At 49.3% G+C, this 70,502-nt stretch overlaps 1 protein-coding gene, 1 non-coding gene and 1 pseudogene across 2 annotated transcripts; 2 read left to right on the top strand and 1 right to left on the bottom strand.

The window, feature by feature from the left end:
• The first annotated feature begins 6,430 nt into the window (after window positions 1-6,430).
• On the top strand, window positions 6,431-6,504 carry Trnas-cga (transfer RNA serine (anticodon CGA)). The gene has a single exon. It is a non-coding gene; the product is annotated as a tRNA-Ser (tRNA).
• A 12,876-nt stretch (window positions 6,505-19,380) lies between these two features.
• On the bottom strand, window positions 19,381-26,411 carry LOC124994308 (small nuclear ribonucleoprotein F-like; annotated as a pseudogene).
• A 17,670-nt stretch (window positions 26,412-44,081) lies between these two features.
• Slc34a2 (solute carrier family 34 member 2) lies at window positions 44,082-68,133 on the top strand. The gene is made up of 13 exons (XM_047567346.1): window positions 44,082-44,137; window positions 53,844-53,946; window positions 54,033-54,167; window positions 55,237-55,365; window positions 56,696-56,839; window positions 57,928-58,039; window positions 59,956-60,151; window positions 60,858-60,953; window positions 61,600-61,720; window positions 62,657-62,824; window positions 63,803-63,919; window positions 64,002-64,126; window positions 64,314-68,133. Exons 2-13 carry the CDS (start codon window positions 53,847-53,849, stop codon window positions 64,944-64,946), a joined length of 2,076 nt encoding a protein of 691 aa, XP_047423302.1. The 5' UTR covers window positions 44,082-44,137; window positions 53,844-53,846; the 3' UTR covers window positions 64,947-68,133.
• The last annotated feature ends 2,369 nt before the right edge of the window (window positions 68,134-70,502 follow it).

Below are 70,502 nucleotides of genomic sequence, written 5' to 3'. Positions count from 1 at the left end.
ACTTAGGGAGAGCCTGTCTCAATGGAAGAAGTAAAAAGTTCTGGGGATGTGGCTTGGTGGTAAAGCGCCCCTGGTTCCATTTCCAGAGTGGCAGAGACCTCCAGATATCATCGATGTTAGGACTTGCTGTAACTGCAGAAAGGAAGGAGGCTGTGGATCCCCTGCAAGGTAGCCACCAATGGCGTCTACAGTGAGCGGACAGAGGGAATCTGCACCAGAAAAGGGTTCAGTTTGTCTGTGAGGTTCTTAGACAGGTGTCCAGGGGTATGGAACACAGGCCAGCCTCTGTTTTGAGCTCCTTTTCCATGTCCTACCTGGCCCTGAGGAGCTTTTAAAAATGCCGGTGCCTCAGAGTCTGCTTTGATTGCCGTGGAGCGGAGTCGGCTGCAGCCTGTCCTGTGCTGGTAGAGCACAGCAGGAGCTGAGCATCACGGCGCTAGTGCTCAGTGCGGCCCACAACCTGCAGCATGTGCAGCACCTGAAGCCTTGCTGGAAATGCAGATTCCCAGCCCCCCTGAGGTCCACGGAAGCCACATTTGCACCCAAGGGCTTCAGACTTCAGAGTGCCAACGTGCTACCGAGGTATCTTGTCAAAATGCAGACTCCGCTTCAGGTCCTCCTGAGTCCTCAGTCAGCTCTGCCCCGGGCCACCGGGCTGTCAGCAGCTAGTAAGGGATTTTTTTTTTGGACTGGGGACAGAACCCAGGGGTGCTTAACCACGGAGCCACATCCCCAGCCCTTTTTATTTTTTATTTAGAGACAGGGTCTCGCTAAGTTGTTTAGGATCTCACTGACATGCTGAGGCTGGTTTTGAACTCTTGATCTCCTGCCTCAGCCTCCAGAGTCACTGGGATTACAAGCATGTGCCACTGCACCCGGCAGGAAGTGACATTTTTATAGTGGGGATTGAACCCAGGGGCACTTTACACTGAGCCACATCCCCAGGCCTTTTGATTTTATTTGGGGGCAGGGACTTGCTAAGTTGCCCAGGCTGGCCTGTGACTTTAGTCCCCTGGCCTCAACCTCCCCGGTACCTGGGATCATAGGCGTGTGCCACCACACCCAGCCTAATTTTGTCTCTTAACCCTGGATGGCATCCTGCCTTGCACTGAGGGTGGCTGGGCATCCTGACTTCTGCTTAGTAAGCCTTACAAACCAGAGACAGCCCAGCGGGACACGCAGCCCAGCGGGACTGGCAGCTTCCGCCTCTGGCATCAGACACCAGGCTGTGTCAGGAACCATGGGAATGGAGCTGAATGGCAGCTTTCCGGGCTGCAGGGGGTGGGGGGTGCCTTGTGGCAGGAGAGGAGAGCAGTGGTCGTGGCTCAGTGGTCCTCTCCACTGGCTCTGAGGAACCTTCTAGGAAACTTTAAAAACCTCGAGGCTGCGTCTCAGGCCCAGGCTTCTGTTCCAGCTGTTAGGAGGGAGCCTGTGCTCCGAACTTTCTAGAAGCTCTCCAAGTGATTCCACGTGCCGCTGAGGCTGTCCTCCTCTGCCTCTCTCCTGGACCACAGGACAGTCTTGTCCTGAATGAAGAAGACCTTGTGACTGTTCATGTCCTTCCTCCCAAGGCCAGAAATCAGTCCCTTCTCCCTGACAGCCTGCAGCGGGGTCGCTGGCTCCGACTCCCAGCTTGTGTTGGGATTTAGGATTGCCTGGTGGGGGTGTGGGATGGGGGTAGAAGATGCCCAGTTAAATTCAAATTCCAGATCCATAGCAAGTAATCTTTAGTATAACCATGTTCCAGTGCAATATATGGGGCATATTCATATGAAAAAAAGTATTTGTTGTTTATCTGAAATTCAAGCTTAACTGGGTGTCCTATGCTTTAATCGGGCAACCTAAATTCTTCCCAGCGATCAGGACTTCCAAAGCGAGGCCACAGGAGGTGAGGTGTCTGGAGCTGATTTGGGGCATTGGGCTTTGTCAGGAAGCTGCCAGGCGAGAGCGGGTTTCAGGTTCCTTGGTCAAGACGGCCCCGAGGGGCAGACACAACGCCCTCCTTGTCTTCTCGGCCGCGGAGGCGGCTTTCCATGAATACATCTCACGTGAACGGGAAACCGGTTTCTCTTCTTGCTGGCACCAGACAGTGCACACCGATGACATAGCCAGCCAGAAACTGGGAACCCAGAATTGGAACATGGAAAGATTTTATTTCCCCCCAACACCAAGTAATATGAGCCAAGCGTCTATATATAAAATTCGGTAGAAAGGAGTAGAGAACACATTCTGAGAATGTCGGAGGTGGGTGAACTTGACCCAGAAGTGGAGCTGTAAGCTCTCGAGTCCCAGGAACCCATGAAAACTAATTGCTGAGAGAGGCGCGACGTGGCGGCGTCTAAAGTGCAAGGGGTAGAGGTCGGTAGATGAGCTGCCTGCTCACGCATTCAGAGCCGACCTCCCGCCGCCTGTGTGCAGGATGAGGTGGGCAAAGCCTCCCTCCTGCACCCAGCTGGCTCCCTTGGATGTGGGACAGGCATCTGCGGGCAATCCCTGCACACTGTGCGAGGCGCTCTATGAGGGCCAGGGCCAGGGATCCTGGGACCCTGGAGGGATGTTCCCAAGGCGGGTCAGGAAGGGTGCCCCAGAGGACCTGAAGCCCAGCTGGGGTGAAGAGCGAGGGAGGAACAGAGGGGTCTCCAGGCAGAGGACACAGCATGTGCAGAGGCCGGGAGAAGGCAGAGAACATGGACCCCGAGGAGGCTGCAGTTGCGGGGTACAGCGGAGGGTCTGAGACTGGGGAGCTGGGCAGGGCCCACGGCCATCGGTCAGCCTGGAGGTGGGAGCCAAGAAGAGGCTGACGGGAGGGGACTGAAGCTGAGGAAGGAGACCACCAGGACTGTGGCGGTGGAGTGGAGTCAGGGAGGCCCAGGTTGGCGTGGGCGTCCATGCGACAGGGGACAGTGGAGCAGCCGAGGTGGCAAAGGGTGGAGAGAAGTGGACATGCTGAAGAGGCCATGTGATGAAGGACTTGGAGAGTCCATCGGCTGAGGAGTGGGGCGGGCTGGGGTCCACATGGTTCCTGGATAGGAGAGGCCTCTCCTAACCAAAGCTGCCTCTGAGCTCCACGCCTGAGGACCCATGTCCCTTCCTGACCATCCAGCGAAAGGGCTTTTCCAACGGGAGGTGGCCGTGGGGAGGAAGCACGCTGGTTCTCTGCTGGGGTCCTGCAAATTAATCGGACAAAAGACAGATGAACAGGAATTTAATTACTTTTTGGTGGTACTGGGATTGGACCCAGGGACACTACCCCTGAGCTCTGTCCCCAGCCTTTTTTATTTTTTTATTTGGAGACAGGGTCTTACTAATTTGTTGAGGCTGGCCTTTAACTTGGCGATCTTTCTATCTCACCGTCCCGTGTCACTGGGATTACAGGCCAACATCACCATGCCTGGCTATTTGATATTAATGTTTTCATTGTTTTTGCTTTGTTTGGTTTTATTTTTTTTAATGTTGATGGACCTTTATTTTATTGATTTATGTATATGTGGTGCTGAGAATCGAATCCAGTGCCTCACACTTGCTAGGCAAGGGCTCCACCGCTGAGCCACAACCCCAGCCCCTTGGTTTTATTTTGTTGAACCAAGCTCTACCTGTCATGCCCGGGCTTCTCTCAAACTCGTGGGCTCAAGAGGTCCTCCTACCTCACCTCTGAAGTTCCACCTGCCCGGTGTATTTTAGTTTTTCAGGCATACGTGGGAATCTCATAGAAAAGGAAGTGAAAGTCCCCCAAAGCAGCTGGTCTGAGAGGTCATGTACCATTTTAACAAAGAGTGATAGATCTGTAGAGAAATGAAAAGATGAAGGAGAAGGTGTGGAGATTCTCAGGGAGGCAGAGTCCGGGAAGGACTGCATGGGAGAGCAGGGGACTTCAGCAAAGTTCACGCTGCAGACAGCTCTGCGTGATCACCTGCCTCCTCTTCCAGGTGCTGGAGACGGGGAGGGGACACCTTCCCAGAGGGAAATCTGTGCCCTGCTTACAGACAGGCACAGTGCCTGCTCCTGCAGTCCTGCACTCGGGAGGCTGGGGCAACAGGATGGCAAGTTTGAGGCCAGCCTCAGCAACTTAGTGAGATCTGATCTCAAAATAAAGAATAAAAAGGGCTGGAGCTGTAGTTCAGTGGCAGGCACCAGGAGCCAGTCTCAGTACTTAAAAAAAAAAAAAAGAAAGAAAGAAAGAAAAAGAAAGACAATTAGTTTTGGTTTTGGTGAAGAACTTGAAGCACAGCAAAGTAACTTTACCAAGATTAAGAAACGGCGCAGCTGGACCTCAGAACCCAGAAAGTCAGGCTCTGGGGACCACGCGTGTGGCGCTCGAGGCTACCAGCACACACCCCTCGGCATCTCTCAATCCCTGCTCCTTCCTTTGCAACCCCTCAGGCCTCGTCTCTTCCAGGACAAATGATGTGACATCCATGCAGCACAAATAGTTAGTGTCCCTCTACCACCCCTGCGGCCAACAGCTCTAAATAACCTAGATTGGTGTTAGTGGCCCACACTTCGTAGCAGTAACACGTTGATAGAAGTCATGCTCCCAAGGAGTCCAAAGAGTCCGTAGCACTAGGGACAATGCTAGACTGAGCCAAGCTGACTTGTTTTGTAAGCTGCAGGACTTATCAGGGACTTTAAGTACGGATGGGCACAGTACTGGGTATCCCTGCGTGGGAAATAGAAAAGCAGTATTTCTCAAACACACTGAGTCATGGGATCCTTCCCTTTTTGCTTTCAAGAGCATCTCACAGGACTTGTGTTCTGTGGAATATAGTTTGGGAAGTCGACCTCGGCGCCAGCGTGGAAGCAGATGACAGAGAGGCTGGGGAGACTGAAGAGGGACAGGGCAATCCAGACCTGTGGTTTGGCAGTAAAAGCCAGAGGTTTGAGAGACAGTTGAGTAAGAACAGGAAACTTTCCTAATTTAGAGGTCACAGGGAAGGGCAGACTGGAGCACGGACTTCATTTGGATTTCACCGTTTAAAAAAAAAAAAAAAGGAGCGTGGGGGGTTGGGAGGAATTTACATAAAGGCTCTGTATCAGAGCCAGGCTAACCCTGGTTCCCATTGTCACATGACAGTGACGGGCGGGCGGCCGCGTTTGGAGCAGGCAACTGTGCTCAATTTGTTGAATCCCGACTGCTCCTATTGTAATATAATTGGCCTGTTTCTGTCATTATATTGCATGGAAGTGTTTGAGTTTGTGACCCTGATTATCTTTTCCACCAAGAAGGCCGAGTAACCCAGACCTAATGACATCTCGTAAACTTCTTAGAAGCTGCAATCGTGGCTTGTATTCAGTAACTACCACTTGGGCACTTTTAAAAAATAGCTTGTTCTTTTTTCCTCCGGTTGTAAAAATTGCTCACGCTGATTGTAGGAAACTTGGACACAGGCAGGTGTGATGGCGCACAGCGATTCCGGTGACGCAGGAGGCTGAGGCAGGAGGATTGCAAGTTTGAGATCAGCCTCAGAAGTTTAGCCAGACTTTGTCTCAAAATAAAATTAAAAGGGCTGGGGATGTGGTTCAGTGGTAGAACACCCCTGGGTTCCATCACCAATACTGCAAAAGAAGAGAAAAAAAAAATTCTTAGAAATACAGGAAAGTATGAAATATGCATAATAACTAATAATATGCATAATAGTATGCATAATAACTAATTTGACGGTAACAACAATTAATCTTCTGATATATTCCTTTTCATCTTTTTCTTTGCATCTAGATATCTAACTTTTTAACCATATTTTGGAGACAAACTGTTTTGTTTGCACCTTGCTTTATTCATGAAACGTTCTCTCTCTCTCTCTCTTTTTTTTTCCCACCCTTTTTGGTACCAGAGATTGAGCCCAGGGACACTGAGCCACATCCCCAGCCCTTTTTTATATTTTTTTATTTGGAGACAGGGTCTCACTGAATTGCGTGGGGCCTCACTAAGTTGCTGAGGCTGGCTTTGAACTGGAATCTTCCTGCCTCGGTCTCCCACGTCGCTGGGATTCTGGTGTGCGCCCCTGTGCCTGCTTTCATGGACATTCTCAGCCACAGTGGTTTGCTCTGTTACATCACGGTAGTTCAGTTGCTAAGAAAAGTCATTTTATAAAAATTATTTTCGATGGGACCAGTGAGTCTAGAAAAAGCTTTAGACTCTCAATAGGAAAGGCATTTTTTTTTTCTGCCAAAATGTCTTAAAATTTTTCTTTTTTTGCTGGGGTGGGAAGGCGGTAACAGGTCTGGGGATTGAGCCCAGAGGCACTTTACCACAACGACCCAGCCCTTTTAATTTTTAGTTTTGTGACAGTCTCCTCAATTGAGCAGGCTGGCCTTGACTTACCACCCTCCTGCCTTAACCTCTGCAGCAGTTTGGATCGCAGGCACCGCCATACCTGGCTAATAGAGTTGTTTTTATGGTTATAAGGGTTTAGCTCTAAAAAGTAAACAGGGCTGGGGATATAGCTCAGTTAGTAGAGTGTTTGCCTCGAAAGCACAAGGCTCTGGGTTCAATCCCCAGTACCGCAAAAATAAATAAATAAAAAATGAAAAAATAAATAAAATAAAATAAAAGTTAAACAAATTCAAAGGTAGATGGTTCAAAAGTCAAATAACGAAGAAAATAATGTTGAAGTGCGTGTGAAGTGCTTGAATAATGTTGATTCACTAAGTGTGAGAAGTGCTAAATCCATGTTCTAAGAGGACGTTACGATTTGTGTAACACATGCTAAATTAAATAAGTAACCAGACATACGTAAATATTTCATCTACAGTCGTAAAAGTGAATACGTTCCAATTGCTCAAAACTTTTCTCGTTAGAAAAAAATTAGAGATCCTCTCATGTTAGGGGCATAAATAGCAACTGTATTTGGCCCCTCACTGAGAATCCCGGCACCCTATAAGTGAGAAGGTTCTTGGCAAACATCCTTGTAACCCACTCCTTGATATTGGAATCCCCTCTACAGGTCACAGTAAGCAAGTGGCCATGTTCAACATGAAGGTCACCTGAGACGGGAAACCTGCCACCACGAGGCATGGGATCACGCCTGTGAACCCAGAGATTTAGAGGCTGAGGCAGAAAGATCACACAGTCAAGGCCAGCCTGAGCACCTTAGAGACCCCATCTCAAAATGAAAAGGTCTGGGGATGTGGCTCAGTGATAGAGTGACTCTGGGTTAAATCCTCAGTTTAAAAAATAAAAAAGCCAGGTGCAGAGGGGCACACCTGGAATTCCAGCAGCTAGGGAGGCTGAGGCAGGAGGATTGCAAACTCGCAGACGTAGCTCAGTTAAGTGCCCCTGGGCTCGATACCTGGTACAAAAAAAAAAAAAAAAAAAAAAAAAAAAAAAAAAAAAAAAGAAAGAAAGAAAACAAGCAAGCCATTACCTCTGAAGGGCAAGGCGGAAGTGGGTTGCAAAGAAGGACTTCCTTACCTTGAAGCAAGTGTCTTCTGCTTAACTCCTCCAGTTGCCCAGTTGCTAAGTCTGACTCTTTTCCATACGACAAACTTTTAAGTATTTCAGGAAAGCTATTATGTTACCAAGCAATCTTTTCTCTTCCAAGATAAGCATCTCTAATTTTTCCATGTTTCTGATATAGCCTGGCTTCCAGATGTTTCTAGAAACTCAGAATGATTTTAGGATCACATAAAATAAAAAACAGAGTTAAATAAAGATAGCTTTGGTTCAGACAAGAACAAGGAAGAGAAAGGGCTTCTGTTGCTCTTTCATGGCATCTTGATTAATCCTCACTGCTGCCCAATGAACAGAGCACTGGTCGAGATTTACTGTCCTGCAGGTGCCAGAAAGCCAGCCTCAAAGCAAATAAGCAAACACATTAACAAGGAACTGAAAAGCCCCAGTTGTCTTGGATTCACTATAAACCTGACACAGGAGCTCCAATAATGCCGCTCGGTCTCAGTTTCTTGCCCCCCTCAGCAACGCCATCTCTGGGTGCCCTTCATTCTTGGTTAAAATTTTGGTGACTCCTGCAATTCCAGGTCCCCCTCTCCCCAAGTTCAAGTTCTTCAGGAAAGAGCATCTGATGTTCAAATGACAGTCTCCTCACAGCTGGTGGCCCTGCGGCATCCTGTGCCCGTCTCTGAACCCAGGGTCGGGCCAGGGACATGAGGGTCCCGCTGACATCCCACATCACTGCTGAAGCGAAGGTGAAGTTAAGGGTAGGACACCCCCCCAAAGTACGCGGGCGGTAGTGGGGAGAGGGGGTTCTCAGAAGGAGACAGGCGCAGAGCACCAAATCAGCCGTGTTTCTTTATTTCTCCCACGTAGAGACGATGGAGTCGGGCGCGGCTGGAGGAAGCCTTTGTCCAAGGTCAAGCCCTCAGAAGGGGGCAGAGCTGCCAGGCCTGTGCGCTTGACCCAAAAGCCATTTCTTCGCTCCCCCCACGGCGGTGTCTGCGGAGTCCAGGAAAGTGGTGTTGACCGCTACTGAACCGCAGCGGAACTCCTCCACCTGCAACGATTCAGTGACTTTGAGTGACAGAGTACCTCATGCTAAGCCCTAGTGATTGATAAGCTCTCCCGGATTGTTCGGGCTCAGCTGCCCGTTTCACCTGGGGTTTCTGGTAAAGGGGTTGGATGGGCTCCACGATGGCTCACTGAGCCCAGGGCGTCTTCCCAGAACCCAGCTGTGCTGCTGCGACTGGAAGCCAGTCACCCCCTTCGTCTCGATTTTCATTTCCTGGTGGTGACGAGGCACGATCCGTCATGGGTCTTTGCCTGAAGCAGCCCCGACAGTGTGTATCTAAAGAGGGACCCGAGGGTGCAGCCTGTGACGTGCCTGCGGCAGGGGCGAGGCGTGTTCTGACAGGACTGCTTGAAGATGGAGAGCTGAATGCCTCTGTTGCCAAAGGCACTGGTCCCACTGATCACGCTGCAGAGCATTCCACACTTTTCTGTGTCTGTCCTGAGCACATTTGGATTGCCACCCCCAATAGAGCCCTGAGGTTAAGCTGTGTCCCTCATCAAGAGCAGAACCAACTCTGAGGCAAGCATACCCTCCTTCACATGGGGAGTACTAGGCAGCTGTGAAAAAGAATTCACTGAGGTGACCGCCTGTCAGCCTGAGCAAATCCTAAAAATGTACTATTGAGCAAAAAAGCAAATTGTAGAAGGATGCATGGAAAATCATGACATATTTGGTGTAAGGGTACGTAAGACATGTAAGTATGAACACATGCATAGGCATTTCAAGATGGTGGAGACAGGAAGAAAGGGGTTCAAATGGTAAAGAGGAAGTGGAGGTGTCAATTTTATTTGTAATGTTTTCTTTCTCATTTTGCAGTGCTAGGAACAGAACTCAAGGACCTGTGCATGGCAGGTGAGGTTTTACCCAAGTTGTTTTTTTTTTTTTAAGGGTCTGCTAAGTTGCCGGAGGCTGGCCTTGAACTTGTAATCCTCCTGCCTCAGTCTTCCAAGTCACTGGAATTATAGGATTGTGTCACCGTGTATGGTTGTATTGTTTTGTTTCTTAAGCTGAGTGGTAGATAAAAAGATGTTGTAACATTATTTTCTGTGTCTTTTTAAAGAGAAAATATTTGTGGCCCATGTCTATAATCTTATTGACTGGGGAGGCTGAGGCAAGAGGATCACAAATTTAAGGCCAGCCTCAACAGCAATTTAGCAAGGCCCTAAGTAACTTAGCAAGACCCTGTCACATAAAAATATAAGATAAAAGCCTGGGATGTAGCTCAGTGGTAAAGCACTTACCTAGCCCATGTGAGGCCCTGGGTTCAATCCTCAGAAACCTGCTGTCCCCCCACAAAAGATAAAAAGAAAATACTCAACAAGGAAACTTGGGTCGCCTCTAGTCACGATGGAGCGTCCACTTCCCACAATGCTGTGGGCCAGAATTCCATGGCAGAGGCTGACTCCTAGCTAGTGGAGGCTGAAGGGATGAAGGGTCGACGGAAGCAACCAGGAGGCTGCAGGCTCCGCTCTGAGCTCTCAGAAGGGCTCGAAGATCCTCGTGGAGTCGGGCACCGAGGGACCCACTGACTTTGACGATCGGGATGCCACCGGCTGAACTGGGAGCCACCGTGGAAAAGCAATGTCGCCTGCCGGGAGGACAGTGCAGGCAGCTGCCGTCGGCCTTCCTGGGGGCTCCTCTGCCCGGAATCCCAGAACCCCAGTTCTTCCTTTCCGGCCTCCGTAGGGGAGCAAGGCGCCGTGGAGGCGGGGTGTGGATCCCCGTGTTTCTCCCGGAGCCGTCTTGCTCCACACCCCATCCCCTCCCTCCCTAGGCCCCCTGGTCCTCCACGGCTGCCCCAGAGTTTAGTTCCCACGCTGGGTCTCCACGTGGACTGGTGCTGGCCGTCAGGACCCTAGTGGAAACCAGGATGCCCTTCAGCAGGCACTGCCGGGTCACCTGTGCACGCAGGACTCAGGACGGACAGGGACAAGTGCATTAGAAGGAGACGTGGCTTGAACTCAGACCATCCCAGCCATTTTCTGATGGTCTCATCACTTCCTAGAGGGTGACCTTGCTGGGTGCCTTGACCTCTCTGTGCTCTGGTTTTCTCCTCTGCCTGGCGCGAGTGCTGAAGATGATGGTCGGCCTTCTAACTGGGCTGCTGCAAACACTGAAAGAGACAGAGATGGCAATGAGAGAGACACAGCAGCACCTGCCACGCCCCCGGCACACGCCCCCGGCACACGTAGCAGCACTGCACCGAGAACAGTGTTATTAGCGCGTTTACTGTCACGACAGCACAGGTGAGGGGTCCTGCCGTCATTCCTGTCTTACAGAGGAGGAAACTGATTTTCAGACCCCTGGACCTGGCTACAGACTCTGTGCTCGTGATCAGTACATGACGCTTCTCTGGGGACAGGCAAAGTGAGGGTTCGGGACAGACTCAGCACGTGGTCCCATCAAAGTCACTTTTAGCTGTCAATTCCAGGGGAGAGCAAGAGTGAGAGGGCAGTGCAGAGAGAGATGGGGAGCCTGTGACAATACCCGTCCAGGCAAAGGGTGGCAGGCGTTGCCCGTGGCGGGGCTGCGGCCCAGTTGAAGGCGGCATTGTATCGTCACTTGTCCCCACCTGGAGGCAGCGGTAGGGCACACGAAAGGAAGGAGAGCCCAGCGGATCCGGCTTGATGTGAGGAGTTCTTTAGGGTAGGACTTCCTGTCCAGGGAGTTGCAACCCGCTCCATCGGTCAGAGAGGAAGTCGATCGATCCACTGGAAGTCTGTGGGGTCCCCTTGATCCCTGGGTACCCAAAGGTACAGGCTGGGAGTGGCCTGGGGATGAAGGCCAGCTCCTCTCCCCTCTGGCTGGACTCCATTGCCACAGCCTCCCGGAGAGCTTCTCTCCCTCCATCTCCTGAGTGGGGAGCACGCTTGATTGCCTTGGGTGTGTCTGCTCTGCGGATCCCTGTGGGGAGGAAGTTCCAGGGGCGATCGGTTCAAACCAGGTGTTTCTGCTTGGAGAGGGTTCTGAGACTCCCGCCTCCTTTTCACCGTTTATGAAGGGCATTTAGCATGTATGAGGACATTGTTAACGCCAGGTGCGGTGGCATGCACTGTGATCCCAGCAACTACAGGAGGCCCAGGCAGGAGGATCGCAAGCTTGAGGCCCGTCTCCGCAATCTGGCAAGACCCTTAGTAACTTGGAAAGACCCTGTCTTAAAATAAAAAATAAAGAGCTGGGGACAAAGCTTAGTGCTGATAATGCTAGTCCCCATCTGAGACTTCCACACAAAATGTACGCAATGACCATGATTTCACTTAGAATTCAGGAACTCTTTCATATAAATGTTTAGCTTCTTAAATCAAGTGACCGAGGAAAGAAATCTACTGAATTAAGCTATGATCAAATACAAACATACCACAATGAATTTCATTTTTATATATAATTATAATGCACCATTAAGTCAGGTACGGTGGTGCAGGCCTGCAATCCCAGTGACTCCAGACTGAGACAGGAAGGTCCCAAGTTCAAGACCAGCCTGGGCAATTTCGCGAGACTCTGTAAAAATAAATGATAAAATACAGGGCTGGAGAAGTAGCTCAGTGATAAAGCACCTCTGGATTCAATCCCCGGTACTGAAAAAGAATGCACTCATTAAAATAATAACAACAGTGGCACATGCCTGTAATCCTAGTGGCTCGGAGGTTGAAGCAAAAGGATCACAAGTTCAAAGCCAGCCTCAGCAAGGCCCTGTCTCGGCTGGGGATGTGGCTCAGTGGTTAAGTACCCCTGGGGTCAATCCCTGGTATCAATCAAAGAATATGGCATAATGAATCCCAATATTATGTATAATTATAATCCACCTATACAAAAAATTTCAAGTTGACTATATGCCTTTGAAAAATAGCAGGAGACCGAATGCACAAAGTGCTCGGCCTTCAGATAATGAGTGTTTGCCCTAGAGGACAGGGCCTCGGTTTTGTCTTGCTCCCAGGGCATGAGAAGGAGGAAGAGCTGAGCTGCCAGCCCCCAAGACTTCCCCATCGCCCAGGCAGGACCTGCTACATCATTCACAGGACTCAGTGCCAAAAGGAAAATGTGGGCCCCTCATAGAAAAATTTATTATGAATTTTGAGAAAGTGACCACAGAGTATTAGACAAAGCAGGAGGATTTTCTAAACGTGGGATTCTGGGTGACGCATACCTGAAACCAGCCCAGACAGGAGAGAAGCTTGGATGCTGGACAACAGCCACACTACTGGACTGCCCCTTTTTTATCCCAAGAAGTTAGCTGAGCAGGGCAGTAAGTGGCTCTTGGTGGAGAATCGCAATATATGCAGCTCGGGGGTGCCTGTTGCCTGCCTTCTGCTCTTTCTTCCTACAAGCATCTATTGAGCTTTTCTCAACATGGGGCCCTTGGGAAAGATATGGCTCCAGGCTCCAAGATGCCCCTGATCAACAGAGCAAGCAGCTCACTGCAACGAGATCTGATGCAGGAAGTTGTGCAGGGGTGCATCCCAATAGTGGGCCCCAGCTGGCCAGGGGCACAAGGAAGTGTCCTCCAGTGGCCCTTGAGAAGGGCACGGACTTTGTGTCCAGTGGGGAGACAGGAGGATCCGAGTTTTAGAAAGTCTCACAGGCACAGGGAGGAGGGAGCCAGCCTGGAGCCAGGGACCTGGGTTGGGAGAGTGCACCCTGCCCTGGTGACACAGAGCTGGGTCCCCCACCACAGCCGCCATACATGAAAGGGGGCGGACTCAGGTCTGGTTCAGAGCTGGAATCAGGGAAGGCTGCTGACGGCTGGACCGGGCGGAGCTGGCTGGGTATGCAAGATCCTAAGTTGGCTAACTGGCTCTGGCTTTTTTTTTTTTTTTTATTAGAGCTTTGTAGTTATACATCGTGAGTGGTTCACCCCAACAAACTCACACATGCATGGAAATCAATTTCAGTGCCCCCCTTCCCTCCTCCTGGCTCTGACTTTTGACAACTAAATCAGCAGATAAATGGAAAGAAGATCCCCCCCCAGTTTGGAGGGAAGGACTATGCTCCTTATTAATTATTTATTGCATCTTTCCCTGGTACCTTTCTCTCTCCCCACCCTACCCCACCCCAATCAGCACACGTAAAGAAAACACAAAATAATCACCCACTCTCAGTGGAAATAAGACAGAGTTAGAAAACTCAGAAGTAAAGCACATATATCAGTTACTCTTCCTCTGAAGCAATCCAGGTGGTACAACTGAGGAAAAGGAAATGAGGGCTTAAAATTCTAGTTCTCATCAAGGGTACCATTATGTTTTTAAAAAATAAAATGATGCCTTGTAGGAAGGACAGTAGAATGAAATGGACATTATGCCCAATGTGCTTATGTGACTACATGACCCATGTGACTCTACATCATATACCACCAGAAGAATGAGAGGTTACACTCCATTTACGTATGGTGTGCCAAAGTGCATTCTATTGTCGTGTCATAACTAGTTAGAACGAATTAGAAGAAGAGGAAGAAGAAGAAGGAGGAGGAGGAGGAGAGGAGGAGGAGGAGGAGGAGAAGAGGAGGAGGAGGGGGGGAGAAAAAGAAGAAGAAGAAGAAGAAGAAGAAGAAGAAGAAGGAGGAGGAGGAGGAGGAGGAGGAGGAGGAGGAGGAGGAGGAGGAGGAGGAGGAGGAGGAGGAGGAGGAGAAGGAGGAGAAGAAGAAGAAGAAGAAGAAGAAGAAGAAGAAGAAGAAGAAGAGGAGGAGAGAAGAGGAGGAGGAAGGAGGAGGAGGAGGAGGAGGAGGAGGAGGAGGAAGAGGAGGAGGAGGAGGAAGAGGAGGAGGAGGAAGAAGAAATCTGGTTGACATCTCTAATCTCAGTGACTTTGGAGGCTCAGGCATGAAATTCACAAGTTCAAGGCCAGCCTTAGCAACTTGGTGAGAGCCTGTCTCAAAATAAAAAAATAAAGAAGACTAGGGATGTAGCTCAGTCATAGAGGATCCGTGTGTTCAATCTCTAGTACCAAAATAACAATGATGATAATAATAATAATGTCCCTAGCTCTTCTCGTCAGACATTTATGTAACCCTTTAAGGGACTGTGATAGATAAATGCAGGTATGTCAATTAAAATGGATGGGAGATGGTGGGGAAGGAGGATCCTTCTACAGTTCAGCTAAATTTTTTAATTTAAAAAATACCCTTAGTAGTTTAATGGCTTCAGATCCCCTTGTGTGTGCAACACGAGTCCTCGCCATGATTAGCAGGGGAAGAGCTCGGCGGGGCCCGTAACATTCTGCTTATTTAGAAAGCCTTTGGACAGACTTTATAACACAGTCTTAAAATAGTCGCTAACCAGATTCTGACTTTGGAGCTCTAAGTGCTCGAAGTCCAAGCCACTCACCTGGGCAGCACTAAGCAGCGCCGAGGCCATTGCTTATCTCACACTTTATGGACCCCTGAGTTCCACTGCAGCGGTAGTTTGGGAAACGGTCCTGGTATTAAACATGCCGGATCACACCGGCACTCTCAGGGGGAAAGGGTCTCCACGGACCTCAGCAAGTGAATTCTTGTCTGTTGAAATCCAACTGGTTTTCAAGTTACCAGCACTGATTTTAAAGCACTTCCTTTCATTTCCTTCCACCTGGAGAGACCACTGAAATCATTGCCAGAGTAGCTGCCTTCACCCTCCCTCTTTCCTGATCTGCGGTGAGAAGGTGCTGCTCTAGCCCTTGGTAAGCGATCAGAAGGGATTCCGCCCCCTCTTCTACCCGGGATCCTGCTGGGCATCCCAAGCATGCTAGGCAAGCTTCTACCACTGAGCCACACCCCCAGTACCCCAAAAGAGACTTTTTCACTGTTGCTAACTGGTGTGGAAACATACCCTTTGTATAGGTAATTGCTCAGTAAATTTAGATTTTGAGTCTTGCCACCCACAAGGGAGGGCCCTGGATGGTGAGTTATGAAATGAGCCCTGGTGGATCTTTTTCTTCTCTCTGGCTTGGGGACGCTGGCTTTTGTCAGAGGCTTGCTGTCTGCTAGAGTATGTCTTCCCAGAGGGCCGAGATGTTGGAGCTGCCAGGACTCCTCCTCCACGTTCAGGCTTCTTTCTGGGATCATGGCTGGTGTGGAAATGGTTCCACCTCACGATGCCCAGCTCCAGGGATTGAAGAATGACCAAGTTGATTTGGTCTAAAAACTTAATCAAGCATATTTTAAAATGGGATTATTCACATTCCTGTGGCATGTGAAGCGAAACTAGAATCTGTTCCAGGATTTTTGCTGGAAGCAGGTGGAAGTTTTATAACCAACCTTTGTGGGTAGAGGACAGATGTTCAGATGCCAAAACGTCATCTTGCAGTTGGGAGTTCAGGGGACCTACGTGGGGCTCCGGGTTGACTTTGGAGCTTGGGTGGGGTAGTTGCTGTCCCTGGAGGAGTCCTTCGAGAGGTTTCTTGTCACGTGGCTTTGTGTCAATGTCAGACCATGCGGTCTCCACTGTAGTGACTTTGGCATGACTGGGCATGGGTACAGAGAACATCGGAGCTAAAATATCTTCAACCTTTCTGCTGACCGAGTGGCGATCCTTGTCCGGTTATCAACTCTTGCATGCAGGGCAGAGCCCCTGATGGCTAACCCAGGGGAAAGAAGTGCTTCTTCACCGGAACCCCTATCCCAGGCTGACTGGGATACAAAGACTTCATGGACTCAGTAGGACTTGGATGGCAGATCAGGAAGGTGCCGACTTCATCTCTGGGTCCTGCTTGGATAGGCTGGAGATGGGATTTTAGTTACCCTGAGGACTTTCTTCTAGAAACCAGGACTCTTGAGTCTGCTCAAATCTCTCTCTTTGGCAAAGGAATGTGTTTGGTTTGTTCTCTTATCCTCAGCTCAGGGAAGCTCTCTGAGGCAAGGAGTTCAGGTGAGAAGAGGCACCTGTGGAATCCAGGAGGGAGGAGTGAAAACACAGGAAGCGGGGAGGGGAGTGATCTTTATCGTCTCTTCCTCAGTGAGGCCTTCCCCCACCAACCCATCAGCCAGTACTTTATCATTCCCCATGACGTGATTGGGATGTATTCCCGTTTACAGCCTACTTATTGTTATCTAAAGTGATCTTGTTTGTTTATGTCTTTCCTTGCTGGTGGTCTCTTCTCATCTTGAACACAAGCTCCAGGGGTCTCCTCTGTCTTGTCGCCCTCCTTTCTCACACCTTGGACAGTGCCTGGTCTACAGCAGTCACTCCGTCAACACGTGTTGAATGAAAAATGAACGGTGGGTAGAAGTCCAGGGTGTGTGTACATTTTCGAGCACCAGGCTTTTTATGAAAGTTAGACACTTGAGTTAGAAATTTACTAAAATGAATTATTTAGTTTTGTGCCATCTGTAGATGGAGGATACCAGAAAATTAAACCCACTTTGAATGACTCGGGCATGGCCATGAACATCGGTTATTATCCTGGGCTGTGGTCCAGTCCTACTGAGTCCATCAAGTTCTTTTTTCCCAGCACACAATCCCCTGCAAGTGTTCAATCCTGGGCTCTCTCTGCCTTGTATATTTTCTCTCTCTTTATGTTGGCTCGGCTCTCAGCTCATTTCTTTCTGCCATCAAACCACACACAACACCTGTTCTCCTACCATTTGTTGATAACTTTGATGGAAATCACATGGTTGAACTTTCGAGAACCTTGATGTTCTCTGTGTCCTAGTTCACAGGGTAGAGAAGGCCTGTCCACAGGCCTCAGGGTTCCTTCCTTCCTTCCTTCCTCCCTCCCTCCCTTCCTTCCTTCCTTCCTTCTATCCTTCCACTGGAAATTGAACCCATGATCTCTACCACTGCTACATCCCCAGCCCTTTTTACTTTTACTTTTATTTACTTTTATTTTATTTACTAAATTGCTCCAATGGGCCTGAAACTTGCGATCCTCCTGCCTCAGCTTCCCAAGTCACTGGAATCACCAGCGTGCACCTCCCTGCCTGGCTTCTCAGTGCATGTTTAAAGTCTTAGGCAAGGGACTCCGATCTAGCTAAGATCTGAAGTGCCCTTCCTGTCCTATCAGGTGAGGTCAGGAGGGATCACTCTACGGTGTGGACGGGGGAGGCAAGCACTCTGCACCACAGGGTGAAGAACTTCTCGTGAGACTTGAGCCCCTGGCCATGGAGGGGGCCCATCCAGGCCTGTGCTAAACGGCCTGTCCATAGTGGTTCAGGGCTCTGAGATCTGCAGACTGGCCTCAAGGGGGCTGGCCCAACCTAGGGTCACCCCCTCCCCATTATTGAGAGTCTCAGAGACTCCAGCAGCTCAGCAGGGCAGATCTGACCATAGGACACTTGTCACTCTGAGGTAGAGGCAGGAGTGACCACTGCTGGTTCAGGCAACCAACCCTGGGGACACTGAAGAGGGAGGGCAGGATGCGGGGGACACAGCACATGCAGAACTGGGCACATTTTATTCTGTGGAAAGAGGGAAAAGGGAATGAGGTTCCTGTCCTCTACCATCAGGGAGTGTGACCTGCACGTCACCGATTCTCCAGAATCTTGGCTCTTGGGGTCTGAGATAGAGGTCCTGGGGAGGAAGGAAGAGCGGGAAGACAAGCCCGGAGGCAGAGGCTGGAGCTCAGGGACCTCAGTCCTGCCGCCCCACATCCAGATTCAGAAGCTCAGAAATGAGAAGCCCTATCCATGTGTGTCCCTGGCGACGGGCCTGGGGTCTGCTCTGAGGCTCTGGATTCACATCTGCCTCACACCCTCCGCCCCCCATTTTTAAGAAAATGCTTTCTTCTGATTTTTGTGACCCGAACAGGGAGGAAGTGAGTCCCTTTCTGAATGGCTGTGGGTTTGGTGTCCCCTTGGATTCCACAGTTAATCTCCAGTATGAACTGCTGGCTGTGACAGCACTTTTATCCCCTCCAGTGGACCGAGAGAGGATTAGGGCCGATGGGTCGGGTCAGTTAGACCTCAGCACATTCTCCAGAGCTGCTTGTGAAGCTTGTTCCCAAGATCAACCATGAGGAGCCCGGGGGAAACCTCAGGCCCAGTGGTATTCTGGTCCTATCTGGGATTAGGGGAAGCTACCTGGGTGGGGACAGTGCAGGCCCAAGGAATGAGCCGGGCCAGGCAGACCTCTCTGCGGCCGAGACGCTGCTGGAACTAAGTGCGTGTTGTGGCTAATTCACTCCAGGGTGCTCCTGACGAGGCTTTGGAAGACTTTATTCTTTCAATCTTGAGCTTTCATGCTAACTTTTTTTTTTTTTTTTGCCATGTTGTCCGGGCTGGTCTCCTACTCCTGAGTTCCAGCGATTCTCCTGCCTCAGCTTCCTGAGAAGCTGGGACCACAGATGAGCAGCACCTCACCCAGCTATTTAGCATTTACTTTCAAATAGGTAATAAAAACATTCAGAGGCCTCCAGGTTTAAAAGTGAAAGGGGAATCTGTGTCCTGGCCTACACCCCCGGGGAGGCAGTGGCAACTGTAGTCTTGGCCTAGCTTCCTGTTGTGTGCCAAGGGACACAGGGAGGTGGTGGTGCGAGACATTTTCTGTAAGATAAACTGCCAGCTGGAGTCTATGCCTCCTGAACCCTAGCCTTGCAGGCACCTTCCAGAGCTGCCAGGAGGCCAAGGGCAGAAGGTCGGCAACAGGGGCAGGCCTTAGACCCCAGGTTAGTGAGTTCCTCCTGGGATCCTGGCTGGTCCCAGCCTCTCCCTGAGCGGTCTTTTCTGCGGAGCAGAAGGAAGGGGCGGAAGAACTTCCTCGCTAGGTTTCTTGAGAGGATCACAGGAGCCACACACGTTGCACACGTAATTCTTGCTGTGACTATTCACACTCTTCCTTCTCTGCAAGACTATAAGCTGCTTAAGGCCAAGGTTGTGTCCCACACAAGCGCCTGGTGTGCCCACTCCCAGGCACACGGCAGAGACTCAGTCTCAACAGCAGGGCTCAGGTGTGGAAGCACTTGATGTCCAGGCACTGCACGAACACCTGAAGAGCTCAGTCCTCTGAGGACGCTGCTAGCCCTCATCCCCACTGTGAGACCAGGAGACAAGCACAGGGGTTGGCTGTCCCCTGGCTTAAGAGCAGCAGGGCCAGGATTCGATTTCTGGCTACCTGGTTTTAATCCCCAGGTTCTCTCACTGTGACTGGCCCTACCCGACCTTCCCACAACTATCCAGGTTTTAAATCTGAAAGCCCCAACCTGGGCGTGGTGGCACATGCTCGGCATGCCAGACTGAGGCAGGAGAATTGCAGGTTCAAGGTCAGCTTCAGCAAAAAGGGCTGGGGATGTAGCTCAGTGGTAAAGTGCTTCTGGATTCAATCCCCAGTTCCTAAATCAATCAATCAATACAAAACCCCACCTCCCAGAAAGGGAAACCAAAGGTCCCAGCCGAGGATGTAATGAGTTTGTCACCAGTCACTAAATTTTATGTGGTGCCAAAAAACTCGGTAATCAGGAGAAACAATATTTTAACACAATATTTAAAAAGAATTAAAATTAATGCAAAAAAAAATCTACAATGAACAAAATAACAAAATGTCGCCACTTCCCCAAAACATTTGGATGGAAGAAGTTGGAGAGGGAGACATAAAGAAGAAAAGGCCTGTGTAGCCTCAGGAAGGTCAGGAAGACAGGGAGGCCTGGTACCCACTTCCCTCACTTGGGCCGCAGTGAAACCTCTGGTCTTCCTTAGCTTTGGGTGGGTGGGCAGAGGGGCCCTGGAGCAGCAGGAGTAGACCCTGCGGGGAAGAAGGGGTGGCCTGGGGTTTTGGTGGAAGTGCAGGAGCAGTGACCGCCTCCAAGGGAAGGTGTGGCTCAAAAGGGAGACCGCAAGGGAGTCGGGCAGGAGGCACCGGAGAGCTTCTTTCTTGGCATCTGTGGGAGCCAGGACCAGCTCCCCAGGGCAGTGGGTCCAGGAGCCCCCTTTGCTGCGGAGGCTGTAGATCCAGAACTTTGTTGGCAGCAGGGTCAGAGGAGAGTCCACTGGGTAAAGAGAAAACAGAACTGGATTGGAGCTGGGGCCGAGAATCTTGGAGGAAAGGTGCCCTGCAGTAACTTCGAGGTAACTTTATGTGACTTCATCCTGTCTCTGTCCTTCATCCTAAATTGCATTTGGGACTATCATAAACTGCTCAGGTGGGTCTGTCTGTGAGGAGGCTGCAGAGGCCAGGACCCACTTCTAAATTTCACCAACACCATACGTGCAGGAAATGGATGCACCCTCTCCTTCTGGGAAGGACGGCTCACTTGTGACTGTCAGGCAGCAATTACAGACTGCAGAGTGACTTTGCTATTGATCAGATGCCTATTTTTGTAACCACTTTCAATCTCCGCCGGTCGGAGAGAGCTGGAGTCCTCTCCTAGTGTTACAACCGTGCTTTGCCATCTGGCACATGTTTACGGGGCTCGCTGTGGGATCTGAGAAAGCCCAGCTCTTGAGTTTCTCCCTGAGCCTGTGTCTAATTCCCGCACCCCAGCGGGCACTGCCACCCATGCGGTCGCTCCCACTACAGCCCTCTCCGTCCCCATCCATTCCTTTCTTTCCCTTCTGTCTCATCCATCAGTGAGTAAGGTGTACGCGGCTTCACCCACGATGGCCTGGGATGGCCAGCTGTCCATGTTTGCCGGGGGCTTTCTTAGTTTAGCACTGAGATCCCAAGTCCAAGGAAAAACCTCCGTCCCAGGCATACTGGGGTCATGGGACATTCTAATATTATGTGGCAGCTAGTCCAGTCTTCACGACCCACACCCTCGGAGCTGGCCTCTCTGCTCCTCTCGGGACCCACACGCATTCTGCACACAGCAGTGGCGTTTAGACAGCTGAATGCAGAGGGCCCCCTCTGCACGAGACCCCCCAGAGCCCCTGAATCCTCAGGGCGTCCCCTCGGGCCCTGTGGCTCTGCTCCAGCCTTGCTCTGGTCTCCGCACGAGGCTTCCTCATCCCCACCGTGTGCCCAGGCCTCTCAGCCCGCCTGCCCTTGCTGTCCTCTGGCGTGCTCTTTGGGGCCACTTCTCATCGTTCAGATCTCAGCACAAGTGACTCCATCACAGGCAGCACCACTCGGATCTCAAAAAAAACACAAACAAACAAACAAAAAGTTTTCTTTTTTAAACTCAGATTGAACCCAGGGGTGCATGATCATTGAGTTACACCCCCCTATTTATTTTTTATTTATTTATTTTATTATTATTATTTTGATTCATTGTACACAAAAGGGGTACGACTTTCATTTCTCTGGTTGTATACAAAGTAGGGTCACCCTGTTTGTGTCATCATACATGTACATAGGGCAATGATGCTGTCTCATTCCATTGTCTTCCCCCCGACCCCCTATTTATTTTGAGACAGTCTCACCAAATTTCTGAGTCTGGATTTCAACTTGCGATCCTCCTGCCTCAGCCTCCCAAGTACTTGGAGTTACAGGTGTGCACCACGGTACCCAGAGACTGCTTGGATCTAAATGAGCCTCCCTCACTCTGACTTGGTGGTTAAAGTTGATCAGCAGCTAAGCAGTTGTTAGATGGAAATCGGCGTCTTTACCCCAGGACTCTGCTTTAGTCTCTGAGGCATGTTCACTACTCAATTTGGGCATTTTGTTTATTCATCCATCACCTTCCAGCCCCTCTCACCCCTCCAGAATGTCACCTCCTAATGGCAGGAACCTTCTTCCCACTCTTCTCCACTAAATCTCCAATCCCTAGACCAATGCCTGGCACACAATCGATGCTTAATAAATGCGTGGAAGCAAGTCCTCCCTTCACAGGGTATCAAACTGCAGAAGCTCCCCTCCAGGAGCTGAGTGCATAAGGGCTGGGAGCCGCGTGGCAGAGCACATGTGTCAAGGTGACATTTCAGCCTTTCATAGGAAGGGAGGGTCCCTCAGTTTCCTGGGGTTGTGAGTCAAGGTGAAGGACTTTGCCACGGTAGACAGGATGAGGGAGGATCTGCCCCTGGCCTGGCCTGCGGTTTGTATTGTCACCAATGCCAGCATGGTGGGATTGGCCCTGGGAGGGGCAGGGAGCCTCAGGACCGCCTGGAGCTGCGGGTCAAGGCAGGAAGGAAGGGGAGGGAGGGGAGCAGAGCGCATGCCACCCTGGGAGGAGACGGCCTGGAGAGCGTCCTGTCCCTGCCCCTGACTCCTTCAACTGCAGCATCGCTTCCCCAGTGACACCCCGGCCCCCAGCACTGGCGACCGCAAAGCCTTCCCTAGTGTTCTTCCTCCGTGCCAACTAGCCCTCACCCCATCTCTATGTTCACAAAGACCTGAAAACTATCTCCCCCGATTTGTTGAAGAAGACAAACTAGGAGTCGATAGGCCTCTTTCTGAATCCTACACCCCATCAATCACCTCTGGGGACAGATCAAGCCCATGAAAACCCCTAGACAGCAGACCCCCTTGGCCACCCCCTGCTTGGACCCCTCCCGCTTTCTGTTACTATACCAAATCTTGTTACTTTGCTGTCACCCTGTGTCCACGGAGTTCAGTCTTCAAATTCGCCAAAGAACCCAGCCACACGTGCTCCGTATTACAGTCACACATCTGAGTGGCATTTGGGGGAACGTCATCCAGGGTGCAGGGGACAGCAGAGAAACCACAGGAGCCCTGCTGTGCTAATGCTAGGACTGGGATTAAGGAAGCAGATGGGAACAGGAAGGGGGGACATTGCCAAGGCTTCGTGACAGTTCGGATCTTTGTGATAAATGGGAATGGAATCTCCCGTCAAATACCTATTTCAATCAATTTCCAATGGAATCAAGAGACTTGATCAATAGAATTAGGCAATTTCACAAATCAATAGAACTCAGGGGGTCAATAGAACGACCAACAGAATGAGGCAATGACCAGTATTTTTGGCAGTGGAGAGAGTGCCGGGAAGATGTCACAACCACCGCACGGAGCAACTCGCCTGGGACCGTCATCCTAAACAAATGAGTTTACAGGCTGTTGCACTGGGGGTACCCATGGGACCTCCAGGTGACACTCCTCAGCACCTGCTGGGTCCCTCAGGGGCAGAAAGAGAGGAATACACAAAGGAATAAAAGCAAAACAAAAAGATGTGACATTTTAAAACAACAAACACCACCATCACCAACAAAAGAACAAACAAACAAAAAGATTTTAAAAAAAAGAAGAAGAAGAAAAGAGACAAGAGTCATTTCTTTTTTGGGGGGCGTGGGTGGGGGTACCAAGGATTGAACTCAGGGACACTCAATCCCTGAGCCACACCCCCAGCCCTAGTTTATATTTAATTTACAGGTAGGGTCTCACTGAGTTGCTCAGGGCCTCGATAAACTGCCGAGGCTGGCTTTGAACTTGTGATCCTCTTGCCTCAGGCTACAGAATCCCTGGGATTAATGGATTAATGCATGTGCCACCACGCCCCATTTGGTTCCTTTAAGTTACTACAATTGCCTAAAATAACAAATCTTTCAAGATATCGAAATAATTTTCATAAATCTAGCAAATTAAATTGAAATATTGATAGCTCTCAAGTCCTTTTAAGTGTTTAGCATGGTTTACAAACAAGATTTTAATTTTTTTCTTTTCTTTTTCTTTTTTGGTGGCACTGGGAATTGAACCCAGGGCCTCTCTACCACTGAGCTACACCTCCAGCCCCTTTTCATTGTTTGTTTTGAGACAGGGTCTCACTAATTGCCATGGCTGGTTTTGAACTTGCAACCCTCCTACCTCAGCCGCGGGAGTTGCTGGAATTTCATGGGCCTGCCACGGCTCCTGGCTCCCTTGGGGTTCATTTTGTTTCTCTATCAAAAGATAAAATCATGTTACCCTAATGCTGAGCCCTCTCTCATGGTCACGTCAAGGGTTTCAGAACTCTGAACGAGATAATCCCTAATTCACTCACAGAAAAAGTCGCATCTCCACCCAGGAGATAAAATCACACTTTCTCTTTTTTAAAATCAGATTTGATTTTGTGGGCTTTTTGTTTATTTGTTCTTAGGATATTTTTAAATGCCTTTTCTGCCTAACCGCAAAGACCTTGCCCTTGATGGAATTTTCTGCTTCCATGGTGCTCACATCTGGCAGGGACCCCGCAGCCAGGCAATACCACCGTGTCTGATGGGATCACGCCAGGCTTCGCTTCAGTCCCTAGTCACATAAATATCAGTCCATGACAGCGACAGAAGCCAGATTGTAGGAGGTCCACCAACCCCAGGCTCTGACCCCCAATTGCCCTGACAGTTGAATTTACAGGAAGCAGAGAAAAGAGCTGGGTCCGAGGGGCCGGGAAGTTATGGGGGGCATTGAGTGATGGGTGGCGACACAAATTGAGCTGAGAGAAGGGAGGGGAACCGGACAGCACAGTGTCACCCAGCCAAGGGTGGGAAGACTTTCGAGAAGGGACATTTATCACAGATGTCAAAATATAGACAGGCCGAGATGAATGAGAGCTTATGAAAGAGCAGAAGTCACTCGGGTAGCAGGGGCTTCCTTTCTGAACCAGAATGGTAGCCGAAGCTTCTCTGACACCAGCCGAGACTTCCCTTCTCATAGAAGATACTGGATTTTCTTTGTCCCCAATATTATCTTGTCACCCAGGCTCCATATTGTCATATGAGGTATTTCAAATATCTACCAGCACCAGGCATGGTGGCGCATGCCTGTAACCCCAGGGACTCGGGAGGATGAGAAAGGAGGATGGCAAGTTCAAGGCCAGCCTGGGCAATTTAGCAAAGTCCTCTACAACTTAGTGAGACCCTGTCTGAAAGTGAAAAAGAAAGGGCAAGGGATGCGGCTCAGTGGTCAAGCACCCTGCATTCAATCCCCAGAGCCCAAAACAAAAACCAAACACCAAACCTGCCAAACACACATACCTGGTATTGTGAAGCCTAGAAGAGGAAATCAATCATTTGACTTTCCCTAGTGTCACCTCCACGTCTCCTTTGGAGAGAGGGATTACTATTCTTACTTCCTAAGCAGGAGTGCAGAGCGGTAACACATGGGGACCCAGACTTTGCACAGAAATTGCAAAGGGGCAGCCTCTGTCCATTTTCAAGAAAACAAATACGAGTTCTGGATTTCTCCACCATGGTCCTCGTGACACTGGGCAGACCATTCTTGGCTGTGGGTCTGTCCAGTGCATGGCAGGATAGTCACAGCATTCCTGGCGCCTACCCTGCAAGGTGCCAGGGGCACCCAGCTCACCGTGTCACAACCAAAGTTACCTCCAGATGTTGCCCAATGTCCCTGGGGGAAGAAATGTGTGGAAGAGAACCCTCTGCTGTAACTGTTTTCAGTGAGAGGGGTTTCCTCCAAGAATGAGCTGCTTTTGCAACGACACTGGCAGAGTAGGGCATTGTGGGCTCTAGAACATACTAGAAGGGGCTCTTCCCTGGTCCTGCCACCTGGGCCCACACCACTGGGTATCTTTAAGGCTGCCTTGTCCTGAAGGGGCTCACTGGCTCCTTCCCTGCCCCCGATGCCTCCGGAGGGTTTTGACTTTGCATCCTGTCAGAGACCCAGTTGCAAATTCTTGCTTAGGCCCTTCCAGCTCAGCTCAGCTGGGTGTCCTCTACTTTCTCTGAGCTCTGTTTTCCCTGTCTCTGAGATGGCAAGCGGTATCTACTTGGACCAGCCCTTAACTTTTTATCTCCTGCAAATGGAGATGCGAGCTGTACTTGGTCGGGCTGTTGGGAGGATGAAGTAGCAATTGCACCTCCAGCGCCTGCAGCGGAGCTGACTCGACAAGGATCAACTGTGCTGATACTTTCATTATCTTTATTATTTAAAAAAACAAAAACAAAAACAAATCTTTATTGTCTAGAAGTAGGTATTTAAAACCCCCCATTTGTCCATCTTCTTCCTCTTCTTCAACACCTCTGACATAAAGGACGTTATTACACCTTATTGGAACGTCACCCAGACGTCCAGAAGAGGCTCCCTCTGTCCCTCTGGGTTTGCAAGCTGCATGTTCTTCAGGTCACTTGCGGATCCCAGGCAGCCCTCCTTCCCCCGCTCAAGTTTCACCTCTCTGGCTTCCCTGTCAATCTACTGAGAAAGGTTTGGGATTGAGAAGTAAACTCATGCTGAAAGCTACTTCCTGGCCACCCAGCTGCAGTCTGTCCCTTGGGACTGGAGCAGCTACCAGAGGACGACTACTTTTATTTCTTTCAAGATGAAATGATCGTGGGGCATGGTGGCACATGCCTGCAATCCCAGTGGCTGGCGAGGCTGAGTTGGAAGGATCACGAGTTTAAAACCAATTTCAGCAACAGCGAGGTGCTAAGTAACTCAGTGAGACCTTGTCTCTAAATAAAGTACAAAATAGGGCTGAGGATGTGGCTCAGTGGTTGAGTGCCCCTGAGTTCAATCCCTGGTCCATCCTTCCCAAAAAAGAAAAATTAAATGATAGCATGTACAGAGGAAAAAGTACCATAAGGGACGTTGCAGATGAACAATAAATGAAGATTTGTGCCTTGTAGTGGTGTATCCAACCTCCAACAGCAAGTGCCATTTATTTATTTATTCATGATCCTGGGGCGGAACCCAGGACCACTTTATTACTGAGTTATACCCTGGGCCCTTTTAATTTCTTTTTAAATTTTGAGCAGGGTCTCGCTAAATTGCCCAGGCTGGCCTTGATTTAGGGATTGTCCTACCTCAGCCTTCTGAGTCACTGGGATTACAGTCATGAGCCACCACACCCAACTAAGGACCATCTTCTTAGGAAAAGAATTTTAAAGACTCCTGCCCCACCGTAGGCCACGACTGGCCCTCCTCTGTGTTTTGACTAGGTTGCAGGGCAGGTACAAAACACATAGGCTTATAATTGAGAATTTGAGTTATAAAAATTGTTTAGTAGTGATGAGTATTGAAGTATTTTTCACTTTGCAAAATGAAATGACTTTTACTTCACAGACCAGAAGCAGCATTTTCTCTACAATAAAGAAATGATAAAGAACCTGAAGTATTTGCAAACTTTAGATAGGAATCCATTAATTATGATATCTAAAATCTGACAATTGCCCCCTCCCCTGGTTTTTGTGTGTTTGTTTGGTCTTTTGTTTGCAGTACTGGGAATTGAACCCAGAGGCGCTCTACCACTGAGCCATACCCCAGTGCCACTAAACTGTCCAGGCTCACTTCCGAATTGCGAACCTCCTGCCTTGGCCTCACAAGTCCCTGATTACAGAGTGTATGCCACCAAGCCCAGGTGTGATCCATTTTAAAGACTATCTCTCAAGAACGAATTTTTGATGTATGACGTGAGGTATACCTAAGTTAATTTTTTCCTAATTATTAATTGATTACTCTTGATAATGTATTAATAATTTTTAACTTTGCCAGCTGTGATGGCACACACCTGTGATCCTAGCTACTCAGGAGGCTGAGTCAGGAGGATCACAAGTTCGAGGCTATTCTGGGTAACCTAGAGAGAACCTGTCTCAAAATAAAATTTTAAGAGCTGAGAGTGTAGCTCAGGGGTAGAACTTGTGTGTGTGAGACCCTGGTTTCAATCCCCAGTATCACATAAAAATAATGAGTAAAAAAATAAATAAAAGAAAAATATCCTTAACCCTTAACTTTAACCTTTATTTGAAAAAAATTTTTTTTTTTTTTTTTTTTTACTGGTACCAGGAATTGAACTCAAGGACCCTTTCCCACTAAACTATATTTCCAGTCCTTTTCGGTTTTCTTTTTTGAGACAGGATGTCACTAAGTTGCCAGGCTGGCCTTGAACTTGTGATCCTCCTGCTTCAGCCTCCTGAGTCACTGGGATCACATGTGTGCACCCCGTTTGAAACATCTTCGACATGGAATGGTAGCAGAGGCCTACTCCTGGGTCCCTTTATCACAGGGACCTGTCTCTTCTCTTTGGCTGTCACCGCAGTTTTGGGCTCTGCAGTCTTGGGTGTGCTTCCATATCTTACGGAGCTTGTCTCATTACACATCTTTATTTTCTTCTACTTTCCTCTCCTGGATGAGTGAGGATTATCTTGCCCTTGCCATGCCTTCTGCCCTGGTGGGGGTTGTCAGGGTATCCTGATCTCTAAAGCCCCGCAGAGGAGTCAGGTCAGACAGGTCATCAGAACAAGAGGCCCAAGGTCAGTGTGAGTGAACCAGAGAAGAGGGGGTTAAACAAGCCCAGGAGAGGGATGAGTAGGTTCCGGAGGCTTCTGGCCTGGGTAGGGCTGTTCAGCCCTAAGGTGGGATCTAAAATGAAGAGATTATGGGACTAGAGGCCTGGGTGGAGCCTAAGTCGATCTTGGCTCACCTCTATAAAGCCCAGCCTCTCAGCTTCCTCTGACAACAGTGCTCTCCAGCTGTTGCCGACTGCTTCCTGTTCCTGACGACTGCCTCCATCCCAGGTAGGAGGTCTCCTAGGGACCGAGAAACTCCACGCACGATGTACTTCCGTCTCCCTGAGTCCGAGAGCACAGAGCTGGTCTCTGGGAGCGGGAGGTGGCGGGTGGGGTGACAAGGTGAATGTAGTGTGGAATGATGAAGGAAGTCAGGTGAGGAGTGAAGGGGTCTGTCCTCCAGCCCCAAAGGTTCTGTACGTGTTGTGGGAAATCAGAGGGTGAGTCCCTGGGCCCAGGTGATGGGGTGTTTTCGTGTCACTGAATGCCCATGAGGTCCCTACTGGAGAGCTTGCTCTGGGAGGAGACGGCTGTGTGGTTCCTGCTTGGGCCTGTGAGAGGTTGGTTGATTTGGGTTCGAGTGTAACTTGGGCAGATGCCTAGCTGTCCAGGCCTGAGCGCCTTGTCTGCAAAATGGAGCTGGCTGACCAGGTACTTGAGCAGTCGTGGGCATTAGTGAGCCTGGCCTGCAAAGTTTAGACAGGAAGAGAGAGGCTTCGGCTTCCTGGGCTTGTTGTCTGATAAAGGTAATCTGTACTCTGGGCGATGGTATCAATCTGAAGAGGGATCGTGAGGATTAAAAGGGAATTATCCCAAGCTCTGGCTTCGCCTCCAGGTTCTTGTGTGTCCCTACCTTCTTAGCAAATATAGATTTTCAGAATGAAGGGATTGTTTCTTTGTGTGGTAGGAGTGCCCTTTTTATGCTCCCAAAGGCAGGGTCCGGGGTGCAGTGAGAGGGTAACTGGTGCCTGTGGATGCCCCGACATTGCCCGTGGTTAGATTACGTGGTTCTGCTTTTCTCTTTGCTTCTGGGGATTTCAGATAGAGACAGTCCCCTCAGGGTAGGACAGTCCTCCCTTATCCTTGGGGACAAGACCCTATTAATGCAGGAGGAAGTCACCTAATTGAGGTCCTCATAAGTCACTCTCCTTGAAGATGCAGGACAGGTGGGAGATATGGGCAAGGCTGCCTGCCCATTTCTCTGGCAGGAGCTCAGGATTGGGAAGCATTTTCAAGTTGACAGAAACGCCAAAGAATATTTAGTGACAAAGGAAGGGCTCTGTGTAATGTGGGAAAAGAAGTTCCTTTATGTAAGGAATGCCAGCAATTCTCTTAACACCTCCAAGGACACCCGATTGTGCTGCTGGGAGGCAGGTACAAGGTTCCCAGCCCTGTGCCATTACTAGATCATTTCAGTTCAGATTCTCCATCCTGGAGGGGGCAACCTGAGAGTAGGAGGCTCCCTCCACTGAATTTGGAGTTAAATGTTGACTTGCTTGCAGGGTGTGGTGACATATGCCTGTAATCCCAGGGGTTTGGGAGGCCAAGGCAGGAGCCTTGTAAATTTGAGGGCAGCCTTAGCAATTTAGTGAGCTCCTAAGCAACTTTTCAAGAACCTATCTCAAAATAAAAATGGATTAGGGATGTAATTCAGTGAAGTGCCCCTCAGTTCAATCCCCAGTACCAAAAAGTTGATTTGCTTTAATATACAAAAATCTTAACGAAAGATAGGCTTGTTTCCGGTAGGGAACTCATACGCTAATTTAACATCTGGTTGGAGGTAGGGTGGGTGAGCCAAGCACAGTGACCCCGAGGGAAGTTCTTCCAGACCTGCCCATATGTATCTACAGGTACCTCAGCTAGGTCAGTGTTCTTAGAGGGGAGATTGCCAAATGCTTGTCTATGTTTAAATAATTCAACTAATCCACATGGCTTCTATGAGGCTCCATAAAACTCCTTCCTCAACAGGATTAGGGTGAGAAGACCCCTGACTTTCCTTGGTTTTTGGCCCACATTGCAGAGTGGAGTCCTAAGCCACTGAGGTACCCAAGCTCAGGTTCCCAGTGCTTAGATGAAGCAGGTCTCAGACTCAAGTCACTCCTGGCTCTGACGTTCTGGGTTAGCATCCCCGTCCCCTGCCACCTTGGTAGACTTGAAGGATTCTGGTTATGTCAGCACAGAGGTTTGGGGGCAGAGGAGGTTCATTTTTTGCAGGTGAACTTGAATGCTTTCAGAAGCAGAGCATGCCCTCTGCTTTCTCAAGGTTCACACTGGCCCCTCATTGTCATCTGGTTATTCAAAGGTTAACCTGCTTGGACTAGAAGGCATTTGAAGTCCATTTTTTTAAGTAAAAAGTAATTTTTAGTCCCTATTGTGTATAAGGCACTCCAGTGAACAAGAAAAGACCAAAGGAGCTACGGAGACAGTTGGAGAAGGTGAAGGCTAGGTAGCAATGTTACGGTGATGAACTTTGAAGTGTAGGCTGAGCAGCTTCCGAGTGCTCAGGGAAGCCCCTTCCCAGAAAGACATCTGTGCAGAGACCTGAGTCAGGGAAGCAGTTTGTGCAGACTGGAAAAGGGGACCTGAAAGTCTGGAGTCTGAGGAACAGCAGGAAGACTGGCTGGAATGCAAGGGGATGAGCTGCCATGGGCTTGGCTGGTTTTGAAGCTACGCCCAGTTGGGTGGAAAAGGGCAGGGTTACTTAAAGAAGGTCCGAGTAGGAAAGGACACCACGCAGTTTGTGTCTGCGTTCTTTGGCTCTTTGTTGAATGAACCCAGGGGCACTTAGTAACTGAGCCATTTCCCCAGCCCTTTTTTAGTATTTAGAGACAGGATCTTGCTAAGTTGCTTAGGGCCTCCTTCATTGGCTTCGAACTTGTGATCCTCCTGCCTCAGCCTCCTGGGCCGCTGGGATCCTAGGTGTGCACCACCAGGACGGAAAACATTTCTCATTGTGAGTCGTGGCTAGAAAATGTTGAAAGCCATTAACCAAAGAGCGAGCGGAAGAGAGCTGAGTGCTGAGCCCGGGGACCCTTTGACACATGGAGGTCAGGAAGGAGATCCAGTAATGGAGACTTGAGGGAATGGCCAGTGATTTAGGGGGACATTAAGACAGAAGCAGAAAGACGAAGGCATTTCAAATTCCAGATGAACCAGGAGCCTCGATTGCTGCTAGAGGTTGAATAAAATGGGGAAGTGTTTGCCACTGAGCTTGGTGACATGGAAGCCAATGGTGACAATGATAAGAGCCCTTTTAGTGGCATATTGGGGGGCAAAAGCCTGGTTAGGCGGGTTTAAGAGAGAAAAGCAGAGAGGGAATATTTCAAGAAATTAAAAAAAAAATATTGTAGTTGTAGATGGACACAATACCTTTATTATATGCAGTGCTGAGGATCGAACCCACTGCCTAACAGATGCTAGGCAAGCGCTCTACCACCAAGCTACAACCCCAGCCCTCAAGAAAATTTGCTATAAAGAGGAGAAATGGGTCAGTGCCTAAGGGGTGGGTGTGAGCTCAGAGGTCAGTGGTTCCTATAGCCAGGAGAAAACCCAGCAAACTATCCTGTGGAAAAGGTTCTCGTGAAAGGAGCTAGTGGTCACAGGAGGGAGCAGAGCACTTGGGCACCGAGAGGGGAGGAATTCAGGGCATTTGCCAGGGGCATTCAGCCTGTATCCAGAGAGCAGAACATACGTGTGGCCGCAACTCTGGACAAACAGTATATTTGGAATGATAGAAGGTCTCTCCTGAGGGCTTCCATTTTCTCAGCAAGACTAGAAAGTATCATCAGCTGGGAGTGGAGGTGGGGAGTTTGGTCTCTGCTTACCTGCTCTGCGAAAAGCAATAGGCTCTCCCAGGGCTGGACACGCCCTTCCTGCAGAAGCGTGTCAGATGCCCATGGGCTCTAACTGTGGTCTTGATGGGCAGCCAAGCATGGTACCCGTGTGCCTGTCAATCTTCCTCTGGGGCCCTCGATCTGTCACAAGCTCATTCACACTAAAAAATGAGGTCACCAAAAAGGGTCATTGCGGCTCCCAGCACAGTGAAGTCAGCCTGGTTGGAAGTGGACTCAGGGCAACTCCAAGATACTCCATCGCCATGAGCCCCGTCTTCCACAGGATTTAGGAAAGATGGTCTCAGGCGCGTGGGAACACAGCTCTAGGGAAATACAATAGAACTTGTATGTAAAAAATTTAAGAACCAAAGGAGCAGGGCACAGTCACAATCCAACACCTATAATCCCAGATACTCAAGAGGTTGAGGCAGGAGGATCACAAGTTCAAGGCCAGCCTTGGCAACTTAGTGAGACCTTGTCTCAAAATAAAAAATAACAAGGGCTGAGGCTATAACTCAGTGATAGAGTGCTCCTGGATTTAATCCTCAGTACCAAAAACCAAACCAAACCAAACATCAAAGGAAATGCACCTAATAGTGGCTTTTTGTTACTAGCTTACCCTCCTTTTATGGAAATTTTTACAATTTCCACAGTGACTAATTTACTTTAGTGATAGAAATCTTGTGCAAACGCTTTCCCCACAAACACCAGGATTGGATCAGATTTTCGTCTGCATCGCTGGAATCTGCAGATTTGCAGTTCCTCCCTCTTAGCATGCCCTCCCCAACACCTGCCCTAGGCTATCTCAGAAAGGGAGATGGGGAGGAGGGTCAGGCCCAGCAATTCTTGCTTTATTTGTTTTTATCTGTTTGCATGGGGAGGAAAACCCAGCCAAACCATAGGACCAGATTTCTAAGACTTGTTCCAACCTAAACATTCTGTGCTTTTGTGTTCCCCATAAATCGTTGATGGTGGCACAGTGATTTTTATCTGGGCAAAGGTTTTCACAGAATGATACACACGATGGTACCTTAAATTCCTGGATGAAAAGAGTTTTGCCAGGTTCCCAACAAGAAGTGAGAAAGGGTCCGTAGGTGCTTGGGAAAGAGGGGCCTCTCTGCAAAGTTCTGGAACAAAGTAAAATTGATCACATTTGCAATAAAAGGAGAGAGTCTGACTTGTCCAGTGACCCTAAATTGGGAGGTCCACTTCCTGAAAGAAGCCGAAGTTGGCTGCCTGTTCCCATGAGTCACATTCAAGGATCCTACCCCCCGCAGATCAGAAAGAATGAAGTAGCGGCAGGAGTCTTGCCACTTGGCCGTTCTCAGGGCTCATAAAGCCTCCAGCATGGTAGGGAAAAGATGTCAGTTTTATTGAGTTTCTTTAAGGTCAAAGAACTTGTATTGTTCTGTTCCCTGGCAGCTGGTCCCAGCTGCCACCCTCTGGACACTCCCTGCCCTGTGCCTCCAGGAATGGGGTAGAGAACGGGTGGGTGGGTGGGTGGGTGGGGAGATTGGAATGGTTGGGGTAGGAATGTGGCGCTGCGGGGACCCAGCAGGCCCTGGGGCTGTTCCTGCTGAGTGAGACGCAGTAGGTTCTGATTAAGGGGGGCTTGGCAAGAAGACAGGCTGAGCTGCTGAGAGCCACCCAGCCCTTCCTTCCTCAGTTGTCCACTGAGCCCTGCTGAGTCAGACACCCTCCTGGATTTGGGGTATCTCAGCAGAGATGAGGTGATCCCCGACTTGTAATGATTGGACTTAATGATCTTTCGACTCTGGTTGAGAAATCAATACGCACTCAGTAGAAGCTGCACTTTGAGATTTTGAATTTTGATCTTTTCCTGGGTCAGTGATATGAAGACGATGGTCTCTTCAAGCTGCCCAGCAGCTGCAGAGAGCCACGGGTCTGGGTCTGACGTGTGATCAGGAGGGAACACAGCTGCTGTTACCAGTCTGATGCTCAGTACATTAGGGACATGAGATGCAGTTTTGACTTAGAGTATTCTTTTTCCTTTGTGGGGCTGGGAATGGGATCCTGGGCATCGTGCATAGCTCTGCCACTGAGCAATTTGCTCCCCACCCCCAGCCTGTTATTTCCAATACTTTGTGATAGGATTATCTGGATGTGACCCCATTGCAGGTTGAGGGGCATCTGTAGTCTCATCAAGAATTTAAACCCTGGAAGGATCTACCTGAATGGATGCCGGGTGGAGGGAGCTAGCTGGCCAGTTCTGTGCTGCAGTTGGTTTGATATTTGGCTTTCATGGTTGCATTCTTGTTTTTTCCAAAAAAGCTGAACTCCAGCTGGGCTTGGTGGGGTACACCTGTAATCCCACTAGGAAATCTGAGGCAGGAGGATGGCAAGTTCAAGGCCGGCCTGGGCAACTTAGTAAAACCCTGTCTCAAACTAAAAAGGAGGGGGGAACTTAGTAAAACCCTGTCTCAAACTAAAAAGGAGGGGGGGCGGTGTGGCTCAGCCACGGCGTGACTAGGAAGGAGACCTCAGGAACTTCTTACTCTTAGGCTGAAGGGAACCATTGGGAACCATTGCCGCCGGCCCTGCCAGCTGGCCTGCGCATGCTTTGGTGTCTGGGAAGTGAGGCCAACATCCGTGGCCATGTGCACTGTGTCCATTCCAACTGCTGGGCTACTGCCCAGGTGATTGACATGCAAGTTAGTCAGTAATCAAGCCAGCGTGCTTACTCCAGGGATATCTGAGCCACCCTGTGACACTCTGGCTAGAGGCAGGGCAGAAAAAAAAAAATGGAGAAAGCAGTCTACAGTAGAGAAAGAAGGTATTTTCATAAAAAACCCCCAGGTATCTCACCAGGTGGGAGATGATGACATCAGTAGGCTTGGGGTCATAGCGGGCATGGAAACAGGGGCACTTGCATGGACCGAGAGCGATCTATCGCCTTGACTTGTGTGGTTGGCTGCTCCTCTTGCCTCTGCACGTGGCAGAAGCTCTGGAGCAAGGCAGGCTCGAGTGTGAATCCCAACTGGTTAGGAAAGTGGTTAACACGTGCTCTGGACTTCTCATGGCTAGAATGGAAGGAGTTAATGGAGTCACTGTGAAGACAATGGGATAATAGGAGGAGCCAGAGTTAGTGCAGGAAGTGGAGGCTCCCACACAGGTAGGACCGAGCCCTACACTGAACGTTCATCAGCTCATGGTCACCCTAGAGGGGATGCAAGAGGAATTGGTGATGATGAACTAGTTGCAGTGAAAGTAAGGAGGTCAGCAGAGGATATCAAGGGAACATTTGCAACTTCTAGAAAGATCCACTCATTACCGAAGCCCAGATTCATTCAATGGATAATTATATCCGTTGCACTTACTACATGTTAAGGATGTGCAGATGGTGTTTCAGGAAGGGTTCAAGAGCCAAAGGCTGGGGTCTGAGGTCCTGGCTCTGCCTCCAATTGTAACAGACTCATAACAAGGAACGTGGCGTGAAGATCGTTACTGAGCCCCTCCTGTGTACCAGGCATTATGGTAATGCTTAATATTCACTCCAACCCACCAAATAACTAGAGTTCTGCAAACAGTGATATCAGGACTTCTTGGTTAAGACTCAGGCAAAGCATTGACATTCTCTTACTAGGACTAATAACCATCACGGTGATGGATCTGTGTGTTGGACTCCTGAGATGTACTTTATTGTCAGCATTACCACTTGACAATTTCATAATGTGTGATTGTGTTCTATCTGTGGCTGTAACTCTCTTGGGCGTATTTATTACTTGGCACCAGTTCAGTACCTGGCCGTTGCATCATTGAAGAATGGCAGCATGACTATTTCTAAGGATTTTTTTTTTAATATTTGGCTAGGGTTTTGATGTATTGCCTTGACTGGCTTTGAACTTGTAGGCTTCAACGATTCTCAGCCTCCAGAGTAGCTGGGACCACAGACTTATACCACTGCCTGGCTTTAAGGTTTCATGATTAATTCTTATAATCTTATTTGAGTACTCAAACCACTGTTGGAAGTGGATTGAGAGGATTTCCCCTTGTTATGAAATAAATGGAATGACTCAAGGTGGAGAACTCTGGATCAGTACCACTTTATTTTTTTATTTATTTATTTTTGAGGTTATCTATCAGATATTTTAATTTGCACAAGGTTGAAACTACATGCTCGCTGAGGATACAGCAGAATACCAAGATAAGCCACTTTTTGGTTGTTCACAAAGTGCCAGGTACTTTCGTAACAAGTTATATACCTGTTTTTCTTTTCTAATGTTAGCAACTTTTGAGGTGAAGATTACAAGTTTGAGAGGTTAACCATAGCTTGTTAGCAGTAATCAGGTGTATCCAAACCAAGTTTACCTGTCTAAGAAAATGGACTTTCTTTCCCCTTTCTCCTTGTCTTCTCTTCAGTTTTCATAGGATTAAAAAATGGTGTGTGTGTGTGTATGTGTGTGTGTGTGTACACAAGAAAGAACATCTCAAAATTGATTGCCGAAGTGTATATTTTTTAAACACCCTGCTCTTGTACTTTCATCAATATCCAGTACCATTTTTTAAAGGCCAATTGATGAGTGAAAATGGACACTCATTGCTATTTTAGTTTCTATTCTCCAGTACTACTGTGGTCTTGTGGTTCTTCATGGTTTTGACCTTTTTTTTTTAGACTTTCATTCTTTTTTTTAATTTTTATTGTAAACAAATGGGATACATGTTTCTGTTTGTACATGGAGTAACGGCATACCATTTGTGTAATCATACATTTACATAGGGTAATGGTGTTTGATTCATTGTTATTTTTCCTTCCCCCTCCACCCCTCCCACCCCTCTTTTCCCTCTATATAGTCCCTCCTTCCTCCATTCTTGCCCCGCTCCCATCCCCCATTATGTGTCATCCACTTATCAGTGAGATCATTCATCCTTTGGTTTTTTTGAGATTGGCTTATCTCACTTAGCATGATATTCTCCAATTTCATCCATTTGCCCTGCAAATGCAATAATTTTATTATTCTTTATGGCTGAGTAATATTCCATTGTGTATATATATATATATATACCACAGTTTCTTTATCCATTCATCAATTGAAGGACATCTAGGTTGGTTCCACAATCTGGCTATTGTGAATTGAGCAGCTATGAGCATTGATGTGGCTGTATCTCTGTAGTATGCTGATTTTAAGTCCTGTGGATATAGGCCAAGGAGTGGGATAGCTGGGTCAAATGGTGGTTCCATTCCAAGTTTTCTAAGGAATCTCCACACTGCTTTCCAGAGTGGCTGCACTAATTTGCAGCCCCACCAGCAATGTATGAGTGTTCCTTTCTCCCCACATCCTCGCCAACACCTGTTGTTGCTTGTGTTCTTGATAATCGCCATTCTAATTGGGGTGAGATGGAATCTTAGGGTAGTTCAGTACCACTTTAAAAGCATTTATTTAGCCTGTAATTCCAGCAACTCAGGCTGCTGAGGCAGGAGGACTGCAGGATTGAGGGGACACCTGCACTTCGGCCAGCCGGGAGGGCCAGGTGTCCAGCTGGCGGACCTGCCGCCACCCTCTTTCTGGCTGCAGTACTCGTGGAGGGAGTTTGAATAAATCCCAAGCAAGGCTGGGGCTTTTCCCATCCTGCTGAACTCTGGGATTTCCAGGCTGGTGACTCAGAGGGTGCGGCACGGAGCCCAGGAAGAGGAAGGAGACCCGGGGCCCCTGGGTGTCTCTCTCACTGCACGGCCGTCGCCCAGGAAGAGCACAGCCACTGTCCCGGTGGCATCTCTACCACGTCCTCTTTGTAAAAGCAACGCAGCCCCAGCGGGCGGCTGGAGTGGCGGAGGAAGCAGCAGAGTACCCAGGGCAGAGCACACGTGCGGAGGGCAGGGGCCATGCCCCGAGAGTCCAACGAGCGGGCAGCACGTGCGGCACGCAGGCAGCATCTGCAGGTGGGCAGCAGTGGCCCTGCACAGCGGGTGCCCCGCCAGCCCTGGGCTCAGCCTTCGTCCCCAGTGGCTAGAGGAAGTGTTTGCGGCCCTGGGCTCAGGCCGCTCATCTGTTCCCCCTTCTGCTAAGCAGGACCTACTGAGGCTCCAAAAGCCAGTAGCACTGGTTACCAGTCTCCCACTCTTGCCCGCTGCTGGGTGCCCGCTGCTGGGTGCCCGCTCCCTGTCACTGGGGCAAGAGGGAGGGCAGGGATGTTTGGGAGGCCAAATCTTGGGTTGCTGGACTTTCAGGAAGTAATGGATCCTAAGAAAGCAGCATGGGTGGGGGAGGGCCTGGTTTTGAGTCCAGGATGGCAAAAAACAAAGAACCAAACCACAACAAAAGGCCTGAGAGGATGCTGTTTTCATGGTAGGAAGTCGGAAAAAGTAGCAGTAGGAGGTGGTAGTGCACATCTGTAATCCCAGTGGCTCAGGAGGTCGAGGCAGGAGGATGGTGAGTTCGAGGCCAGCCTCAGCAGCTTAGTGAGGACCTGTCTCTAACTAAAAAATAAATGGAGTTGGGGATGTGGCTCAGTGCAAAAGCAGAAAAGTGGTATGTGAAAAATCTGAAAAGGCTTCTGTTAGCCGGTGAAGGTGGCAAAGGAGGCTTGGCTGAGGGGAGGGAGGAATCCAGGAGGAGCAGCCTCATGCTGGCCCAGGGTACACTCCCCGTAGCCAGCCTACCGCATCCAATCCTGTGGGCATCATTGCACTCGGGCATATTCCTTCCAGAAGGTTTGGGGACATGGACTCCCCAGTGTTCCACAAATGAACATAGTATGTTTGTAGATAGTCTATCAGATATTCATGGAGCTCTTTATAGTTACCAAGTCTTTCCCTGACATTATCTTCCAAAATTTTCATCTCCAATTTAAGTTAGATAAGGTGAGTCTGAATAAATCCACTGCCCCCATTCAACAGGTGAGAAAACTGAGGCTCAGAGTACTTGGTTTGTCTTTACTAATAAGAACTAAATGAATGGGTGTGAAATTGTCTTTTTTGTTATTTTTTGAAAATGGGGATGGAATCCAGGACTACTTTACCACTAAGCTACATACCCAGCCCTTTTTAATTTTGAGGCCAGTTCTTGCTAGTTTGCTTTATAGCCTTGCTTAGTTGCCCAGGCTGGCCTCTATCTTGCAATCCTCCTGCCCCAGCCTCCCAAGTTTCTGGATTGCAGGTGCGCACCACCCTGACTGGCTTACATAATTTTCAATCTCCATTTCTGATTTCAATATTGGCATGTGTGGATAAAATAGTAAGTCTTCACCCTCCATTATCCATGTTCAGGTTAGCATGTATCTTCTAATCTTTTTCCATGTATGTAGAACCTCTAACTGTTCTCTACTTTTCCAGAGAGATATTCTACTGGCCCGTGGTTGGCTTGGTATAGACATTGTTTCTGAAGTAAAGCGGGAAATGTATGATTAGCCTTCTTCGTCTGTTGTCTGTTGCTGATTACATAATACCACAGATGCGACCAGTTATGAAGAAGGGGTTTATTTTGTTTCAGGGTTCTGCTTGTTGCTGGCAGGAGTCCAGGGGTGGCACAGGGCATGGTGTGATTTTACATGACGAGACACAGGAAGTACAAGAGAGATTTGGCAAGCTGACTTTATTGACCTGGAGATAACCCATTAACCATTAATCCATTAACTGCATGAATGGATTAATTCATGAGAACAGCCTGGTTATCTCTAAGGTCCTATGTGGTCTCTCTTCCTTGTACTGGGGTTTTAACCCAGGGGTTCTTAAGCACTGCTCACATCCTCAGTCCTTTGTGTTTTATTTTGAGACAGGTCTAAGTTGCTGAGGCTGGCCTTCAACTTGCAATCCTCCTGCCTCAGTCTCCAGAGCAGCTAGGATCACAGACATGTACCACTGTGACCGGCAGTCCCACATCTTAATATCTCATGATGGAGATCAAATTTCAATTTAATGAGTTTTGAAGGGGACAGACTATATTCAAACTAAGCATTTACATTACAGCATGATAGCTCAGTCTGAATAAGGTCGTGGATTTTGAAAGTTATTATGCATTCAGGTTGTTTCTAATTGCTTGCCACCAAAAGTATTGCCTTTGGCAACATCTAAATACAAAATACTCTTGGAAGCTCTGAGCAGGTAAGGCAGAGTAGAAGACCATTTTGAACTGCTGGTCATAGGTCCAGCATCGTGTGCTTAGATAAATACATACAAATACAACTGTAAAAAATTTTCATAGCTTCAGTTCCACTGAGTTATAACTTCTTGATATTTTCCTCCCTCCCACCAAGCCATTCAACTTCAAAAACTTTTGCATAGTGAAATATTCATTGAAAAAACAGAATTAGCACAACATGTGGATTTACCACCAAGGAAAAATCATACCAAGAAGTTGGGTCAGGGGTCAGGGTCTCTGATATCTTTAGGCCCCATAATTGTACTCCCATCTCCCAAAGTGTCTTCCAGAGTGAGGCCTTCCTTTCTTCATGATGTTACTATTGAGTCGTGGATTTCTGGATGTGAAAATTTAGTTTGAGCTGATTTTGGAATTTTATAGAAAGGGAATCAGTGTGAACTGATGTGAAACAGTGGTTTCTTTGACTTTGGAGATATAGTCATTTAGTTCTGGGGAGTAAATAATTGTTCATTTTCATTGCCATATCTTATCTAGTCACTTTTTAACTAAAAAAATGATTTCGTAACAGTATTTCATGCATTGAATATTTTCCCAGTTAATGGTACATGATGTTGCTGGAAAGAGACACCTGAGCTTGTGGGGAGTCTGTGCCTTCCAGCCATCCTTTTGGTGAACATAATATATATGACCAGGAGTGGATGCTTATGTCTCCTACTCTGCTTTCCTACTCTTTTGAAAGTGTCTTTCCTTTATGGTCAATACACTTTTTATCTTGTATATGAAGCCTTTCCTACCCTGAGTTCATCACTATTTGGTTATACTGTCTTCTATAAGTTTGATTGTTTGTCTTTTCATTTTAGACACATTTGTGTGTGTGGTGTGAGGCAGGGGTTCGAATTTCATTAGGATATCCACTTATTACAGATTATCTTCAATATTTCTGCAGTGTCACTGTTGTAAATCAAGTGTCCATTATGTTGGTGGTAGAGCCTGGGTTTTCTGTCTCTGAACACGGGAGCTCAGAAAGGAAGTTTGACACCATATCAGTATTACAGGGCTACATGGTCATCCTGAGAGTTACATAGGCTTGGACAAGACTCTAGTTGCCGCTAAGTCTCAATTTTCACATTAGTGATATCATTTAATCTATTAAATTACACTTTGTAGGACAGCAATAGGTACCAAAAAATATATATGAGAGCCGGTGGTGGTGGAACATGACTGTAATCCCAGGGATTTAGGAGGCTGAGGCAGGAGGATCACAAGTTTGAGGCCATCTTCAGCAACTTAGGAAGGCCCTATACAACTTAGTGAGACTATTGCAAAACAAACAAAAAAAGTAACTAAAATAAGTCTGTTTTTTGATAAAGTATTTTAGAAGGTTGAATAAAAACCTGATGTTTAAGGTATTCAATAAGCTGGACCCAGTGGCACATGCCTGTAATTCCAGCAACTAGGAGGTTGAGACAGGAAGAGCTCAACTTGGAGAATGGACTGGGCAATATAGTGAGACTGTCTCAAAATAAGGGTTGGAGGTATAGCTCAAGGATAGAGTGCCAATGGAAACCTAGGGAAAAAAATAGTTAAAAAGAAAACAGTATTCTGAAGCTAAAAGAAGATAAAATATTTAACACTATTCTACTAAAGGGAGAGTTTTTCTTTTTTTTCTTTTTTGTAATGGGAATTTAATCCAGGGGTGCTAAACAACTGGGCCACATCCCCCAGTCCTTTTTATATTTTATTTTGAGACAAGGTCTCACCAAGTTGCTTAGGGTTTTACTAAGTTGCTAAGGCTGACTTTGAACCTGTGATCCTCCTACATGAGCCTCCTAAGTCCTTGGGATTACAGGCATGAGCTACCACATCAGGCTCTAAAGGGAGAGATTTCAGAGCCATGTTACACATATGTAACACTATATGTGCACACTATATGTGCGCACTATTACCTTTCCTCCAACAGCACAAGAAGTAGCAAAGACTAGATCTAAAACTAGAATCTAATACTATCCCTGATTTTATAACTTGATGTACATGGATTTAGAAAAAAAATCCTGAATCAAACATTTTGCCTATTTGATTGGAATGTAAAGGGAAGACCTCTCTTTGCAAGTGATTTGGAAATTTGGTCTCTGCACATCAGCTCCTTGTTTAGTGATGGAGAAGCAATGGAAAGGAATTGAGTCAGGCCCAACATCAAAGACCATACACACCAGGGGAGGCTCACAGAATGAATGGCCAATTAAGGCCTGCTCCTGTGAACCCTGGGTTGGTGTTTCTGAGGTCTGCTATACCCGTGTCTAGAAGTAGAGCTGAGCTCAAGGAACACAAGAGGGCAGATTTCTGTCACTGGGTGCTGCTTTAGAAGTGTTTCATTGGAAAGGTGCTAGCTGACCACTGAGTCCACCCGCTAGCATCACCCCTTTAACAGAGCCAGCAGGCTGATTAGAGTCCTCCAATGCCCACTCCCCTTGCAACATCAGCACTCACTGACAGTACCTCAGGCTGCGGTGACTGATCCCAAACTTCCAGATGAGTGAGGCTTCCCACCCACCTTTTCCCAACACCAGAGGTTTCCGTGGAAACCAGCATGATTGACACCTACTGAGTCCTAACTGCCAAGCATGGTTCTATCTGTATGTATAAGTACTCTCACTGGGACCACCATTCCCATTTAACTGGAGAGCAAATGGAAGCAGGGCAAACAAGGGACCGAAGGGGGAATTTATTTCAGGCAGTTTGGCCCAGAAGTTACACTTCACCACGGGCACTTCAGCGGAGAGAGCCCAGCATTGCAGGTTCCTGGAGGGCCACTTCTCAGAGCTCTTGGTTTTGGAATGAAATCAGCTTGTTCCCAAGGCGGTGCTTTGGCTACTAGTTATGGGCAACTAGCACACTGGCTGGTTATGTCCTGGGTCATTCTGGGTCATGTCCCCTAACTTCTATCCTAGCAAGGAAGGGAACTTCTCATAGCCCCAGGGAAGGTTTTTTGTGTGCATGTTGGAGACTCCTGCACAAGTAACCGGGTAGCTGATGTGACAAGCACCAGGATGGGCTTCCCCGGGACAGGTCTTTCGCAGCCAGGGTGTAGAAAGATGTATGCACACAGGAGATGACACTGGGCAGAACAGGACAAAGCCAGGCAAACCCAGGGCGAGCTCCCAGAAGGAGCGGTGGGAGCAGCCTCTTCCCCTCCCGCCGGCTGGCCAACCCCGCCTCAGTACAGACCCAGGGCGGCTTGGGCAAGTGCCCAACTGCAGGGTGAGGCTGTGGCAGGGGCACCTCCAACAAGCCTGGCTTTGTGGTGTCGAATTGGTCCCTGAGTTTCCTATTGGCTTTTATCTGTGTCTCCGCGTCCCTGGCCTCTCCCACCTCAGGAGCGAGACGGGAAGCCTCGGGCTGCAGGGAGCGCGGCGGGCGGGCTCGCCGGGACCTCGTGCGGCCAGTGCCGGGCGGGGCGCGGCACGCGGGGCGCCGACGGGGCGCGGGCCGTTCGGGCCGTTCGCGGGCCCGACCGTCTGAGGTTTCTCCCCAGTCCGCAGCCCGCAGCCGGGCCGGCCGCCTGTCCTCCCTCCGCGCAGCGGGCGAGGTCACGATGGGCTCATTAAGCCGGCAGGTAGGCAGTGCCCCGGCGGCTGCAGGCGGTCCTGGAATGTGCGAGGGGCGTGATGACAGCGACTGCCGCCGGCCTCTTTGCGCAACACCTTCGCTATATATACCCGGCGCGCCGCTGCGCTCCACCTGGCTGCCTCTGTCAGTCCCTTACCTGCAAAGCCAGCGCTGGTGAGTACCGCCGCGGGGCCAGGGCGCCGGTTCCCTCCTCTCCCTTGCAAGAACCGTACTTAATTTCTTTAGGAAGCCCTTGGTGCTGACCTCGAGGAACGAGGCTGGCTTTGGGCTGCAGAAGAGAATAATCTTTAGGTATTTTCAAGTTTTTTCTTAGAAGTTTTCAAGTTTTTTCTTAGTGTACTGCTATTATGACAACTCTGATTGCTACACCTCACTATAGATGGTGTTAATCAGCTACACCAGGGAATTCAAAAAAGGTTTGTCGTCTGAAATCTTAGGGAGGAAGAACCAGGTAACCACCTAAGTGGGATGGCTGTGCTCACTTTTGGCTGGGTCTGTAACTAGCTGTGTGACTCAACAGATTCCTGTGAGCCCTTGGGGTGAAGTTTCCTTCTCTTCACAGGAAAATGGGACCATCTCCGGTTGCAATGTTGACGCTATTTAGCCCTTTTAATCCCTGCATCTGAGTTTCCAGCCCTGAAAATTCTAGGATTGCGATGGCTGCCGGGTGAAGGGATGCCCCGGGCATGACTTCCTCGTGCTACAGTGCTTATTTGCAGAGTTATCTAAGGTGACAGAAGTCAGACCTAGTTTGTGTCCATTAGTAAAGGGCCTGTTCTTTAGTGTCTTGGGAGAACAGGGTCCACAATTAGATTTAGAGACGGGAGGAGAGTTTGGGATGACTGACAGATGTGTACAGGGATGGTTGAGTTGGAGAAGAGCATCTTCAAATCAGAAAGAAGGGCACCAGTTATGGAGTTAATTTCAGTTGCTGGCCAGATGCCTGCCACAGGTAGCTGGCATGAATGAGGACAGCTGGAATCTCTCCTCTCCCTTGGTGAGGTGCAAATGTCCCAAACATGTTTTTCTTGGAGGCAGCTTGTGGATGGTTGTCCCTGATTGCTTTGGGCCATGTTTGTCTTTTCTCCTCCTTCCCCTCCCATTCTGGCAGTTCTTTAACTTGTTCTGTGTTGGGTAGTCTTAAAAGTTGGGCCTCGGCATGGTCATTGTTTCAGATTGTTAAGTGACTGTTTGAATCTTTTGTCTCATGCCAGCTGATAATGATCTTTTTTCTCTAGTTACTGTTGTCTTGTAAATGGGAAGCAAGAAGGGTACCTTTGTAGAAGTTTTGGATGCTCAACAAATTGGCTTCCCCTAAGCCCTTGCCAAATCATTCAACCATCTCATTGAAACTAGGGTGTCTGGATTACTAGATACAAAGTGGACATAAGAATAGGCTAAGTTCAATGTGTGAAGAAAACAGTCTCTCAGGATCAGAGTGACTTGGATTTCAGTACTGCTGTGAGCCATCTTCCACTGGGTTGTCCTCACTCCTATCCCCATGTCCATTCTGGGGACAGGATGTGGACAGCAGCAGGGAACAGGACATACCAAGGAATGTTTTATCTCTGATTCAAAAATTCAAAAGTGCAAAAAGATTGTAATGTTTACAAATTTAGCCCTTTTAATCCTCCTAATACAATGCAAAATAATTGATATAGTTCCAGGTTAATTATATGATCTTACTAAACTATAAATATGAGCAGAATGTGCACTGTGAGGATATGGTTTGGTAACTGGGCCCAAGTTTAAAGTGATAGGATAAATGTCTTAAAGAATCTGATTAGTGCCATTCAACAACAGTTTAAACTAAAGTCACTATTCACCTGAGGCCGTGAACACACATCGCTTCTTGACTCTGTCAAACATACCCTCCATTGCATGATCACCTTGTCCTTGATGGATTATTTTTTCCTTGTGGTAACTAAAGGAAAGTAGCCATTATCCTCTTGGATTTTTAGAGTCTTGGTCATTGTTTTGAAGTGTAAGAATTTCTGGGGTGTACTGAGAATGTGAACTACACGAATTTGAATTGCCTCTGAAGGTAGTGTTTAAGCAATGAATTTCCCTGGGCCTCAGTTTCCCCCTCTGTAGAGTAGTGGTAAAGACGGTGCTAAAGGGTAAATATTTATGTAAGGTGCGTGCGAGAGTGAATGAGATCATTTGTGCGTGGAACCCACAACACTAAACATTTGGCTGGTAACATTCTACCATGTCATCTTCCCTGTTCTTGTGGAGACCTTTGCCTGGTGGGAGAATGTGAGTCTGTCCTGGGCTCAGCAGGACCACTGTCCCTGGTTCTTTTCCCCAGTTCAGGTAGCCTTGGCTGCTGCTACTTGGAGCACAGGTGGCCCCAGACCAAGTCCTGGTTGGAAGGGCACAGACAATGCAAAGTGTAGGGGTTGGGTGACTGCCAGGTGCCCTACATTTCCCTGCAAGTCCCAGAAGAACCCAGAAGTTGGCTCTGGTTGGCTTGTGAGAAAGAATCAGAGTTCCTCTTGGCATTGAGTATAAGCGTGGATCCAGGAAGGGGAACCAAGAGGCTTGGACAGTGGGGTAGGTGGGGCAGGGAGGCATGTGTGATCGCTGGGGACTGAGGCCCCTTCTGCCCCCTCTTTCCTAGGCATCGCTAGCACCATGCTACCCAAATGGAGGGGGTTTTCCTTCCTACTCTGCCACCCTAGATGGCAGGAATGTGCTGGAGTGTGGCTTTGGGAATGCAGAGAGGTGGCAGCTGCCTGCGAGATGGGGATAGGCTAAGCGATCAGAGGGGGCCAAGGGCTGCAGGGACCTCTGATAGTGCTAGAGCCTTCATGCCTAGCCAGCAGGGTCAGTGTCATGTCCCTGGGAGTAGTGACCTCAGCTTCCTGCTGCATCCTCCGTCTGCCCCATTCACTACCACCTCTGCTTGGCCGAGACTCCCAGAAGACTTGGGATTTGCTGAGTCCAGGTCTCTGGTATGCCTGAGGCCTTTGTGGGACTGAGCAGCCTGTCATTATAGCATTCTTGGCTGGCATTTCTGCTGTCTGCATGACTGTGCAGGAGTGACCCCTTCAGATTCAGCCAGCTCTCCCAGAAACATGAGTCCTTGCTGAGCTGGCCCTGAGGTTCCTTGTGCCCTGGCGCTTGGCAGGGGCTGGAGGGCTCTTTCTCCCTTTGTCTCTAACTTTGGGGTCTATGGAAAGGTTGACTTTGGATCCATCAGTCCTGGGTTCAGATCCTGACACCACACCAGGCTGCTGTGAGGCTTCAGGCATGTCGCTTAATTCTTTGTCCTTCTGTTTCATTGTCTGTACCCAGAAAGAACCCTTTCCTTGTTAAGATTTCATGAGGTCACAGCCACCTAAGGTACTCCCCCATCACAAGACAAAGGTTGGCACCTTCCTCACATGCTTTGGGTTCATTTATTGAGTAAATGTTTACTGTGAGTTCACTACCGTGCTGAGCCTGGGAGAGGATGGACTGCAGCGTAGCACTCAGGAGAACTGAGATGATTCTCAGTCATGATGGAGATCCGGGCCATCACTGCCAGGATCTGCTCAGGCCTCACACTGGTTAATCAGTGGTCCTCACTACAGCCCTGCGAGGGAGATGGTCATCCTATTACTGAGACAAAGAAACTGAGGCCTAGAAAGTCTCAGGGTCACAGGAGGGGCAGCCTCTGCAGAGCCAGGCCTCTTCCTTCCGGGTGCTTGTCTTTCTCTTATCACTGCATGTCCAACACAATGGCCTCTACAGAGGTGGCAACTCCAGGACCGGGAGGATCCCTGGGATGATTGCCTGGTCCGGGGGCCCATTGCTCCAGGACCTCCCTCTGCTGCAGAGCCCTCGCTGCCGCCTCCACAGGCCTGACTGTCTTGCTGCAGACACAGTGGGGCTCCGCTGACATGCAGGGCCAGGTGTTTGGGGCCTGTGTGGCCGAGCTGCAGTCGGGGGTGTCCGGCTGGCTAGCTGTTAGGTGCCCTTTATGTCTCCACGTCCTGGGTGCCGTGTGAGCTGTGGGAATGGAGAGGGCCAAGAGGGAGGGGCTGGCAGTCCTGAGAGCTGGGCTCGGTCAGATGGATTCCTGGCCATCTATCCCAGGGGTGGGTGCCAGGTGAGTGGACCTGCGACTCCCTCGGGGGTACCCGCGTCTGACACCATGAGCACCCAGAAAGGGACGGTGTGGGAGCCAGGGTCCAGAGGCTGAAGTACCGAGGGAGGGCTGTCGCTGCTTCATCAGTGAAGTGTGTGGACAGGAAACCTGTAACAAAAGCTGGACTCAGAATGGGGAGGAGGATTTCCAAGAAGGAGTGGAGACATTCAGCAGAAACGTGGCTTTGCTGGCACTAAGAGTAAACAGGCTTGGGAGGTGAACGAGGCCAACCTCGTGCGGGGATCCTGAGGACACTCCAGCTGGCTGGGTCACAGGCCCTCCTGTCTTGTTTCCTTCTGCAGTGTGAGTTCCAGTAGGTGACTCTCCATGGCTTGTATTAATATAGTACATTATGTGGATGTTGGACCCTGGACATGGCTTTCTGTATTCACTAGAAACCTTTTTGTTCAGGCCTTCAAAGAAAATGATTCTGAACAGTCATAGAAGTCCAGTAACAAAACACAGTGTCGGCAAATAGACACCCTTCCTAGCCGACTTGACTGCAGGCAAGGATTGCACCAGTGGGGTTGGTTGCTGCCACATCTGGGTAGCAGTCTCTTGGTTGCTTCATCCACCAACTCTTGCCCAACCCAACTTGCACATGGTGATGAGGGACAACCACCTGTCAGTAGGATTCAGGCTGGAGGGGCTTCGTAGCCCTGGTTACCAAGGGTTAAGTGCGATCCTCAGTGAACCTTGTAAGTTGACGCCTCCATTCAAAATCAACTGTCTGCTGTGTCCCTTCTATGTTGCCCTGGAACGTAAAGCATAAAAGATGGTTCCTGTCCTCTGAGGACTTTAACTGGGAAGCCAGTGTAAATGTGAATAAGGTAAGAAAAATGACTCTGGAGTTGAAGATGGTTAGAGGTGGAAACCAGGTGCGGTGGTGCACACCTGGAATCCGAGCAACTCAGGAGGCGGAGGCAGGAGCATGGCTGTTTGAGCCTAGCACGGGCAATTTTGTTTTCCCACATTTTTAATCGGTGCATCAGTTGTGCATGGTGATGGGATTTGTTTACATATTCATCGATGCACAGAGTGTAACAATATAGTTTACCAATGTCACTCCCCAGTACTCCTCCACCCACCCCACCTCCCATCCCCTGGTCCCTTTTCTCTACTGATTTCCCTTGGATTTTCATGAGCTCCCTCATCTCTTTCCATTTTCCGCTCTAGCCTCCACATATGAGAGAAAGCATAAGGCCCTGGACCTTCAGTTTGGCTTATTTTGCTTAACATAATGGTCTCTAGTTCCTTCCATTGTGCTTTTTTCTTTATGGCTAGATGAAATTCCATTGTGTCTATATACCACATTTTCTTTATGCATTCATCTCTTGACGGACTCCTAGGCTGGGTCCCTAGTTTGGCTGCTGTGAACTCTGCTGCTATAACTTGGATATGCATAGTATGGGCAGTTTAGTAAGACCCTCAGCAAGCTAGCTAGATCCTGTCTTAAAAAAACAAAATAAAAATGGTGGGGAATGTAGCTCTGTGGTAAAGCACCCCTGAGCTCAATCCCCAGTATTAAAAAAAAAAAAAGTAGAAGGTCACAGTAATTTTCAAATTTTGTTCTAAGAGCCTCCGGGAGTACAGTCAGACCTCCAGGTCTGTGGGTAGCCCTGAAGAGCTTAGTGCAAACATGGAGCATTAAGTTTCGTGTCCTATGTGCTAAGCTTTTAATTTATGTAAATCCTATGTTCTATGCCATACTTACAATATATCCATACTTAAGATAACTGATAAGCACAGACTCTGTCCTGGGGACTTAATCATCACAGCAATCCTTGACAAATATTTTCCTTGTCTAACATGTGTAGAAGCAGAGGCAAGGCTGACTATCTCAAGATCACACAGCAAAGGTTGCACTTGAACCCCCAGAATTGGGATCTCAAAGTCCAGTTTCTGAAATTCTGGAGCAATAGTTCTCAGTCCCTCTGGGGTATTTGACAATGTCTGGGGACATTTTTGGTTGGTTGAGGATAAGGGTTCACTGATGTCTCATCAGTGAAGGGCCCTGACACATAGCCCTGATAAAATATTCCTCAGTTTCCTGGACATCTCCCCCATAAGAACTATCTGGCCCCAATTGTCAGTCCTGTCAAGCTTAGGAAATAGCTTGCACCATATAGACATCATATCTCAAATGCAAATCACCTACCAGTCAAACCCACTCACCATTCCCTTTCCCCAATTCCATGAGTGGAATCAGTGCCATAGGAAGACAAGTCATGCCAATGCCATGGCCCAGGATGTTGTGGGCAGGGCCTGGCCTCACTGACAGCCGTGTTGAAGGAACTGGCTCTCTCTCACCTGCTGGACAACTTGGTATGAGTTGCTTTTCTCTGGGCTCCTTTTGCAATGGTGTGATCTAGATGAAGATAATATGGCAGGCACTAGCATGGCACCTGGCAGCTCTTTGGAGCTCATTAAATGCTACTAGAAATCAATTAAAAGATGCCACAGTGGTATGTGATGGAGTGCCAGATGAGTCACTTGGTAGCGTGTGCTAGGAGCATGGAGAAGGCCAGATCTGGCTGGAGAGAGGAGGGAGGACCTGGCCTGAGTCCAAGTGGGTGGTTAGAGTTTCAGGGGCCCTTGAATGGCCTATCACAGGCAGCAGGGCAGTGGCGGGATTCTTAGTGTTCAGGGTCCCACTTTTAGGAGAAATATGACTAGAGAAGAATTATTTGGAAAGTGGTAAGCAACAGAATATAGGGAGTCAGATTGACCCACATCATAGCTGTGTGTTAGGGAGCCTCAGCTGTGGAGAGATCTGGAGCCCAAACCAGTCAACACAGGGACTTGCGAGGTCCCTGACCAGGGGTGTAGTACCAGAACCAGTATGGTACCAGACTCTGAGTGCTATGAGGTGCTCCAGTGAGAACCCATAGGTCCTGGTGCTGGTGGGATCAGGGTGGTCGGAGGTGACTGAGAATCTGGGAGGTTGAAGGCCGGAATCACAGACAGCAAAGTTCTGGGTGGGGACATGTGCAGGTAGCCTGGGGGAGAGTTAGATTTAAGTGATGGCCACAGCCAATGCCCCACGAAGCCTGGAGGCCTCAGGTAGAATGCAGGCCGAGCGCATGTGTGCAGTGTCTCAGGTGGGAGGTGCTGCTTGGAGATCGTGATGGCCGGCTTCTCCTGCCTCCCCGCTTCAGTCACAGTAAGTGGGACATTGATTCCTCTCGCGGAAGCATCTCCCCACCTGCCTCGTGTTGGGCCTTTGATCAGAACACCTCACTCTCTATTAACTCCTGAGGCACTCCTTCCTGTCATTCATCCACGTATGTGTTTCCACATGATACATGTCAGGCTGGGTCATGTAGTAATTGGAGGTAAACAGACTCTGGAGTCAGAAAAACTGAATTCGGGCGGTGACCTTGAGCCAAGCGGCCACACTCCTGGGATCCACAGTTTTCTCATCTCTACAGAGGAAATAATCCTAACCCCTCACAAGGTTGCTAAGGGGCGTGGCAAAGCAGTTCATTTAACCCACTGTTCCAAGCCCTGTGTAGAATTACTCATTTAAAGCTTCCTAATGACCCAGTGTGGTAGGCGTTGTTATAAACCTCATTTACTTGTGGGAAACCGAGTCATAGGATGGTCAAGTGACTTGTCACAGGTGACAATGTCAAGGGAAGTACTGGAATTTGGTTCTGGACCCTTGTGGCATAAAAGTACCCAGCTTAGCACATGTCTGAAATAGAGAATTTCAAAATTGCTAGTTTCTTCCCCAAAAGATCTATGGGGTTTTTTTGGTTGCTGTTGTTGTTGTTTTCAGTGCTGGGGATTGAACCTAGGGCTCATTCATGCTAGATAAGGACTTGACCACTGAGCTACCCCTCAAACCCCAGAGTCAGCTGCCTCTGAAAACAAGCAATATAGGTGTTGTAGAGCTGTGGCTTTTTAAAAGACTTTGGAAATTTCTGGAAACTTAAAATCACCACAATTCTACCACCTACTCCAAACTCCATGGAACATTTTTGGATCTCATTTACTTTGTGGAGATCATGCTGAAAATGGGACAAAAATGCCTTTTCCCCCACAATTTGAGGCATTCTTCATTGTAACATTTTTTAATGCATGCTGTTACACTGCATGGATGTGCTGTAATTAGTACAATAATTTCTCTATTTTATTTTACAAACCCATAAGTGACAGAATGGTAAATGTCTTTTAGGTCTTTGTTGCATTCATCCTTTCATAAATTTTTTGGGCAATGTCCACCTGCCAGGTGGACTTCAGGCCCTGCGGACATGTGAAGGACAAGACAAAGCCCCTTCTGGGTAGTGCTTGGCACCCTGGTAGGCAGGAAATGTCCTGATGTAAGAAGAGGAAAAGAGACAGACCCAGGTTCTGGGAAGTCTTCTTGAAAGAAGTGATCAGAACAAGGCAGTCATTTCTAATTTTTCTGAGAGCAACTATCCTTCGTCCCCAATTCCTAGAAGTGAAATGACTGGGTCAAAGATGCATGACGAGTGTGAGGCCCTAGAGACGTTTTACCAACTCCCTCAGTGATTATCTCAGTGTCTTCTCCAGCATAGTGTGTTATACCTGCAAAAGATCTTGTTCCTTAGTTGTCACTTTTTTTTTTTTTTTTTTGCCTTGGTGGGGATTGAACCCAGGGCCTTGTGCTTGACAGGCAAGCACTCTACCAACTGAGCTATATTATATCCCCAGCCAGTTGTCACTTTTAATTTGGTTTCTTGAGATAGCTTAATGAGGCTGGACTCTGTTTTCAGCAAGAATTGTAGCCATTTGTAGGTGCTTTCCTCTGAATTTTCCATTTCAGTTCTTGGGATTGTGTTGTCTAATGGGTTTCAAAGGACAAGGACTACAAGGAATAGATAATAGATTGCCAGATGTTTCCAGAGGCTTGTAGCTGCAGGCATGAGGGAGGAAGTGGGTTCTGAGGAAGCCTCCACCCAAGGACAGGAAGTGTGGTTCTGAGGAAGGGGCCTTAGCCAAGCAGCGTGGCAGAGTGGTCATTGCTATGAAGAGGAGCAGGTGCCATTAATCAGAAGGCGACTTGATGCCAGGCACTTTCCAGATCTTTATTCTCATTAATGTCATATTACCATTAGCCTCATAAGTGTGCAAAGTTTAAAGATTTATCCCCATTTTACAGATGGGAAACTGATGTTATGGTCAGGGGCACAAACGGGCTTACCTAAATGCACACTCACTAGCGAGTAGCACTGTGGGAATTTAAGCCAGATCCATGTGTCCCATGTGACAGAAGACCAGGCAGAGGGAAAGCAGGTGCAGTGTGTGTGCGTGTACTGACAATGCAGGCACATGAAGTCGTACGCGTTCGCTATGTTCACCGCATGAGGTCATGTGCACTCTTGTGGTCCCACTTGCCTCGATGCATGTAGCAGGTGGGTGTCCATCTGAGAGTCACCAGGATTCGGCATCCCAGGAGATGATGGTGGGTGGATTGACTTTCCACTTGATCAGTGCAAGAATCAACACCGGCTGTGACAAAGAAATTCAAGGAAGCAAAAGAAGCACAACTAATGGTCTAGATTTGAGGCTAAAATGGACATACTGTAGGAACTTGATGTAGTGACAGTCTGGAGCATGGTGGAGAGGATATGGGGTTTAGAACAACCAGACATCTTTCCCTTCCCAGTAGAGGCTTCAACGGTTCTCCTTTCTCTGCCAGCTGCATGCGGCCTCTTTCCAATGGCTGCTCTTAACGCTCTGTCTTCTGTCCCACAGACCATGGCTCCTTGGCCTGAGTTGGAAAATGCCCAGCCCAACCCCAATAAGTACATCGAAGGGGCCTCAACTCATCAGTCCAAAGGCAAGGACACGGGCAAAAGTAAGTGACCTCATCTGCCGCGGTGGGCCCTTGCCTGGCCTGAGGAGCTGCGGCTCTGATGCTCATGCCTCTGCTTCTTTGGGCAGATGATGGCACAGGTCCTGCACCCAAGATTGAACTTCTGCCCTCGTACTCCACTGCCACTCTGATAGAGGAGCCCACCGAGGTGGAAGACCCCTGGGATCTACCCGCACTCCAGGACACTGGGATCAAGTGGTCAGGTAAACAGGAGGCAGCAGAGGCTGGCAGGAGGGGACCTGCCTGTTCAGTGTTACCTCCTTCAAGTCACTCTTCTCTTCATTGTTCCGATGCTCTTAGAACCAGGGTCCTAAGGGCTGGGGATGTAACTCAGTGGGAGAGCACATACCCAGCATGTGCAAGACCCTGGGTTTCCTTCCCAGCCCTGGAAAAGAAATATGTCAGAAAAACTGGAGTCCTGGCAGGGGAAGCCACCCTCATTCTGGAGGATTAATGTCAAGGCACAATTGCTGATGATCTCTTATTCTTTCAACCCGTGTGCCAGGCAGTAGGGTTATAACCAAGACAGATTGTTGTGCTCCTTATACTCCATCGTGTGCTCCCGGGTTCTGGGTGTGATTGGAGGTGCTGTGGATGGAGCCCCTCAGAGGGGTCCCTCACCTAAGCACGGGCATCAGGAAAAGCTTCCAGAAGACAGGAAGGGCACAGCTAGGATAGCTGGGGTGCAAGTAAATACCCCATTTCCAAGGTCAGGGTGAGGTTAGGCAGCCAGGTTGGGTGGAGAGGGAGGAGGGAATGGTTGGGAGGGAGGAGGCGAGAACCATTTTAAAGTGAGTACAGGAAACAGCGGTCAAGGATGCAGCATCCCTGGATATAGGGGGCCCAAGCCCTCCTCAGATGGAGGCTGTGATTGCTCCTGAGCCGCCTCATTCTAGGAAATATTCTGTGGTGTTCTGAAGGTACTTTGGAGGCCCTTATCTGACCCTGCACTTAGCAGGTGAGGAGTGCTCTTACTGCCTCCCCTGGACCCTGTGGCTCAGCTGCGTGGCGCCTGCTCAGGCTGGCTGTGCTCTCGTCCACTCAGTGAGCCCTTCATCCACCCAGATGCAAATCCTTTGGAGACATGGTAGTGGGGGGCAGGGGCAATGACATGGACCACAGGGGGAACTGCTCGGAAAACTGCAGCAGCCTGCACACCCTCTCCAGGCCTTGCAAGACAGAAGAGCCAGGCCGGAGGGGAGGTGGGAGCCGTGAGCCACCCAGGGCTGCAGACGCTGAAAGCTTTGTGCCTTCTTTCCCCTCCCGCTGCAGAGAGAGACACCAAAGGGAAGATCCTTTGCGTCTTCCAAGGGATTGGGAAATTCGTTTTGCTCCTGGGATTCCTCTACTTGTTTGTGTGCTCCTTGGATGTCCTCAGCAGCGCCTTCCAGCTGGTTGGAGGTATGGATGAAAGGTGCAGGGCACTGAATTGGGTTTGGACAGTCACAGTTGAAGCCTTCTCTAGCTGCAGCCTAGAGATGGCCAGGACATGAACCGTCTCAGATTATCTTGGGAAGTCTATGCCTCCCATTGTATAGAGGAGAAAACTGAGGCCTTCATAGAGCTCTGACCTGGCCCAGGCGGCTCCGGCCAGAAGCCAGGACTGGAGCCGACAGCAAGCTATCACCCTCACCTTTGTTCACTAACCCCAAGCAGGAAACTGTTTGACCTCAGGACTTATCTGAGGGATTCCCTGCTGTCTCTTGGCCTCTCTGCCCAGAGATTACAGAATAAGAAAGAATGCTCTTAGCCCAAAGCAACTACAAAAAAAAAATCCAAGCTGGGAAGGTCAGAGGGTCAGAGGTCCTCTGACTGGGGGATCTGTAGCCACAACACATGGCCGCACGTCTCCCAGGCAAGTGGCTACGCAGTATGCGAGGAACCCGGAAATAAGGTCAAGAGGTGCTTGGCTACCTTTGCAATGAAGGCCTGGTCTCCACATTCCTTCTCAAAGCCTTCCCATTTAGAGGAGAGGATGGAGGCTCGGATCACTCACCAGCCCAAGTGTCAGAGCCTGTAATTACCCCACTGGGACTCAGCCTCAGATCATCATGGTGGCACCTAAGAACTATGGGATCCTGCACCTCTCAGTGTCCCTCTCGAGAGTCCATCTTAGTGACTTGGGAGACTTGGCAGGGGGCTCTCATGGGGAAGCACAAGGGGCAGACAGCCTACTGGGCTCTTCTAGTCCCCCTGATCTCTGGCAGCTGTGACTTGGAGATAATCAGAAAGCAAGAAGCTGATGCTGGGAGGGGCTCTGCTTCCTGCTTTTGATTATCTCCAAGTCACATCCACTCTGTGGCCTGGGTCTTCATTATATAAAATGGGTCAGGGAAGGGATGGAGGGTGGCAGAGCCACGCCCTCAAGGATGACTGCCAGCATTCCGTTGTCCCCTGGGGCTGGGGCTGGGGCTGGGGCTGGGGCTGGAGCTGCGGGCTGGGCAGAGGAGGCCCACTGGGCCCGGCACACCATTGAGGTCAGGCTCAGGATCAGAAGGTGAGCGAGCAAGAGGCCTGTTCAAGGAGCAGTTGAAGGGTGGGAGCCTGCAGGGACGGGGATATGGAATGAGGAGCTGATGGCAGATGGAGCGAGGTCAGAGAGGTGGAGGGAAGCACACAGACCGCCAGCACCTGGTTTCCCACCCACCAGGGCGGAGCAGGGAAGAAGCAAGATCCCAAAGGGCCTGTGTTGGACGCTGGGCCTTCATGCGGTCATTGATGTGTCTTTCAGGAAAAGTGGCCGGGCAGTTCTTCAACAACAACTCTATCATGTCCAACCCTCTGGCGGGGCTGATGATCGGGGTGCTTGTGACCGTCATGGTGCAGAGTTCCAGCACTTCCTCCTCCATCATCGTCAGCATGGTGGCCTCCTCACGTGAGTCCCGGCACCCTGTCCATCTGGAATTTACTCTGAATATGTCTGAGCCCTGTCACCATTATCTCTCCAACCACGGTGTGTCCCACCTTTGATCCCAGCAACTTCCTGTTTCCAGGTGGATGGCTGGGTCCAAAAATAGACCTGATGCTTGGTCTCTGGTCTGAATTTTCTAGACATACAGTGTCTACTCCAGCTACCATGTGTCTAATTTCATTTAACCTTAGTGGATTTAAAATACAAAATTCAATTGCTCTGTTCTGGTCACATCTCATGTACCCAGTGCCTGATGTTTCTGGCACCTACCATATCGAACATTTCCATCAATTGAGAAAGTTCCTTTGTACAGAGCCCCACTCAGTACTAACCATGTAGGCATCTAATTACAGTGGCTTTGGGACTACTGGGCTTGGAGACCTTGTTCCAAACTTGCCGCGCTTGATATTTGCTCTGAAGTTGGGATAGACTTCCGGGCGGGGAGCAGGGGGGTCACTTGGAAGTGACTTTTTTTTTTTCCAGTTCAAACCCACATTTTAACCAAAACGAACCAAGATTTTTTTGTGGGGCATTTTACAGGAAGATAACTAGGTCTCAAAGTGTTACTTTTTTCTATGTGAGAAGAGAGTGGTCCTATAATGACTTTGTTAGTAGAGGAAGTGATCCTGCCAGGATTTGCCTGGTAAATACAGAGGAGTTTGATGTCAGTGTGTGTCTGACTCCTTCTTAAATGAAAGCCCTAATGCCCTGTAAAACCGAGTCCATCCCCATGAGCCCTGGACTCATTCGCTCACTGTTTCTATGCTCCTAACAGCTGAGTCACATCTGTAATAGTGAGGAGAAAAGACACCTTTGACTGGGGTCCATAGGAGGGTTTTGCCCTCTCTGTGGATGACCCAGGGTTAGGTGCAGGCATTTTGGACACTCATTCAGATGTCTCTGGTGATCCGTCCTGGTTTTCATCAGAGGCACAGTCGTATGCGCGACTCCCAGAGGCTGAACAGCTGCTTTAGGAGACACCAGCCTGAGTGAGCTCAGAACGCGGCCAGGCTGCCTTCTGAAACTCACTAACGACTCCTTCCAACCTGCAGTGCTGACCGTGCGGGCGGCCATCCCCATCATCATGGGGGCCAACATCGGGACCTCCATTACCAACACCATCGTGGCGCTCATGCAGGCCGGAGACCGCAGTGAGTTCAGGAGGTAAGGGGCTCAACCAGCCTTGGCCATCAGGCCTGTCGTGCACCACGCCATAGGACCCACCCAGAGCCGGGAGCACATGCCCGTCAGGCTCCTGCAGGTAGCCCGGGGAGTCTAGCGGGGGCTGAGGTCACACACTCCCCACTTGATCACACTTTGCTCCCTAGTCTGCATACCAGGACAATAATGGCATCTCTCCCCACCCGCTTATCTCAAGGATTAAACACAGCCATGCTGGCGAGTGTTGGGCAAGGTGCCCTGCACATGGTCAGGGCTCAGTCACCGCCAGCTTCGCTGGAAGGTTGCTGCTGGGTGGGGAAGCTGAAACGCAGCCAGTCAGGGTAGAATTTACCGTCTCACTTAGTCATAGATAATTACAACTTCCTAAAACTTCCATTTTTGGCCAGCTCAGCTGGGGCCACGTTTTCCCATTGTTCACTAGCATGTCAATCAAAGGCAAAATGTCATTTTTGTGGATGTGTAAGATCTGACAATAGAGCAGGTTGAATACATAGGCAAAGGGAACCCTTTTCTTCCAAAAAGATTAGTGTGAAAATTAAGTACATTTCCTGGCTTCTCTTCCACCTGGCTATAGGCTTTACCAGAGCTTATTAAAATAGAGACACAGTTGCCTGTGTGTCTATGTGATTACCTTGTGGTCAAGCAGCTGACGTTACTGCAGGTTGATGGGGGAGACTGCAAACGTCATCCCTTGTCTGTTGGTGAACTGGCAGTGAGTGGGTGTCATTGGGATCCTTTATTTTCCCTGAGCCACCTCATGTGGTCCCTGATGAAATGTCCTGATGGTCACAGTAATAATATACATCCAACTGGGCATTTTCTAATTTGATCTTCTCATGGAGCCAAGTAGGGTGTTCTATACCCTGTTTTATTTATGTCATAGCTCAAGGAGGTGAAATACTTCATTGCGGGGCACAACTGGGATTCCATCCGCTTTTGCCTATTTAAAATATTGGGTTCTTTTCATTATTACAAGGGGAAGAATATTGACTTGCCTACTTATGGATATCAGAACATCATTGACTTAGCTTGCCCCCTCTGGGTAGATAAGTATAATTTCAACATCTTTCTATCCTAGTGGTTTGGGTTATTTCCTTATTAGATTCCTAGAATAACTACTGTATCAAACATGAGGCTTATAAAACATTTTGCGAAAACCACTAGAAAATATTTGAATCACTTCTATCTTAGTGTATGATTTTTTTTTTAAGTGCTGGGGATTAAATTCAGGGTCTCCTGCATACTAGGAAAATATTCTACCTCTGAGCCACCCTCCAGCCCTGGAAACTGTCTTGAATCACTGAGAGGAGTAAGAATACCTTGGAAAACAGTAGCTAATAGGACAGATGAAAAATTGCACTTGCCCATTTTATATTTACCAGTGAAGTTAAGTGCCACCCCCCAGTTTTATTAGCCACTTCTGTTTATGTTCCATGTTCCATTTGGTTTAGGGTGTATTCTGATGACTTTCATATCATTTTTAAAGAAATTTCTTAGCTGAAGGGAAAGTATAGAGTGCTGTTTATGAATCTGGAGGTGGGATGGTGTTCAGGGAGAAGAAGGACCTCCTTGGATAGAGGTAAATAGTGGTACATATGAGCCTGGCCTCCTATGGAGACTCATCAGCCTCTCAAGATTCTTAAATGGTTAAGAATTCACTTGGGGAAGAGCACTTTGTTGCCTGCTGCTGGTCTAGACCTTTCTAAGAGAAGGTTGCTTTTGGTGTTGCCCTTCCAAAAGTGCGTCTTAATGCTATTCCTCCAAATGATGGTTGCTGAGAATGATTCCAGCCCTCACCTGCTGTGCACACGCGGATGAGCGACACCTGGCAAGGCACCTCTGGACTGGCGTCCTCCTCCTCCTCGACTAACGCGGGTGCTGGGGTTCCCCTCCCACAGGGCTTTTGCAGGGGCCACGGTCCACGACTTCTTCAACTGGCTGTCCGTACTCGTGCTTTTGCCCCTGGAGGCTGCCACCCACTACCTGGAGATTCTGACCAACCTGGTGGTGGACACCTTCCACTTCAAGAATGGAGAAGATGCCCCGGCACTTCTGAAAGTCATCACAGATCCCTTCACCAAGCTCATTATTCAGGTACCACTGTCAGGATAAGAGCTTCCTGTTCCCACGCCCGCCCGCGGCACTCGGCCTGCAGAGATGAGGGTTTATAAACACTGCTCAGTAGTGCCTCTGAAAAGAGCCGAGGGAGGCAGGGCTTTAGGACTTTGGGAGCACCAGGCCTTTAACAATGCTTGACTCCAACAGTGTGTCTTTGGGGTGGCAGTAGTGAGTGCTTTTAAGGATTCCCCACCAGACCCTTGGATGACTCTGTCCCCACTACTGTCTCTGACATGGACCCCTGATAAATTGTTATCCTATTCTAAGGTAAAGAGAAAGACTACTGCCCTCTCACCCAGGGCCATCTAGCCCCACTGGTCTCTGGTGTCTGTCGTCCACATTATTGAAATGAATGAAGGGTTTGTGGATGTTGCTTTTGGGGAGAGCACCAGCTGGGACCATGAGCCTTTGCTTCTATCTTCTGGTTTTCCCTGGCATCCAGTCAGTCAGGAAATATCTACAGCTTGCTTCCTACGTAGCAGTGCCCTTGCCCATTAGCAAAAGCATCCATTCATCTAGTGAGCACTTGCTAGTATCTGGACACCTGCCTGCACCCTGACCATGCTTGCAAGGGCTCACAGTTGAGTTCCTGTCCCCCAAACCCTCTCACAGCAACACCTGCATCTGTCTCCTCAGTTCCAAGGACAGGCTGACCGTCTTGTGTATTTATTGCATTCCTCAGCTGGACAAAAATGTCATCCACCAAATTGCAATGAATAACGAATTGGCCCAAAACAAGAGTCTGGTCAAGATTTGGTGCAAAACTTCTACAAACACGGTAAGTTTCTAGGAGTATTACCGGGTGGGCGAATCCTGGCATCTTTGAAGGTGGCAAAGAAAAGGGGGAAGGAAAAATGGAGATGCTTAGAAGATCAAAACTGGCCTGCAAAGTTCCTTTTTGAAACAAGTCTGGGAAATTATGGATTTACTTAGGCCCCCACAGAGCCACAGATACGTTATCGCAGTTCTGTCAGGTCTCCTGGACGAGGCTGGTCTGGCGGCCTCTGCCCAGTTTTGGAGAGGCCCATGGAACCAGTGTGTCCCACTGTACAGACCTGGCAGCAGGTGGCATCTCCCACTTTCCAAACTCTTCCAGAGGATCCTCCCCAGAAGGCCCACCGGTTCTTGTCCTCCTGCATCAGGGAGTCTGCAGCTCACCCTTGCTTCCAGGACATAACTGGTTTTTGTGGGGCAGTACAGGTCAGAACCGAGTGTAAAAACGAGACCTTCTAAATGGTGAAGGTTCATTTCATTTGCCCCGGTTGTTCCAAGAGCCTTTTATTTAAGATGACAAGCCAGGCCTGCAAAGGTGAAGGGCATCATGACGGAGCCACAGCACCTAAAGTGTGGTGCCCACCCCCGCCTGCTCACCTTTCCAAGCATTTCCCACCAAAAGTGCTTGCCTAAACCTGTTTGTCTCTTAGACTCAGATGAATGTCACCGTCCCCTCTCCTGCGAACTGCACTTCCCCTTCGCTCTGTTGGACGGATGGCATCTACACCTGGACCATCAAGAATGTGACCTACAAGGAGAACATTGCCAAGTGTGAGTGGACTCCGCAAACCAGCCGCTGGGACAGGCTGTGGGGCAGGAGTAAGGAGGCTCCTGAGGAGCCCAGGAAGCGGAGGAAAGGGCAGTGCAGACTCTAGCACCCGCCCTACTCAGACAGGGAGGAGTGAGTCGTACAGCAGAGGAGCCCCGGCGTAGGGGCTAAGGGACAGGCCCAGGGTCCCATGGGGAGGGGTAGAATGAGGATCTGAAGCCCCATGTGGGACCCACACAGCGCAGATATACCCAGTGAGTCCCTTCTGCACAGCTGGCCCTACGCAAGACACTGGGCCTGCACGATGCTTTCAATACCTGTGAGTTTTTAATGTTGCTCCTTGTGATCTTTTCCAACTTTTAGTTCTGATTTTTCCTTAGGGACCTTCTTATATATCACTTTCCCCCTTGACAGCTGACATTAATTCTGAGCAGAATACCTGGATGCTCCAGATGTGATTATATCACAGAATTAAGTGAAACGTCAATATTCTGACTGCTACACATCCATATGACATAACTGTGGTTTGCTGGAATTAATATGGGACACGCTGTGACTCTGCAAAACAACAACTCTACAGGAGCAATACCTCCGAACACTGCTGTATCACAAGTTAAAAAAAAAAAAAAAAAAATGCAGGGATTTAGAGGTGGAAGGAATGGGCTGCAGACCCGGATCTGCCCACAACTGGATGTGATTTTTTTAAAAAAATTTTTGGGCCCCTCATTTCATTTTCAGCCTCAGAACGTCTGACTGTACAGAACATTGTCTCAGGGCTACACCCGGCTGCAGAGGAGGCTGGGAAGGACTGTCTTTCTTCCCCAGCTGCCATGTGTGTAGCCGAGATTCTGTTACTGTGAGGGAGAAGGATGTGGAACAAAGCAATCCGAGCCACCTGGCTCCTGCCCGCTCTGACGTGGCTCTCCGTGTCTCCGCAGGCCAGCACATCTTTGTGAATTTCAACCTCCCGGATCTCGCCGTGGGCATCATCCTGCTGATTGTCTCCCTGCTGTTCCTCTGCGGCTGCCTGATCATGATCGTCAAGCTCCTGGGCTCCGTGCTCAAGGGGCGGGTTGCAGTTGTCATCAAGAAAACCCTCAACACTGGTAGGTGCCCCGCCGCTCACCCTGGCCCACCCAGGGATGTGGTGGCGTGGCCGCCTCAGGGGGCTCCTTGGATTCCCATCCTGTGATGGCTTGGGCACAGAGTCTCTCTTGGATCTCATCAGAGGCAGAGGTTAAGGTGGGAATTCTCCTTCATGCCCTGGTGGGTCTGGGGCAGGTACATATTTCCATCACGGGTCAGCAAGGGCCCGAGAAGACCCTGCTCACATCCAGAGCCCCGAGGTAGGACTTCCATCTGGCAGATTCCATATGCTGAGGCCTTTTTCCCTGGGCCTATCAGGAGCCCTTGGGCAAAGGCTACCAGGAACCCACCTTTGTATTTACTTCTTTTCACTCCTGAAAGGATTCTGGATACCCAGCATCCTGAGGCAGCCAGTGAAACTCACTGGCTAAGAGGAGGTCTGCCTAGTAAGGGGTCCCAGCCATTGAGAGCTCACCAGGGTAACGTCACCGCCCCGAAGCCTCACGGAGGGAGGTCTGCCTCCCCTGTTGCACTGTGATCTGTGACGTGCTGGCCAGGCAGGCAGGGCCTGATCTGGGGCAGGTGGGGCAGAGGGCTGGGTTCTTAGGGTCATGCCCAGCAGCTGCATTTTCTCCACACTGTTAAGGTGGAAACAGGTGGAAGGTGTGCCATTTTGGACACCAGCGAGAACGTGCTGAGCTCCACGTGGGCTGGTGCTTTGGGAAGGATGGCTGTTTTGGGAGTGCTTGAGTTTGCCATGGAGACGCCAGTGCATCTTGTTTTATCTTTACCTATACCCCTGATTCACCTGACTGTGGAGTCAAAGAGCAGGGAGGGAAGCAGGGGCCTAAACGTCCACTTGGCAGCCCCAGCCCCCGTGGAGGGAGGTGGCCTCTCCCTCCAGCACACTCTGTCCTGGGGTCCTAAGGAAATGCCCGCAGAGATACCGCCCAGTTTTGGCCAGAGGGTCATGATGTCCTCCTGCCTCTGTCTTGCAGATTTCCCCTTCCCCTTTGCCTGGGTGACCGGCTACCTGGCCATCCTTGTGGGGGCGGGCATGACCTTCATTGTGCAGAGCAGCTCCGTGTTCACGTCTGCCATGACCCCGCTGATTGGTGAGTCTCTCCCTGGCCTCTGTCTCGGGTCACCCTTGCCATTTCCAGTCATCCCCAGGGGCTGATGTCACTGTTTCCCCAGGTCTCGGGGTGATAACCATTGAGAGGGCATATCCGCTCACGCTGGGCTCCAACATCGGCACCACCACCACCGCCATCCTGGCCGCCTTAGCCAGCCCCGGCAACACTCTCAAGAGTTCCCTCCAGGTGGGGACATGCTTCAAGGGCCGAGTCCCTGGGGGTGGTTTTTATTTTTATTAAAGACAGGGCCTCAGTAAGTCACTGAGGCTGGCCTGGAACTTGAGAGCCTCCTGTGTCAGCCTCAGGAGTCACTGGGGTTCTGGGCACGCAGCCCCACACCTCGCTCCTCACCTGTCCACCTCCTGTGTTCCAGATCGCCCTGTGCCACTTTTTCTTCAACATCTCCGGCATCTTGCTGTGGTACCCGATCCCGTTCACCCGCCTGCCCATCCGCCTGGCCAAGGGGCTGGGCAACATCTCCGCCAAGTACCGCTGGTTTGCCGTGTTCTACCTGATCTTCTTCTTCTTCCTGACCCCGCTGACGGTGTTCGGCCTCTCGCTGGCTGGCTGGCCGGTGCTGGTGGGCGTGGGGGTACCCATTGTCCTCCTGCTGCTGCTGGTGGTCTGCCTCCGGCTGCTGCAGTCCCGCTGCCCGCGCGTCCTGCCCACAAAGCTCCGCAACTGGAACTTCCTGCCCTTGTGGATGCACTCCCTGAAGCCCTGGGACAACCTCATCTCCCTGGCCACCAGCTGCTTCCAGCAGCGCTGCTGTTGCTGCTGCCGCGTGTGCTGCCGGGTGTGCTGCCTGATGTGTGGCTGCGGCAAGTGCTGCCGCTGCAGCAAGTGCTGCGAGGACCTGGATGAGGTGCAGGAGGGGCAGGGTGTCCCCATCAAGGCCCCCGAGGTCTTTGACAACATAGCCATAGGCACAGAGGCCCCGGATGAGGTCAAGGCCCAGGCAGATGCCCCAGGCACCAAGGCCATCTCCAACAGCACGGCCTTCTAGGGTGGCCAGAGGTTGGGGAAGACCTCAGTTCCCACGTGCTCCACCCTTCCTGCTTCTGTGTGCCTTTTGCTCACTCGGGGGGATTTGCTCCCCACTAGGGAACAGTTGAGGTCACTCCTAGCTCTCCTGCCCCTTCCTTAGGATGTCAGCTTGCAGGACAGTTTTAGATCAGCTCCTGTACCTTTGGTCCCTCCTCCCAGAAGGCACAGGGCAACAGTGAAGGAGACGTGTTCGAGGAAGCTGACTAGACGGTGACTGCAGCCACTCCTGCACACAGGTGCAATGGGATCTGTTCTTCAGAAAGAAAAGGCCCCCAGGAGTGATTTAGGGAAGGTTCTCGAAGGTGCCTATGTGAGGGTGTGTAATATACACGTGTACAAAGCTGTCCTCGATCGAGATGAAGCCCGGGTACATCTTTGTTAGCAAAGACCCATCTTTCTTAGCAAAGATGCCCAGGAGCTCCTCACAGGCATCCCTGCCTAGAGCAGCCCTGCAGAGGGCACAGAGCGATTGTTTGGAGACTTGAAGACCATGCATGTGAGCTTCCCGCGTCTCAGTGCTCCCCACCCCCGCCAGGAGTGCTTTACCTGGGCAGGTGTGGATGGTCCAGGCAGTTTACCTGCAGTGTCCTGGTCAAGTTTCCAGGATATGAGCCACACCTGAGCTACAGAGAGAGGGTCAGGATATGTTTGGCTCACAGAAAGAGAGGGGGAGAGAGAGAGAGACAGATTTGGGGAGATCTTGGTCTGCCAGATATCCTCGGGCTAACTAGAAGTCAAACTGATCAAAGCCATTGAGGCTGCATTGATGCTACTTTCTTGACCAGATAAAATTAGTTAGTGTTGGAGCTCTGAATAGAAGATGCAAGCCCCCTAAGCTCCCCGCCTCAAGTGCCAGGAGTCGCCTGCTCTTGGGACAGGTCTGTTTGCCTCCACTTCCTCTTTTGTGTAATGACTTCCTGGGCCAGAGGTCAATTTCCCTCCACCCTCTCACCCACACGTGCACTCACTGGAGTCTCTTCAAACGTTTTCCTTTGTTTTCCCGCCCTCCTCTCGCCACACCTGCAAAGCCCCAAACTTCTTGGAGGAAGCTGGGTGCAGCTAGACTACCCTGGGGGCTGTGACTGTGTGGCTGAGGGTTACGGGGTGCACTCCATGTCCCAGGTGCCTTCTCTCTGCCTCCCAGAGCCCCCTGCTTTATCTCCACCCCTGCCGCTCACCTGGACTGTCATAATACTCCCCCAGCAGGTGAGGGCTTCAGCCTCATCTGGGACTGAGGAGTCTGTGCAGCTGTGCTCCAAGACCCTGTCCTCCCCATCCCAGCCTCCCCATCTTGACAGGTTGGGGTACCAAGTTGAGCCCTCTCTGACCTTTCCCCCATGTAGATAACGATTCCCAAAAAGAGCCATTTATTCTCTATATTTATAGTCACACAACTGTACAGCATTTTTCATAAGTTATATAGTGAATAGTCTATGATTTGTGTTTTATAGTGTCTCATTTGGAAATGAGGCAGGATTCTAAGATGTAAAGCACAAAAGACCATCTTTGTATATTTTGTGATTCTGCCTTCAAACCCGCCTCTGTGGCCATGCCACCACGCACACTGTAAATATGTAAGTTAAACCTGGGCAGTGGCCGTGGCTGTCTTTGCACTCTGATTTTTAAAAATGGAATCCTTGTACCTGAGTTGATTATATTTTTCTGTGTTTTTTTTTTACTTACCGGTTATGGGAGGGGAGAATTAAAAGATGATCAAACCCAGGAGTGTGTTGTTTCAATCACAAGGAAATAAGTGCCTCTTGGGTGTTTCCTGAAGCTGGGAGGTGACCTCGTCTAACCCTAACCACCCACCACCAGGGCAGCTGCATCGTTTGTGGGGCCTCTTGTAAACATTCAGGGGGAGGACCTAGGGAACACAAAGCTTTCCCTTTGTGGTGTCTTCCTTGATGTGCAAGGGAGACTGGCTATGGAGTGACATGCTAAAACAGACATTCAGACTTAAGATGGTAGTATGAGTGTCACCGTTCGTCATTGGACTGCAATGGCAGGTTTAAATGCAAATGTAAAGAGCTTTTGTGTGATCACTGAAGTTGCCTAACTCACGGGGCAAAGGTTCATGCCTATGCTCCTTGTGGAGGCTGAGGCTGGAGGATTGCAAGTTTGAGGATAGCCTCAGCAACTTAGCGAAACCCTGTTTCAAAATTTAAAAAAGGTCTGGGGATGTAACTCTAGAGTGTTTCAGGGTTTGATCCCCAGTAAAATAAAAATAAAAGAAATTGCATGACTTGTACTTTATAGCTTGGCCATGCATTTTGTTCCCACCACAATGGAGGGGATGCTCTCGAAGCTGGCATGTGTTGGCTTCACCTCTCCCTGCACACATCCACCAACACTCTGCCATTCTGATGAGTAAGGAACAGTTGAAAGGAACTAGGGACCACTTTTCTATCAGGTCCTTTGTAGCACAAATGGTTGGCTAATGACGGGGCAGGGACATGAGTGAGAAAGATGCAAGGTCCCTTGGGTGTGTTTCCTATGTCACCAGTGTCTTCTTGGCTCATTTGGAGAGTTCTGCTCTGGATTAAAGTGTGGCCTTCTCATGGCCTCAGTCAGTCTCACCGCCCACCACAGTGCCCGCCCACCCCACTGAGTCAATAGTATTAAGGAAGAGTAGTGTTTGTCGATGGGACTCCAACTCGGGCATTCACACGGGCTCTGCATTGAGCTACACCCTCAGCCTAGGAGCTGTGTTTACATAAGAAAAGTGTGTGGGAAGAATGTAAACCGGGGGGCCCCTCTTTTTAAGCTGGCTGAGGCATTTGCTTAGGACCGGGTCAGTACTGTAGGGGAGGCTGGACCACTTGGAGACCTGGGGCCACGCCTGACTCTGGCTAACTTTCTCAGTGTCAATTTCCTCATCTGGAACATGGGACTGCGACACTTGGCTTGCTATGAATATTAAAACGAGAAAAATCAGCCCTCTCTGTCCTAGAGGCAGGGCAAAGCAGGGGCACGGATTGTTTCTAGGACCGTCACTTCCCCCTTGCAGATACCAAAATGCCAGATGCACACGGTTCCTATGCAAAGAGCCTAGTGTGTGCATGAACAAAGGTGGAAAAACAACCCCACCATTATGTGTGATTATAATACACCAATAAAAATGTGGAAAAACCAGCAAAAAAGTATTTTTTCATATCAAATTATCACATCACACTCCATAAATATGTATGGTTAATAAAGTTTAAAAATAAAGAGGCTATATATAACCTGAACGTATCCCTCCCTGTATCTTAAATCATTGCTAGGTTACTTATCATACCTCATGCCATTAAATGCCATGTAAATTGTTGCTATACTCTATTGTTTAGGTGATAACGACAAAACAATTCTGTACATGTTCAATCAAATGGTTTTGATCTTTTTGAGTCTGGTTGACTGTGATGCAGGTGTTTTCATGGTCAAAAGCCCAGAGCCGTGGAGGGCTGACTACGATGTATGTATACGTACATTGCCCTGGCTGGGCTGCTTGCTGAAAGTGCTTGGCCTTGTGTCGGGTCTCACAATGCGGAGGCTCCCGGGCCTGGCAATGACAGTACAGGACAATACCCACTCTTGTTCGCTGTTTTCTTCTTTCCTTTGAGTCCTTCCAAAGTGAAATGCCAAGAAATCTGCTATGAACCCAAAGAACAGACTGGCAGTGATGTCAGACTTGGGATTAGGATGGGCAGAAGTGTCATATGACCTGGGGCCATTGTGAGGACTGGGCTGAGAGGCCACAGGAGGACAGGACACAAAGAACGTGCAGCACCAGTCCCAGCTGATGGCAGTGGAGGGTTGGTCGATATTTACTTTGTTTTGTTTTGCTACTGGGGATTGAACCCAAGGGCACTTTGCCACTGAGCTACATCACCAGCCCTTTTTATTTTTTATTTTGCACAGGCCTTTGCTAAGTTGCTGAGACAGGACTTGGACTTGTGATCCTCCTGCCTCAGCCTCCCAAGTGGCTGGGATTATAGGCGTGAGCCACTGTGCCTGGCTGGATGTTGTTTAAGGGATTTTAAATTGATCTTTCCAAGGCTGGAAATCAGAGTGCACTGCCACCTGCCTCCTCCCTCCCTGTGCTCCAGCCTGGCTCCCAGGGTCATCCTTTCCAGCTCTTTCAGTGGTTTCTTCTGGCATTTTGTTCTATTTTTATATAACAGCTTTTCCCCATGTATCCCTGGCCCTGTGTTTTTGGTAGATGAGATTTAGTTCTCATTTCCTCTTCCCACTACCAACTGCCCATTCTCCAAACCAGTAGCCAATATTTCACTATCATTGTTAATGTCAATGTGGTAACTGTAGCTCGTGCACCATTATTTCCTTTCTTCAATTATCTCCATCAGTGCTGTCATGTGCTTATGAAGTTCCCCCCAAATGTTCATGAAACGTATGATAACCTTTTTTCTCCTTTTCTCATTTCTCTCTCCATCTTTGTTCTTCTCCCCTGTCGTCTTGTCCCAGGGTGAACTGATGGTCCTCTCAGCCTTTTGGGCAACCATTGTTTGCAGCTGTGTGTGTACCATTCTTCCAGACTGGATCCTGTTTACTTGACTTCATATTTGATTTTATTTCTTCATTCTCTCATTTGTTTTGAGTATCCAAGAAAGGATACTCAGGAAATAAAACTTCCCAAGTACATGTGTATGTGGAAATGTATTTCGTCTTCCCACTCGACTGGTTACTTGAAAGCCACTGCCTTGATCTGTGGAAGGCATTGCTCATCTGTCTTCTGGAATCTTAGTGAAGAGTGAGGAAGGCCAGCTGACAGCCAGCCCCGTCATCAGACTTGTGAATAAGGCCACTGTGGAACAACTAGAACCTTCCTGCCAGGTGAGACCCCCAGGACAACCCAACAAAGCCCATCCCAAATTGCTGACTGAGGAAAGGACTAACATGGTGATTTCATTTAGGGCACTATGTTTGGGGGATACCTGTTACACAGCACAAGATAACCGATACAGCACTCAACTCTTTGGAGCGTGGACTTTGGCTAAAATCTGCAGCGTTTCCTACACCTCACTGCCTATCCCTGTCCTTTCTGTGGCTCCTTTGGTTTAGTTCCTTCACAGAATGAGTCTCTTCTCTCCCACATGGAAGGGCAGAGCAGATCTATAGTTCCTCCAGGGTCTGTTATTTAATCATTAGCTTTGGCATAATGTCACTGGTGTGTCATATTAGCAGGATAAATCCTCCTCCTCGGGCACGGGCTGACATGTGGCCTGTGAGTGCTGTGTAAATTATGCTGTGTGAAGTGAAAGCAAGCCTTCTCACTTGGCCCACATTACTTACCCGGGATCTGAAGAGGCTCTGGGACTTGCCTTTAGTGAGAGGCTGTGCTTTTGCAATCTTTGCCTCTTTGGAGTCTTAGGAATATAACATCCCTCTCTTTTGGAATCCGTGGAAAAATAAGACATAGAAGATAGACTGATGGAGATGTAAATATCCATTTTATGACTAAGAAGCTGGTTGTAAGATGTGGCTTTTAGATTTGTGGGGAAGGCAGAGGGTTAGT

Source organism: Sciurus carolinensis, chromosome 10 (genome assembly GCF_902686445.1).
Source record: "Sciurus carolinensis chromosome 10, mSciCar1.2, whole genome shotgun sequence".
Lineage (NCBI taxonomy): Eukaryota > Metazoa > Chordata > Mammalia > Rodentia > Sciuridae > Sciurus > Sciurus carolinensis.
The sequence above is the reverse complement of the archived record's forward strand: the minus strand, read 5'-3'. Positions and strand labels throughout refer to the sequence as shown.

Excerpts from the sequence above, each read along its gene's own strand:
- Slc34a2 (XM_047567346.1), top strand. The coding sequence starts at position 53,847 with ATGGCTCCTTGGCCTGAGTTGGAAAATGCCCAGCCCAACCCCAATAAG. Across the intron at positions 58,040-59,955 it reads GACCGCAGTGAGTTCAGGAG|GGCTTTTGCAGGGGCCACGG; the intron begins GTAAGGGGCTCA and ends CCCCTCCCACAG. Across the intron at positions 60,152-60,857 it reads TCACCAAGCTCATTATTCAG|CTGGACAAAAATGTCATCCA; the intron begins GTACCACTGTCA and ends TGCATTCCTCAG.